At 41.9% G+C, this 72,089-nt stretch overlaps 1 long non-coding RNA gene across 1 annotated transcript; it reads left to right on the top strand.

The window, feature by feature from the left end:
• Positions 1 to 33,858: 33,858 nt before the first annotated feature.
• LOC134935318 (uncharacterized) lies at positions 33,859 to 35,412 on the top strand. The gene is made up of 2 exons (XR_010180051.1): positions 33,859 to 33,995; positions 34,785 to 35,412. It is a non-coding gene; the product is annotated as an uncharacterized LOC134935318 (long non-coding RNA).
• The last annotated feature ends 36,677 nt before the right edge of the window (positions 35,413 to 72,089 follow it).

The raw sequence follows: 72,089 nt of genomic DNA, 5'->3' as shown, positions 1-72,089 counted from the left end.
GTACGCAAATAATGCCCCTCAGCAGTGCCAGATACACAATTAATACCCCCTGCAGTGCCAGATACATAAATAATGCCCCTCAGCAGTGCCAGATAAACAAATAATACCCCCAGCAGTGCCAGATACACAAATAATGCCCCTCAGCAGTGCCAGATATACAATTAATGCCCCTCCAGCAGTGCCAGATATACAATTATTGCCCCCAACAGTGCCAGATATACAATTAATGCCCCCACAGCAGTGTCAAATATACAAATAATGCCCCCCAGCAGTGCCAGATAAACAAATAATGCCCCTCAGCAGCAGTGCCAGATACACAAATAATGCCCCCAGCAGTGCCAGATATACAATTAATGCCCCCCAGCAGTGCCAGATATACAATTAATGCCCCCGAACAGTGCCAGATATACAAATAATGCCCCCAGCAGTGCCAGATACACAAATAATACCCCCAGCAGTGCCAGATACACAATTAATGCCCCCCAGCAGTGCCAGATATACAATTAATGCCCCGCAGCAGTGCCAGATATAGAATGAATGCCCCCCGCAGTGCCAGATATACAATTAATGCCCCCCAGCAGTGCCAGATACACAAATAATGCCCCCCGCAGTGCCAGATACATGTGATGCCCCCCAGCAGTGCCAGATACAACAGCAGTGCTCACAATTGTTGCCCCCGCATCCACCGCTGTGTCTGAGGGGAGGAGATGAGGAGAGCCCACTAGCAACCACAGCACGTCTCCTCGGTCTGAAGTACCGGCGCTGCTGATGTCTCTGACCACGTGCTGCGCGCCCATTTGAAATATGGCGTGGACCACCAGCCAATCAGGAGCCGGTGCGTGAGCTCTGATTGGCTGGCGGCCATCACCATATTAATATGCATGCACCGCCGCGAGCTACCTTGCTGATTTAAGACATGTATAGATTCATATCAGAGTACAATATCTGACTCCAAACCTAATCTATAAGTAGTCATCTTTTATTCCTACAGTACATGCTACACTTTTTAAGAGAAGCTCAAGCTTTCACAGTTCAGAGTGACAGCTGTATTTCAGCTGTATTTGCAGAATTATGCACTGGTAAAGCTGAGGAGCGTGGTTGCCTAGTAACCAAATTCTATGTTGACTCAACAGAGTGCTAACTCTATATTCCTTTCTTAACATTATCCCACAATGAAAAGGTCAGCAACCTCAAGGAAAATCAGATTAAGTTAAACTATTAACTGGACAAATGCACAAAAGGATCACTTGTGCGTTGGTTTCATATGATTATAGTACATATTGTACTGTCAAATGAAGCACGAATCATTAATTTATTCCTGATGCCTGCTGCTCCAGTTTCTTCTGAAATATTCTAATTCAGTACTTAGGAAATAACACAATTCTCCTCGTAAGTGAGTGTCTTGTTGTAATACCGTATATACTCGAGTATAAGTCGACCCGAATATAAGCCGAGGCACCTAATTCTACCACAAAAACCTGGGAAAACTTATTGACTCGAGTATAAGCCTAGGGTGGGAAATGCAGCTCTAGCCGTACACAGCCCTCAGTGCCAGATATGCCCTCATACTGCCAGATATGCCCCCACAGTGCCAGATATGCCCTCATACTGCCAGATATGCCCCACAGTGCCTGATGTGCCAGATATGCCCTCATGCTGCCAAATATGCCCCACAGTGCCAGATGTGCCAGATATGCCCTCATGCTGCCAGATATGCCCTCATGCTGCCAGATATGCCCCTCATACTGCCACATATGCCCCCACAGTGCCAGATGTGTCAGATATGACCTCATGCTGCCAGATATGCCCCTCATGCTGCCAGATATGCCCCACAGTGCCAGACATGCCCTCATGCTGCCAGATATGCCCCTCATGCTGCCAGATATGCCCCTCATGCTGCCAGATATGCCCCTCATGCTGCCACATATGCCCCTCATGCTGCCACATATGCCCCCTCCCCAAGTGCCAAATATGCTCCCCCAGTGCCTGTTACTTACCCCTCCGTCGAACCCGCGCTGTCTTCTGAAGGAGGGACATGGAGCGCACAGCGCGCGCCTCTCCTGTGTCCCTCCTGCATCTCCGGCGGCCGCGGCGGGTCTATTAAAGGAAGTGCCGGTCCGTGATCAGAGGTCACGAACGGGTACTTCCTTTAATAGACCCGCCGCTGCCGCCGGAGATGCAGGAGGGACACAGGAGAGGCGCGCGCTGTGCGCTCCGTGTCCCTCCTTCACACTGCTCTGCCTGTCACACTGCACTGCCACTGAATCGTGTATAAGCCGAGGTGGCTTTTTCAGCACAAAAAAAAGTGCTGAAAATGTCAGCTTATACTCGAGTTTATACGGTATGTTGTTAGTAGCGTGATTGATAAAAGAAACACGTTTGCTTTTGGCTTAGGCTTTTTGAAATCTGTGAAGGTACAGTATGTTACTCTGGTAAGACATGATGTGGATGAATGTAACTAATGTAATAATAAATCTGTAGTGTTTTTTCAGAGTGAACCTAGGCCACAGTTAATGGTGACCCATTAAGTTAACATGTAACTCTCTTGAAAAGCATCACATAAATTGAACTTTGCATTATGCAGGCTCGTGCTCATCCACTAATGGTTATACAGGTGAAACTCAGAAAATTAGAATATAGTGCAAAAGTTCATTTATTTCAGAAATTCAACTTAAAAGGGGAAACTAATATATTATATAGACTCATTACATGCAAAGTGAGATACAGTATTTCATGCTTTTATTTGTTATAATTTTTTTGATTGCGGTTTACAGTTTAAGATAACCCCAAATCCAAAATCTCAGAAAATTAGAATATTACATAAAATCATTACAAAAAGGATTTTAAATTCAGAAATGTCAGCCCTCTGAAAAGTATAATCATGCATATGTACTCAGTACTTGGTTTGGGCCCCTTCTGCATAAATTACTGCCTCAATGCAGCGTGGCATGGATTCTATCAGCCTGTGGCACTGCTGAGCTGCTATGGAAGACCGGGATGCTTCAATAGCGGCCTTCAGCTCTTCTGCATTGTTCGATCTCATGTCTCTCATCTTTCTCTTGGCAATGACCCATAGATTCTCTATGGGGTTCAGGTCAGGCGAGTTTGCTGGCCAATCCAGCACAGTAATCCCACGGTCATTGAACCAAGTTTTGGTACTTTTGGCAGTGTGGACAGGTGCCTAGTACTGCTGGAAAATTAAGTCAGCATCTCCATAAAGATTGTCTGCTGAAGGAAGCATGAAGTGCTCTAAAATGTCCTGGTAGACGGCTGCGTTGACTTTGGACTTAATAAAGCACCAACACCAACAGATGACATGGCTCCTCAAATCAACACAGACTGTGGACACTTCACACTGGACTTCAAGCATCTTGGATTGTGTGCCTCTCCATTCTTCCTCCATACTCTGGGACCTTGGTTTCCAAATGAGATGCAAAATTTGCTCTCATCAGAAAAGAGGACTTTGGACCACTGAGCAACAGACCAGTTCTTTTTTCTTGTCAAGAAAAGGCCATTCAAAAGTGTAGGGGAGCTTCAAAAGGAGTGGACTGAGGCTGGAGTTAGTGCATCAAGAGCAACCACACAAACGGGGTAATTCCAACCCATTCGCACGCAGCGGTTTCTCACTGAGGTGCGACTGGGTCAGAACTACGCATGCGCAGCACCCGCAATGCGCACACACGTCGTTGCCCAACGACAGCCGTCGCCGGGCAATGACCAGAGGAGAGAAGAAAGTGATCGCTAGCGCGATCACAAGAAGATTGACAGCGGAGAGGCGTTCCGGGGCGGATACTCACCGTTTTCCGGGCATGGAGATCCGAATGCAGGCGTGTCCAGGCGTTTGGAGGGCGGTTGTCTGACATCAATTCCGGGACCTTCATCGCTGGATCCATCACACAGGGTAAGTAACTGCAGGGCTAGTCTTGTTCTAGTTGAAAGCACGAGCATCAAAAAGTTGCTACGTGGGATCAACTCGGAATGACCTTCACAGACGGATCCTGGGTATGGGCTTCAGATGTCGTATTACTCTTGTCAATCTGCTCCTGAACAACGAACAATGTCAGAAGTGTCTTACGTGGGTTAAAGAAAAAAGAGAATCTATGGGGCATTGCCAAGAGAAAGATGAGAGACATGAGACCAAATAATGCAGAAGAGCAGAAGGCCTCTATTGAAGCATCCCGGTCTTCCATAGCAGCTCAGCAGTGCCACAGGCTGATAGAATCCATGCCATGCCACATTGAGGAAGTAATTTATGCAAAAGGGGCCCAAACCAAGTACTGAGTACATATGAATAATTATACTTTTCAGAGGGCCGACATTTCTGTATTTAAAATTCTTTATTTATTGATTTTATATAATATTCTAATTTTCTGAGATTTTGGATTTGGGGTTTTCTTAAGCTGTTAGACACAATCATCAAAATTATAACAAATAAAGTCTTGGAATATCTCACTTTGCATGTAATGAGTCTATACCAGGGGTAGCCAGCCCTGGTCCTCGATAGCTACCATCAGTTAATGTTTTCCAGGTCTCCTCACAGAACAAGTTAAGTAATTAGCTCCACCTGTGGATCTTTAAAAATGTGCCAGTGAGTAATGACTGCACCTGTGCACCTGCTAGGTGAGCTGGAAAACGTGAACTGTTGGTAGCTCTCGAGGACCAGGGTTGGCTACCACTGGTCTATATAATATATTAGTTTATCCTTTTATGCTTATTTACTGAAATAAATGAACTTTTGGACGATATTCTAATTTTCTGAGTTTCACCTGTATACACTGCTGAAGGAAATAATGAAAATGTTTCAAAGATCTTTTTTCTTTTATGGGAAGAAAAAACAATATACATCCTATTTGGTTATTACGGAGATTCACTGCCAGCAAACGCATTTGCAATTGTACCATATTTGCTTTAATCTAGCAAACAAATATCAATCAGGGTAGACTATGCCATATACAGCATGGATGGCCAAGTTATAAGAAAAAAAATGATATTATTTTATGCATAATGGAGAGGCTTCAAGTTCTTCACTTTGCCAGGAGTGCCCAGACTCCTAGTTTCGGCCCTGATCAATAACTCAGATTGCCTGATTGAAATGTCCTTTCCTTCCAGGTTTGCTGTAGTCATGATTCTCTACTGCAACAGTTAAATTACTATGCAGTATTGGTGATTACATTTACCTATGTTTACACCCAGAGCAGGCCCCATGCATACGCGGGGTACGTGGCTGAGTAAGGCGCCACACTGAGGAGAACACCGGGTAGCAGGAGCCAGACATCAAGCCTGCTCCTGATTGGAACCAGTGCCTTCCCTGACACCAGAGACCTGACCCTCTCAGCGGCGGCGAGCCTTGGTAAGCAGCACTGCTGGTGCTGTGGGCATATGTGTACGTCGCACAGGGGGCATATGTGTCTGGCGCTGTGGGGCATATGTGTATCTGGTGCTGGGGGCATATGTGTATCTGGTACTGGGGCATATGTGTATCTGGCACTGCGGGCATATGTGTATCTGGCACTGGGGGCATATTTGTACCTGGCACTGGGGGCATATGTGTATCTGGCACTTGGGGTATATGTGTATCTGGCACTGAGGGCATATGTGTATCTGGCTCTGGGGGCATATGTGTATCTGGAACAGGGAGCATATGTGTCTGGCACCGGGGGCATATGTGTACCTTGCCCTGGGGTCATATGTGTACCTGGCACTGGAGGCATATGTGTACCTGGCACATATGCCATGTGTACCTGGCACTGGGGACATATGTGTATCTGGCACTGGGGGCATATGTGTACCTGGCGCTGGGGACATATGTGTATCTGGTGCTGGGGGCATATGTATATCTGGCACTGGGGGCATATGTGTACCTGGCACTGGGGCCATATGTGTATCTTTCACTAAGGGCATATTTGTACCTGGCACTGGGGGCATATGTGTATCTGGCACTGGGGGCATATGTGTATCTGCACTTTGGACATATGTGTATCTGGTGCTGAGGGCATGTGTGTATCTGGCACTGTGGGCATATGTATATCTATCACTGAGGGCATATTTGTACCTGGCACTGGGGGCATATGTGTATCTGGCACTGGGGGCATATGTATATCTGGCACTTTGGACATATGTGTATCTGGTGCTGAGGGCACATGTGTATCTGGCACTGTGGGCATATATATATCTGGCACTGGGGCCATATGTGTATCTATCACTGAGGGCATATTTGTACCTGGCACTGGGGGCATATGTGTATCTGGCACTGGGGGGCATATGGGTATCTGGCTCTGGGGGCATATGTGTATCTGGCACTGGGGGGCATATGTGTATCTGGCGCTGGGGACATATGTGTATCTGGTGCTAGGGGCATATGTGTATTTGGTGCTGTGGGCATATGTATATCTGGCACTGGGGGCATATGTGTATCTGGCACTGGGGCAGTGGCATCAGAACAGGGGGGACAAGGGGGCAGCATGCCCCCACTCCCAAACATGTCAAAGGTGCAGGCGCTGGGGAGGGCGAGCGCTTACCATGGGATCCAGCGCTTACCACCTTAAAAAGTCTACCGCCGACACCGCAGTGTGCTGCCCCCTGTCTTGGTTGGCTCTTCACTGATGCATTACTGGGAGGAGACGGGGATGTACCAGCAGAATAAGCATGGCCACACCTCCTCCCAGTAATGCATCAGTGAAGAGCCGACCAGGACAGGACAGGGGGTAGCACACTTGTTGCACTGCGCCACGTGGGACGCCGGTACTGTGTCCTCAGCTCCACCTACATATCCCTGTACACACGCTGCAGGCGTCCACGCCCTGCTGACTGGGACTTGGAGTGGCATGGATGGCATGTGTGGATCCTCCTGTGCCAGGGGGGCGCCGGCTGTGCATCTGGGGCTGCTGGAGCTGCATGAGTGGTGTCACGCGGAGCACCATTATAGCGTTCCTCCTGGACTCCTGCTGAGTAGTTCACTGGTGTCTGTCATACCTGTGTGGGAAGGCCAGATTGGGTACTTTACGGCTGTGACTTGCACTTGTATATAAAGGGTGAGTACTCTCCTGAAGATACTGGTGACTGGCAAGTCCTATCACCTTGTCCTTTCTCTGCTACTGGACATTATAATTATAGTGGGCACATATTGAGTTGGCTGCTGTTATCCAGGCTCATACTAGCAGTACAGCCCACAGAGAAGTAGGAGTCTCCGCGGGGATCCTGTGGTAAGCACTCCTCGCATGGGGGGGGGGGCAGGGATAATTCAGGGGGAGCGGAAACATTTATTTATTTTATGCCCGCCCAACCACAAAACATTCTGGCGCCCCTGCACTGGGGGCATATATGTACCTGGCGCTGGGGGCATATGTGTATCTTGCACTGGGGGCATATATGTACCTGGCGCTGGGGGCATATGTGTATCTGGCACTGGGGGCATATGTGTAACGGCGCTGGGGGCATATGTGTACCTGGCACTGGGGGTATATGAGTATCTGGCACTGGGGACATATGTGTACCTGGCACTGGGTGCATACGTGTACCTGACACATATGCTATGTGCCAGGTACACATGGCACTGGGGGAATATGTGTACCTGGCACTGGGGTCATATGTGTATCTGCCGCTAGGGACATATGTGTATCTGGCTCTGGGGACATATGTGTATCTTTCACAGGGGGCATATATGTCTGGCACTGTGGGCATATGTGTATCTGGCACTGAGGGCATATGTGTATCTGGAACTGAGGGTATATGTGTACCTGGCACTGAGGGCATATGTGTATCTGCCGCTGTTGACATATGTGTATCTGGCGCTGAGGGCATACGTGTATCTGGTGCTGGGGGCATGTGTATCTGGCACTGGGGGCATGTGTACCTAGTGCTGGGGGCATATGTGTACATGGCACTGGGGCATATGTGTATCTGCCACTGGGGGCATATGTGTATCTGGCACTGGGGGGCATATGTGTATCTGGCACTGTGGGCATATGTGTATCTGGCACTGGGGGCATATGTGTATATGACACTGGGGCCTTTCTTGTGAAACCACATCCTTTTTATGACACGCGCATTTGGCGCGTGCTGTTCCTTTAAGAAGTTTATCTCATCAAAGGGTGCCAAAAATGTTATTTGTTTACTATAAAAAAATAGGCTCGGACCGTCACTGCTGACGCCTTATTGGTCCCTGCACTAAGCTCAGATCATTTTATGCTTCCTATTGAATTCCCCTGTATTCAGTACTCCTGACTATGTTAACTGCCTGTTTATTATATAACCAGGTAATCCTACTATGCTCCTGGCTTGTTTGTTGGATTCATATATATATATATACACTCTTGCTGCCTTTCGACCATTGGCTTGTGATTTGGACATCATTTTTACAGAGTCCCCTTTTTTACAGATTATGACAGGCAGAGTCCCCTTTGTACACATTAGGCAGAGTCTCCCTTTTCCAAAGTGAGAGAGAGAAAGAGAGAGAGAGAGTGTGTGTGTTTTATACTTACGTTTGACCAGCCAGCAGTCCTCTCTTCTCTTCCTTCCCACCCCACGCTGTGGCTCTTCACAGTGCACAGCACTGTGGGTAGGCTGGGAGCGGGCTTGGAGAGACTTAATCTCTCCCAGAACACGGGGGTGGGGGGTTGAGAAGGGGGATCCAGGAAGGTGAGGAGGGGGAGCTGCAGCACTGCCCGGCTACCTATGTGAGAAGAAGTAGCCGGGCAATGCACTGCAGCTGAGCGGTGATGGTAGGCAAGTGGGGCCGGGCGGGTGTGCGGCGACGGTGGTGCGGCCAGGCGGGTGTGCCGGTGGTCCTGCGTCCACAGTGCATCTGCGCTGTGTGCCAGGCACCACTGGCACACCGCTAGTTACGGCCCTGACCACCTATGGATTTTTTTCTGAGTGGAGAGCAAAGCAAACAAATAAACAAATGTGATGTTCCACTGCAGGTGGTGCAGATTTAGAATGTGCAGAGAAATGAAGAGAGGGCAGGGGTATAACTAAAGCTGTCCTTTCCTTTATTTGTCACGTACACACAAAAATGTTGGTACAGTACTGTAGTACTTACCCTACATGTAGAACCTTAACAAAAAATTATTACCACATGTAAACCAGTCATTCTGATACTGAAACATCTAATGTAACTGTGCCATGTATTTATACGTCACGCCCAGCAATGAGTGTGACCAAACTAGATTCACACAGGGACATTGAGAGGGAAGGGGAGGGTACTCTTTACCTGGGCACATGCTTGTTGAAGGCCCTTGCAACACTTATTACCGCTTGCTGCTCAGCTACAGCAGTCTCTCTCCCCTGCCCAGTACATGGTGGGCATGAAATGTTGGAGGAGCAGTCGCAGTGAACACCCCTTGGATCTGCCCACCTGGCGCATACCCTATGCAGCATAGTGATTTTTAAAAAAATTTGTGAGGGGGTGTGGCCATGCTCCTTAATTTAGCCATGCTTCCAGTACCAGGGCCCTTCACCGCTCTCGATGGCCCTGGTTTCATATGGGTCATTCCACATCAAATCACCTCCAAAAAAATGAAATGTCCACCACCCATCTCCGATTTGTACACATTTTTTTAGTTTTAGAGAGGATGCCAAAACAACTATTTCTACCAAATACGTAGACTGTCTGACAATTCATTTATTAAATATTGATTTTTACATTTATTAAATTATTTACTAATCGTGGCTTCTTTATCCAGTTTATTTAAAGTATGACGGGTGTTTATTAAGGAAATTTGGACCCCTAATGTATCTCTTCCTCAAAAATCCAAAAATCTAAACCAAATTACTTTATTTGCTTTATATTTCCAATTACTGTAAAAACGCACATTTTCAAAAATATTTAAAACGCTAGGTTCAATCAACATTGGATATCCCAATTTTTTTTAGGTGCTTAACAAAGGTATACATTACTACCACATAAAAAATTAGTGTGGTACTCTGTTTCATAGTGGACAAAAAAAATCATGAAGTTGATGTTCAATTACTGTTGTACCACATACATAATTAACACAAGAAATCATGAAATTGAAAAACTTAAACATTACGTAACTTGAGCCCATAACTGAAGATGAGTCAGCAACCACATGATCTTTCCCTTGTTTGGAACCTGTTGTAACGGTCTGTAACTTTCCTTAAAGTGTCAGCAGAAAGTGTATACTGCCTTGGATAGTTGGCACTTCCGTTACACAGGGGACGTGAATAAAAGGAACAAAACACTGAAGGCCGGACAATACATTTGTTGATTGGTTTTGTTTCATGAAGTGTACCAGCACATCTTGTTCCTCCTCCTTACATTGACTAATATATCCAATGTACCAGATGTTATTGTACACTGCTGCTATGTATGTTCCAGGTTGCAGATCACATTTGTCTACATTTTTTTGTGACTGTGGTCATAGTGACACTAAAGCGGTTATGCAATTAGCCACAGTAAATTAATGCAGCTAATTGTCCCTCCAGTGGCTATCCAATTAGCCCTGTAAAGCCACGGCTTGCGCAAGCTTATCAGGGATTTTGTTTCACCTGCCTCAGGAAGGTGAAACCAAATCCACGGAAATGGGGCTGTTTCTACCAGAAACGTACAGGTGTAACTCAACCTGTGTGTTTTTGGGAGATAATGTTTTTTTTGACCGGTGACCAAATTGGATAGCCTGTAAAAAAATATGGGTGAAACTGACACAGAATGACCCATATTCAGTTATTTTGCACAAGTAAATATGACAATGTGGGTCCAGTTTATTGGTCACTTATACACTTATCAGATCCAGCTGATTTCATTTGGGTGCACTGCATAAGCTTTTATTATCCATGTTGCTTACATCTCAAATTAAATAGTTTTAATATGTAGCATATCTATAAAGCACTATACAGTACCTTGAAAATATCATAATACAACCAAATGACATACAGAGACATGAAGCAGAAAGTTAAGATGGACCTGCCCAAATTAGTATACAGTCTAATTAGGTATGAAGTACAGTTTATCCAAAATGAATTATAATTGCAACTGTACTTGTTCATGGATGCAGGCCTGACCTTGTGCTAGCTGCTGGCTCTGTGCACTTGGTGACCACAGGCATTGTGCTATTTCCTTTTTCTGTGCAGCTGGTGACCACAGGCATTGTGCTATTTCCTGGCTCTGAGAAGATGGTGGTTACAAGTGAATGCGGTGTGCTAGCTCCTGGCTTCAGACAGGTGATAATTACTGTTAGAGTGTTAGTTCCGTACTCTGGACATTTACTGATGATAGGCAACTGCTAGTTCTTGGCTTGATGCTATTGATAATCACAGGTACAGAGCTAGTTTCTGATTACAGTTATTGTGCTGGTACCAGATTCCAGGCAGTTGTTGAAGTGCCAGGGCTACTTATCGACTCTTGTACCAGTTCCTAACTCTAGACACTTGATGACCACAGGCATAGTGCAAGTCCCAGTTGTTTTCTATATGCTACAACACATTATGGAGCATATTCAATTGAAAGCAGAGTTTTCAAAAACCCAGCGGTGCAGGGTTTTTCCCGTAGCCGCATTCCTATTCAATTAAGGGAGAGAAAATAAGATGCTGTGATTTCTATAGAACTCACTGCATCTTTTTTCACGCACCCTAGAGCAAGTCTGATTTTTCCTAAAATCTTTACTTTTGGGAAAAAGCAGCGTAACTTGCCTTGGCGCCCCCCCCCCCCATTTACCAATTTAAGCAATTGTAAGATCTGAGATCGTCCGGCATTCCGCACCTCCGGTAAACTCGGACTCCATCCCATCAACAGTGTGTGTGTGTCTTGTTGTTTTTTTTAAATATTTCCTTTACAGTGGGAATATTCCCAGGCATGCTGGCACTTGTGGTGATTCAAGTGCCGGCATGCGGGGCAGGCTTGTTGGGACCTGTAGTACCACTGTAAAGTACAGTATTTAATTTGATATTTGCACAATGAGCCTCACAAATTTATACTCTGGGTCCAGCCATCCCCCAAGCCCCTGGGGCCCATAGCAATGGCACCTCTTGCACCCGCTATAGTTACGCCCATGATCGGAAGACAAAGGTATGGAGAAAGTTTGGAATGGCACATGAGCCTAAGCATACCACATCTTCTGTAAAACATAGTAGAGGGAGTGTGATGGCATGAGCATGGCTTCCAATGGCACTGGGTCACTAGCCACATGAATTCTGTAATGTATAAGGATATACTGTCTGCTCAGATGCTGCCAAATTCAGCAAAGTTGTTTGGATGGCACTTCACAGTACATATGGACAATGACTTAACATACTGTGAAAGCAACCAAGGAGTTTTATAAGAAGTGGATGGTTCTGCAATGGCCAAGTCAATCACCTGACCTCAACCCGATCCAGCATGCATTTCACTTGCTGAAGACAAAACTAAAGGCAGAAAGTCACAGGAACAAACAACAACTTTAGACATCTGTAGTAAAGGTCTGGCAAAGCATAACAAAGGAGGAAACACAGCATTTAGTGATGTCCATGGGTTCCAGATTTCAGGCAGTCATTGGGTGCAAAGACTTCTTGCTAAAGTATTAAAAATGTACATTTTATTTATGATTATGGTAATTAGAAAATAAAATTTTAAATAGGAGACTGTGTATAAAAATGATTGCAATTCCTAAATGTTTCATACCATATTTTCTGCCTCAATCCCTTGAATTAAAGCTAAAAGTCTGCAATTCAATTGCATCTTTATTAGGTTATTATTAGTGATGAGCGGGTTCGGATCCTCGGGATCTGAACCCCCCCGAACTTCACCCATTTTACACAGGTCCGAGGCAGACTCGGATCCTCCCGCCTTGCTCAGTTAACCCGAGCGTGCCCGAACATTATCATCCCGCGGTCGGATTCTCGCGAGATTCGTATTCTATATAAGGAGCCGCGCGTCGCCGCCATTTTTCACTCGTGCATTGGAGATGATCGTGAGAGGACGTGGCTGGCGTCCTCTCAGTTTCTATGTTCAGTGGGCTGCAAATTGTGCTGCAAATATCTGTGCTCAGTGTGTTGCAAATATCTGTGCTCAGTGTGCTGCAAGTGCAAATATCTACGTTCTCTGCCTGAAAAACGCTCCATATCTGACTGTGCTCAGTGTGCTGCAAATATCTGTGCTCAGTGTGCTAATTGCTTTATTGTGGGGACTGGGCACTGGGGACCAGCAGTATTATATAGTAGGAGGACAGTGCAGAGTTTTGCTGACCAGTGACCACCAGTATTATACGTTCTCTGCCTGAAAAACGCTCCATATCTGTGCTGCATTGTAGTATATAGTAGGAGGACAGTGCAGAATTTTGCTGACCACCAGTATAACTATATATATAGCAGTACGGTACAGTAGTCCACTGCTCTACCTACCTCTGTGTCGTCAAGTATACTATCCATCCATACCTGTGGTGCATTTCAGTTTTGCACAGTTTGCTGAACACCAGTATATACTATATAGCAGTACGGTACAGTAGGCCACTGCTCTACCTACCTATGTGTCGTCAAGTATACTATCCATCCATACCTGTGGTGCATTTCAGTTTTGCACAGTTTGCTGACCACCAGTATATACTATATAGCAGTACGGTACAGTAGGCCACTGCTCTACCTACCTCTGTGTCGTCAAGTATACTATCCATACATACCTGTGGTGCATTTCAGTTTTGCACAGTTTGCTGACCACCAGTATATAATATATAGCAGTACGGTATAGTAGGCCACTTCTCTACCTACCTCTGTGTCGTCAAGTATACTATCCATCCATACCTGTGGTGCATTTCAGTTTTGCACAGTTTGCTGACCACCAGTATATAATATATAGCAGTACGGTACAGTAGGCCACTGCTCTACCTACCTCTGTGTCGTCAAGTATACTATCCATCCATACCTGTGGTGCATTTCAGTTTTGCACAGTTTGCTGACCACCAGTATATACTATATAGCAGTACGGTACAGTAGGCCACTGCTCTAGCTACCTCTGTGTCGTCAAGTATACTATCCATCCATACCTGTGGTGCATTTCAGTTTTGCCCAGTTTGCTGACCACCAGTATATAATATATAGCAGTACAGTACAGTAAGCCACTGCTCTACCAACCTCTGTGTCGTCAAGTATACTATCCACCCATACCTGTGGTGCATTTCAGTTTTGCACAGTTTGCTGACCACCAGTATATACTATATAGCAGTACGGTACAGTAGGCCACTGCTCTACCTACCTCTGTGTCGTCAAGTATACTATCCATCCATACCTGTGGTGCATTTCAGTTTTGCACAGTTTGCTGACCACCAGTATATAATATATAGCAGTACGGTACAGTAGGCCACTGCTCTACCTACCTCTGTGTCGTCAAGTATACTATCCATCCATACCTGTGGTGCATTTCAGTTTTGCACAGTTTGCTGACCACCAGTATATACTATATATATAGCAGTACGGTAGAGTAGGCCACTGCTCTACCTACCTCTGTGTCGTCAAGTATACTATCCACCCATACCTGTGGTGCATTTCAGTTTTGCACAGTATATATAGTAGTAGGCCATTGCTATTGATATATTACTGGCATATAATTCCACACATTAAAAAATGGAGAACAAAAATGTGGAGGGTAAAATAGGGAAAGATCAAGATCCACTTCCACCTCGTGCTGAAGCTGCTGCCACTAGTCACGGCCAAGACGATGAAATGCCATCAACGTCGTCTGCCAAGGCCGATGCCCAATGTCATAGTAGAGAGCATGTAAAATAAAAAAAAATAAAGCTCAAAAAATGACCCAAAAATCTAAATCAAAATCGTCTGAGGAGAAGCGTAAACTTGCCAATGTGCCATTTACGACACGGAGTGGCAAGGAACGGCTGAGGGCCTGGCCTATGTTCAAGGCTAGTGGTTCAGCTTCACATGAGGATGGAAGCACTCATCCTCCTGCTAGAAAACTTAAAAGAGTTAAGATGGCAAAAGCACAGCAAAGAACTGTGCGTTCTTCTAAATCACAAATCCCCAAGGAGAGTCCAATTGTGTCGGTTGCGATGCCTGCACCTCTTTTTTCTTTCATTTTTCTTTGCATCCTGTGCTGTTTGGGGACTATTTTTTTGAAGTGCCATCCTGCCTGACACTGCAGTGCCACTCCTAGATGGGCCAGGTGTTTGTGTCGGCCACTTGGGTCGCTTAGCTTAGTCACACAGCTACCTCATTGCGCCTCTTTTTTTCTTTGCATCATGTGCTGTTTGGGGACTATTTTTTAAATCTGCCATTCTGTCTGACACTGCAGTGCCACTCCTAGATGGGCCAGGTGTTTGTGCCGGCCACTTGGGTCGCTTAGATTAGCCATCCAGCGACCTTGGTGCACCTCTTTTTTTCTTTGCATCATGTGCTGTTTGGGGACTATTTTTTAAATCTGCCATCCTGTCTGACACTGCAGCGCCACTCCTAGATGGGCCAGGTGTTTGTGTCGGCCACTTAGGTTGCTTAGCTCAGTCACACAGCTACCTCAGTGCGCCTCTTTTTTTTTTGCATCATGTGCTGTTTGGGGACTATTTTTTAAATCTGCCATCCTGTCTGACACTGCAGTGCCACTCCTAGATGGGCCAGGTGTTTGTGTCGGCCACTTGGGTCGCTTAGCTTAGCCATCCAGCGACCTTGGTGCACCTCTTTTTTTCTTTGCATCATGTGCTGTTTGGGGACAATTTTTTAAATCTGCCATCCTGTCTGACACTGCAGTGCCACTCCTAGATGGGCCAGGTGTTTGTGTCGGCCACTTGGGTCGCTTAGCTTAGTCACACAGCTACTTCATTGCGCCTCTTTTTTTCTTTGCATCATGTGCTGTTTGGGGACTATTTTTTTTAAATCTGCCATCCTGTCTGACACTGCAGTTCCACTCCTAGATGGGCCAGGTGTTTGTGTCGGCCACTTGGGTCGCTTAGCTTAGCCATCCAGTGACCTTGGTGCACCTCTTTTTTTCTTTGCATCATGTGCTGTTTGGGGACTATTTTTTAAATCTGCCATCCTGTCTGACACTGCAGTGCCACTCCTAGATGGGTCAGGTATTTGTGTCGGCCACTTGGGTCGCTTAGCTTAGTCACACAGCTACCTCATTGTGCCTCTTTTTTCTTTGCATCATGTGCTGTTTGGGGACTATTTTTTTGAAGTGCCATCCTGTCTGACACTGCAGTGCCACTCCTAGATGGGCCAGGTGTTTGTGTCGGCCACTTGGGTTGCTTAGCTTAGTCATCCAGCGACCTCGGTGCAAATTTTAGGACTAAAAATAAAATTGTGAGGTGTGAGGTGTTCAGAATAGACTGAAAATGAGCCCCAAATTCTATGATTTAAGCTGTTTTTGTAAAAAAACACCCGAATCCAAAACACACCCGAATCCGACAAAAAAATTTCAGGGAGGTTTTGCCAAAACGCGTCCGAATCCAAAACACGGCAGCGGAACCGAATCCAAAACCAAAACACAAAACCCGAAAAATTTCCGGGGCACATTACTAGTTATTATTCATATGGACCTAATTGTGTGTGTGCGCCACTGATGTATTTACTCACGGGCACCTGAGTCCAGGATGGTCCACACCGCACACGCTGCACCCATTTTTGAATAGTTACCGCTGCGGAGTCCCATCCCGATGGCAGCAGCGGTGTTGCAATCATCGTGAAAATGGTGCAACGCAGGCGCAGTAGAGAAATCACTGGGAAAATGGCCACTGCATCATTTTCCTGGAGATCAGCGCATGCACATTAGAGTCTGAGCCCTCTAGTGCTCAGGCTCTACAGTGCTGCCAGCCAGGGCCGGTTCTGGCACTCTGTACACCCCGGGTGGCAATAGGGGGCGTGGCTTCGTACAGGGGCGTGGTCATTTACGCCCCCTGTACAGACTGAAATGATGTGCGGTGCGCGATGACGTCATCGCGCACCGCACAGTAAAGGATTTCTCCACGAAGGGAAACTAGATGCGTACGCGTCTAGTTTCCCTTCACAGCGGCAGTGGGGGGGCAGTGACCAGTGGGGAGCGGGGGGCACACAGCAGCAGCGGATCTTGCCCTGGTGCGGCGCCCTCCGGATGGCGCCCTGTGTCCTCCGGAAGGCGGCGCCCCAGGCAAAAGTCCTGCTTGCCCGTGGCAAGATCCGCTACTGCTGCCAGCAGAGATGAGATGGCCTGGGCGGATGAGGCTGTGTACGGGCCTCCTCCTCACTTTATGCGCCCCTGTTGTGCGTATATATATATATATATATATACAGAGAGAGAGAGAGAGAGAAAGAGAGATACATATAAAGGCACTAATATTTTAAGTATCAGTCTATTAATTACATTAAACATACCAATATATATTTAGTGTATATAATGTGTAATATATAAAATATATAATTGATATACTTGTGGTGACACTGGCTATGTATCCCCCTTCCTTTTATGAAGGAGGGGTTACATAAGAACGAAAGAGTTTTTGATTTAGATATATATTTTTGTGTAATAATTATGGCAAGGTAATTAGCTAGACAACCTAAAATGTTGCTCAACATACATCAAAGCGGAGCAGTAAATATATTGTACAAAAACATTTATTTTGAATCACATTTAAACTTCCACTAACTGTAATTTTACACCAGAAGTGGGATTCTTGAATACATGTTATAGTTCTTTCTATTACAGCATAAAAGCGATCATACCTCCCTTTGCACAGGTTGGAGAAACAAACAAGCAGCAAGAAATGTGTGTCACTGATACAGGAGTGCGCTGAAGCGTAAAAAACTGCGTGTTCTTTCTTTCTAAATGAAATATGCAAACTGCATGGCACCAGACACACTCCTGCAAAATCATTTAAAGCAACTATTACATGGCACGTTCTTTCCTCAAAATCTCAAAGATATCTAAAATCCAGAGTTTACATTCTCAGTCTTTAATTGATTCAGTTTAATGAATACTTACACAATTTATTTTCATATTAAAACATGTGACATACTGTATATAGCTTGGTACTTGTCATGAGTTTGTATTTGGTTCAAATTCTGAGAGATATCGAAGTGCTAAAGATAACAATATGTTTCACAGGTGGTTATAGATTATCTTTTTTTTTCTTTTATAATAAATTCTGTTTATTGAACAACATAAGGCAATGCAAAAACACATAAGCACATAAACAAGAAAGCCTGAGTTATACAGAAAAAATCATCATGACTGTTTTACATTTCCACAATTTGCTCTATATATCAAAAGTCGCTGATTTGTATTTTTTATTATTTATTTAATGGAAGGCACAGTCACATATAAAAATCAAAAACAAGAACTGTGATAATGGTACATCCAGGCTTAAATGTAAATGACAGGCCTAAAATAAGATGTACTGTAACATAAGTGAGGTATAAAGAATCAAACAAATGTTTTCCAACTTTTCCTAATAGGAATAGACAATAGAGGCAGAGTGGCAGTTTGCATGATAGAGAGAGAAAAAACATAGAGAGGAGAAAGGGGTGGGGTGCCTGGACCCCGATGGGAGGGGATGTGAAAAAAGGCCCTCCCATGTAGACTGGGGTTGTACCCCAAAAAACAGGGGTCCCATATTTTAATAAATAACAAAGATGTATTACGGATAATGCTTGACATGTAATACATTTTGTATATATCCCATATTCTAGGGAGGACAGCCTGAAACGAGGGGGCGGAAGGTTTCTTCCCATCTGCAGCAATTTGACATGTAACTGCTGATAATATGTGGCAGATGAGCTTCTCTTAATGACTAGAGGCCCCAGAGATTTCAGACTGAAAAAGATAGAATCTGAGAGAAAACAGGACAGGGATCCCAATAAGAGAAGTTATCAAATTTCCGATTTCTGACCAAAATGGACAGAGATTGGGACATTGCCACCAGATGTGAAGAAATGTGCCCTCCGCCACACACAATTCCACCAACAGCTGGAAGCAGAGGGAGAGTCCATTTTATGGAGCTGGGTGGAAACATAATACCACCTGTAAAGCAATTTGTATGCGTTTTCTTTAATTCGGACACAAAAAGAACTAGAGGCTGTCCCAGCAAAAATATCCTCCCATTTGTTGTTTTCTAGGCTACCTCTTATATCCATCGCCCAGGCAGACTCATGGGGGTCTCTAGTGTTGGGGGAGGAGGTCTGTAACACTCAGTATAGAGATTAAGCCTTTGGTGGAGGCATGTCAGAAGCACATGGATTCACAGGTGGTGAGTGCCCTATGTTAAGCAGTGGTGGACTGTAGAGTGAAAGTAATGGAGTTGGAGGAATTGATAAAAGAATTTTGTGAGGGATGGTGAACTGTTCTTGTACAGTATGTCTGAAAATGTTGGAGAACCCAGTGGTGATGTCATTTGAAAAGTAAATTCCTCTTGTCTATCAGGGTTTAAACAATTGAGGAGAGAAGCTCGGAGGAAACTCTGGGTTGTTGTATAAAGGAATTAGAGGACAAGGATCAGTAGCGCACGTGGGGGAGGGGGGGGGGGTTCTGGTTACACAGAAACCCCACCTGATGGACTGAATTTGTTTTTTTAGAGACGGAGACAGCTGTGTCTCCGTCTCAAGGAAAGCCGCGACCACATTCGCGATGCAGCTACCGCTGCAGGGAGCTTTTGCCGGCAAAGTCTCACAGCGTCTGTCAGCAAGTGGACAGCAACTCCATATGTCCTCCTCACTTTGTTGTGGCTGGCAGTGTGTCCTCTGCAGCCCCCGGGTATGTGTGCACTGTGCAGTGCACTGTATTTGTTTGTTTAAAGTTATGTATGCGTGTGTGCAGTCTGTGTATGTGAATCTCTTTATATATAAATATATATATATATATATATATATAAATATATATATAAATATATATAATCTCTTTATATATAATCTTTTATATATATATATATATATATATATGTATATATATATATAAAAAATAATAAATCATAAATAAATAAAGTCACGCATTCAAACAATATAGTCTTTGAGATATATTAGTCCAAATGTATTATTGCAGCAGTCCTCCTTCAGGAGTAAAGCTGTACTCCTCAGCACATGTGAAAAAGAAAACAATGGAGGGCGCAATGGTGAGTGTAATAATCAAAGGTAATTTACTGGCAAAGTATTCACTCACATACATTTAAAGTAAAAGGTAACTAGCGCAGTGTAGACAGCTCGTGTAGCCTCTGGATAGCATACACCGATGCACAACGTTGCTCTCTGGATACCAATAGCCGCTGTGGACATCCAGCCGCACGGACTACAAACGGACCTCACACGCCGATCCTCCGGGCACTGGATCCATGTTGCAAGTCCTGCTGGCCACGCCCAATGCGTTTCGTCATGGGACTTCCCCCTGACGAATTGGTTTCCAGAGAGCAACGTTCTGCATCGGTGTATGCTATCCGGAGGCTACACGAGCTGTCTACACTGCGCTGGTTACCTTTTACTTTAAATGTATGTGAGTGAATACTTTGCCAGTAAATTACCTTTGATTATTACACTCACCATTGCGCCCTCCATTGTTTTCTTTTTCATATATATATATATATATATATATATATATATATAAATATATATTATATATATATATGTGTGTATGTATGTATATCTATCTATCTATCTATCTATCTATCTATATTATATGTATATTATTCTTTTTTTATAGAAACCCCCCCCCCCCCCCCCAGTAAATCCTGCATTTGCCCCTGAAGATAAGGCAATATATCAAAATTGTGATTTGCCATGTCCCAACTCATAGGAGGATGTTTGAGCAGTAATTTCGTCTGCTGCTGTTTAGAAACCCATAGGTGGGAGGAGGCGGAACGAAATGTAAGCGCATTGATCTCAATCTGAGTCCAAACCCTATCTGAGATAGAGCAGTTCCACAAGGCACACTGGGCTAGATGAGCAGCTAAGTAATAACATTTAAAATTGTACATACCCAAGCCTCTGCCCTGAGATGGTCTTTGGAGGACCAGCAAATGGACTGCGGCATTATTGGAACCATAGATTCCATTCCTATGCATGTTTTTACTGATATTAGAAAACACTATTAAGAGCATAATGAAACAGAAGTACAGTCATGAACTACAGTATGCTAAAGTGTTTTCTTTTTGAAAAACTACTACTCATCATGTGTAAAAACACAAAATAGACCCCCAATTTAAAAATGTAAGAAGTTTTGAAGTCTAAGTACCATGACCATACAAAAGCACTAGACTTGGCCTGTGGGTTTAATGCGACTCCTCTGTGATTTCTAAAATAATTGTTTTTTCCAGTACTGTGAATTATCTCATACACAATTAACAATTAAGCAATTAGGTACTTGTATAAACTAATTATGAGTAATACTGATTAGATAAAACATTTAACCTATGAGGCTCAAGGCCTAGTTTTTAAATCCAGCTCTTGTAATTAAACACGTACAGTTAACATGTGGTGCTACTGTATATCAGAAGATAGATAGATAGATAGATAGATAGATAGATAGATAGATAGATAGATAGATAGATAGATAGATAGATAGAGTGTGGCAGAGACAGCATAGTTCCACATTAACTTAATGTGAAACATCTGGATGTCACAGGTTTAGCAGAGCAGAAACAGCAGGATTGAGGGATCCAGTTCAGGTTTTGCCTCAATCAGTTGTTAGTAGGTGTGAGGCTAATTAATTAAACTACACCTGTAAGCTACCTTTAAGAATGTGTTCAGAGCACAGAATCGGGCTTCTAATGATCATTAGCATCCAGAAGGGGATTGTCAAAAATATATTGAGGTAATCCTGAGCTGCTATGAACTAAGCTGATGTGATCCTGTACTGCTGTAACCTGCCTGTGCTGGTAATAGTAGTATATAAGCAAAGAAAGGATGTATATCACTATGCAACAAGTGTTTAGGGCCCTACGCACTGGACGATTAGTGAGATTTGGACGATGATCTATATCGCCCAAACTGGCTTGCATTGAAAAACGATGAAATACCAACGATAAACGACCATGAGGACGTGCATCGTTCATCGCAGGTGCCTCCACACTAAACTATATGAATGATATATCGTTCATTTCTGAACAATATTGTTCATATCGTTCTTAGATATCGTCCAGTTTGTAGGGCCCATAAGTCCAGCACTTTACTGTAGGTTAGTAGAAGTAAGTCCTTGTAAGCAATCAGTTCACATTCACCACTTGCAGCTCCCTTAATAATTTTCCTCCACCTTAGGAGTCACTCAGAGAATGTCTAGTCAAAGGAAAACAGGGTGTGCACCATAGTGAGTAAAAGGTACATATATTTAATAGCAGCACACATAGAAATTTACATCTGGGTTAAACTAGATCAGCATCAAAGAAAAAGAAATATCAGCGCTGGCTGTTTATGAAAAAAATGAGAATGGCTTGTTAAGATGACACATTTATTATATTAGCACAATAAAACTCACAATTAAGAAAAAATTATAAAAATGCCACATATCAAGCTGTGCTACTCATCACTTTTGCCATATTAGAGTCAGTGTTCCACAGTGCTGGCTGGAATTCACTCAATAGGGAAAGATGTCACCGGGGTAAACAGCAATTATCGGCTATATTGGCATTGATCCAATAATTTGCAGTCAAAGCTGTTACCAGTAAGTCCAGATGCAGATAGTTGTCCTCCTTGTTATCAGCTGGAGTAGAATATTCTTTAATGGTGCTGAAGTAGTAGGACCAACCAAAAGTCACTGCGATGTTAATTCCCAGAAATGCAGGAGAGTGACCAGAGAAAGCCAGCAATGATTTTAGGATCCAAATGGCAAGGCACAGTGAGATTAAGCTCAACGCATTTCCCTGGTGTATTAGATCCAGCTTCCTCAGGAGCCTATGTCTAGTGGCTAGCAGAAAATCCTTTTATACCCTGCTAAGTGGCATGATTAATCCCACCTGGCATACATCATTAGACAATTAAGACAAGCCGTTCAGAAAAATATATTCAAATATAAACTTAGGAGAGAATCACTGGTCCCATAATTCATAGGTAGTTGGAAAACATAAAACATATATATCAAAAAAAATGGCGTTAGATAAGTTTAAATCAATATATTTAAAACTATAGAGTTCCGCTCACGTGACTGTATAAGGTCACGTGATCGGGACTAAGTGGAAAAGACCAATCGGAGCATGTTGTATGTTTCTATCAGATCGGATGTAGTCCTGTAATAAGTCTCACGTGACTCGGCTCTATCCGGTCACATGATGATGGTTAAGGTGTCAGTATTTTTCATCCGGTCACATGATACAGCCCACATGATTCCAAAGTCACGTGACCGGAATCATAACTGCACATCCTCATGGGACATAAAACCTGGAAATCCCACGTCTTAGCTGTTAGGATCACGTTGCTATGGTGACCCGTGGGCCAATCGGAATTTATCATTAGAATTACATAACAAAACCCACATAATTAGAAGCAGTAAGGAAGGAGATAAACCACAGTAAGGATAAATAAATAAAAAAATAGAGAGAAAGGCAGGTAAAAAATATATATACATATGAGAGATGGATATATAACAATAGTAATTGCCTTCTCTTATTATATGTATGTTCAGAGGATAAATGAATTCGTCTATCGTTCATAAACCTATAGAGTATAGTGTCTTACACAGATCTTTATGCTCAAAATCAGCATAGATATTATAAAGAATATCATTACACTAAAAAATATATAAAATATATATTGATTATTAGTCTAAAAGAAAATAAATAATAAAAACATAATAGTAAACAAGAAACACATTCTCTAATTTAAATGGTTTTGTCAGGAGTACCAAATATACATATATATATATATATATATATATATATATATATACACTTTTCATTATAATCTTAGTTCTGATGTTATGAGCAGCAAAGAAGGGGGGGGGGTCTAGAAATAGGAAGAACACAAATATAATCTACAGGACTGAATTTAATTCAATAGTCTCATTGAGGCCTTCTGGATGTAAGGAATTTAATTTTAACATCCAAAAGACTTCACGACTGCACAATTTCTTGAATCTGTCGCCACCTCTTGAGGTTGGAGCGATCTGTTCAAGACATATGATGGACAGACATGTTGAATCAGCAGAGTGTTTCAGAAAAAAATGTCTGGATACACTATGTGTCTGACATTTGTTGATGATATTCCTACGATGTTCCATAAATCGGACTCGTAGTGGTCTCGTAGTGTGACCTACATAATTGAGTCCACAGCTGCATGTTAACAGATAGATCATATATTTGGAGTCACATTTCATAAAGAATTTTAGTTTATAAGTTTTATTGAAAAAAGGTAGGGTGATAATAGTGACCTTATGTTGCATATATGAGCACATAGTGCACCTCATCTTGCCATATTTATGAAAACCCACTAGTTTGGTTCTCAGCCAATCTGTACCCTCCCTCAGGGCTTTTTCTTGTATCACCTTCAGATGGCTGGGAGCCAAAATAGTTTTCAGAGACTTATTTTTTCTGTATGTAACTTGAGGTTTATCAGGTAATATTGTATTAAGTATATTGTCTTGCTTCAAAATTCTATAATTGCGCCTCAGTCCTTTAGATCATATTTGTATTCTTCCTTCTTCAAGACTCCCCCTCCCCCTTCTTTGCTGTTGATAACATCAGCCCTAAGAAAATAATGAAAAGTATATATATGTATATTTGGTTCTCCTGACAAAACCATTGAAATTAGAGAATGAAAAACACACAATTGGGCGCTGATGTTTAAATTGGATATTAGCTGCACGTTCCTGGGGCTTGGTTCCTCTGCCACCACTTAAATAGAACAAGACAAAACAGATAGGAACTGCGCTTAGTATCCAATATAAAATTTTATTTGTAATACAAATATATTTATACAATTACCGGCCGGATTTCATAAAAATATAATATAACATATATATACTCATGAAAATTCCTAACACTACTATAGTGCACAATTAGTATATAATTGACATGATTAAAAACACAAATTAAGAACTCAATGCACACATTGCACACATATCCGTATTGCTGATTGTGACACTGCTCTTTAAATAACTCCTATAACATTGCAGGCGTCCCTGCAATGTGTAACGTGACGAGAAATTGAAAAATATATATAGCGGTGAGGGATTCAAATATTCTTATAGTCCCTTTTATCTGCAGGGTTACGCTATATATCCGTCATCAATTTTATCAGTCCCATACATCAGCAAGTGCGGTATTAATTTGTGGTTATAGCAAGCTAGTAAATTAGCCGTCTAATCCACCATGTGATCCCAAGGCTGTCTCTGGATGTAATATAGGCTGCAATATATCTCAGGTCTGGGAGCACTCTCCCTATTCCCCCTTAGCACTGGGGTCCGGATGTCCGGATGTCGAGCTGATTATTGAGCTAGTAAGCCATTATGCAGAGTATGCCTATTGATCATTTGATAGTTCGCTTAGCCGGCCGGCTAGTAAAAACTCACTTTTCTTCTCTTCCACATACGCGTTTCACCGCCTCGATGTGCCGTCGGCGGCTTCCTCAGTGTGTATATGATGATAAAATTGATGACGGATATATAGCGTAACCCTGCAGATAAAAGGGACTATAAGAATATTTGAATCCCTCACCGCTATATATATTTTTCAATTTCTCGTCACGTTACACATTGCAGGGACGCCTGCAATGTTATAGGAGTTATTTAAAGAGCAGTGTCACAATCAGCAATACGGATATGCGTGCAATGTGTGCATTGAGTTCTTAATTTGTGTTTTTAATCATGTCAATTATATACTAATTGTGCACTATAGTAGTGTTAGGAGTTTTCATGAGTATATATATGTTATATTATATTTTTATGAAATCCGGCCGGTAATTGTATAAATATATTTGTATTACAAATAAAATTTTATATTGGATACTAAGCGCAGTTCCTATCTGTTTTGTCTTGTTCGAAATTAGAGAATGTGTTACTTGCTTACTATTATGTTTTTAGTATTTATTTTCTTTTAGACTAATGATCAATTATTTTTTAATATTTTTTTTAGTGTAATTATATTCTTTATACAGTAATATCTATGCTGATTTTGAGTATAATGATCTGTGTAAGACACTATACTCTCTTTATAGGTTTATGAACAATAGACTAATTCATGTATCCTCTGAAGATATATTTAAGAAAAGGCGATTACTATTGTTATATATCCATCTCTCAAATGTATATATTTATTACCTGCCTTTCTCTATATATATTTTTACATTTTCCTTACTGTGGTTTATCTCCTTCCTTACTGCTTCTAATTATGTGGGTTTTGTGTAATTCTAATCATAAAATCCGATTGGCCCACGGGTCACCATAGCAACGTGATACTAACAGCTAATACGTGGGTCACCATAGCAATGTTATCCTAACAGCTAAGACGTGGGATTTCCAGGTTTTATGTCCCATGAGGATGTGCAGTTACGATTCCGGTCACGTGACTTTGGAATCATGTGGGCTGTATCATGTGACCGGATGAAAAATACTGACACCTAAACCATCATCACATGACCGGATAGAGCCGAGTCACGTGAGACTTATTACATGACTACATCCGATGTGATAGAAACATACAACATGCTCCGATTTGGCTTTTCCGCTTAGTCCCAATCACGTGATCTTATACAGTCACACAGGGCCGAAACTAGGATTTTTGTCACCCGGGGCAAGGCAGTAAGCTGGCGCCCCCCCAGGTGTAAATCTGTGTGCGTATATATATATATATATATATATATATACACACAGTATGTATGCTATTCCTGTGCCCGGCACTCCTTGTGTATAAATAACGTTCCTTGCTGCGGTGCCTTCCCAAGTGTGTCAACCCTGTGGACATGTGTAGCGCAATGAGGCGGCACTCACCAGACTTGCAAATAATCATAAGCGTCCTTTATTGGAGTCCTACGTTTCGGGCCTCCGTCCGTCGTCAGGGACAAGTATCACTACTGATTATTTGCAAGTCTGGTGAATACCGTCTCAGTGCCACACATATATACAGTATGCATATATATATGGGATGCAGTTACATGGCCGATGCATGGGTTCCCGGTGGACAGCATATTGATGCCAGGATCCTTAAGACTGACAATGCCACCAGGCAATACCAGTTAACAGGTGCTATTTCCACTCATGGGTGTCCACGACACCCATAGAGCAGGAACAAAACCTGTGGCGAGAGCAGCAAGCCCACAAGGGGCTTTGTTGTGCTCGCCCCCTGCCGGCATTCTGGCGTCGGTATGCTGACCGTGCACCGGCCACGTAACCCCAACCCATATATATATATATATATATATATATATGCAGAAAGAAATCGGCGGCACTCCAGGACTTGTCAAACAAAAAAACTGGTGTATTAAAGCATCACAGGATACAATACATGACCACATACAATTACTAAAACCCTGGAGGGCACCCAGGCTAATTACATTATGTAATCAGGGAGTGCCGGGCTGCTCTACAGTATATATATATATATATATATATATACACTGCTCAAAAAAATAAAGGGAACACTTAAACAACACATCCTAGATCTGAATGAATGAAATATTCTTATTAAATACTTTGTTCTTTACATAGTTGAATGGGGTGTAGTACTGGTGACCGGCGGTCTCCTGACCGCCGGTCACCTTACCGACGCCGGGATCCCGGCAGCATACCGACGCCGGGACCCCGGCGGGGAGGGGCGAGTGCAGCAAGCCCCTTGCGGGATCGCTGCGCTCGCCACGCTGCGGGCTCGGTGGCGACCTGCGGTCGCCACGGGTTCTATTCCCACTCTATGGGTGTCGTGGACACCCACGAGTGGATATAGTCCCTGTTGGTCGGCATGCCGACCATCGGTATAGTGAGCCGTCGGGCTCACGGAGGAGGTCATGTGACTGTCGGTCAGCTGACCGGCGGGCACATGAATACTACCCGTTGAATGTGCTGACAACAAAATCACACAAAAATTATCAATGGAAATCACATTTATTAACCCATGGAGGTCTGGATTTGGAGTCACACTCAAAATTAAAGTGGAAAGACACACTACAGGCTGATCCAACTTTGATGTAATGTCCTTAAAACAAGTCAAAATGAGGCTCAGTAGTGTGTGTGGCCTCCACGTGCCTGTATGACCTCCTTACAATGCCTGGGCATGCTCCTGATGAGGTGGCGGATGGTCTCCTGAGGGATCTCCTCCCAGATCTGGACTAAAGCATCCACCAACTCCTGGACAGTCTGTGGTGCAACGTGGCGTTGGTGGATGGAGCGAGACATGATGTCCCAGATGTGCTCAATTGGATTCAGGTCTGGGGAACGGGCGGGCCAGTCCATAGCATCAATGCCTTCGTCTTGCAGGAACTGCTGACACACTCCAGCCACATGAGGTCTAGCATTGTCTTGCATTAGGAGGAACCCAGGTCCAACCGCACCAGCATATGGTCTCACAAGGGGTCTGAGGATCTCATCTCGGTACCTAATGGCAGTCAGACGCACCTCTGGCGAGCACATGGAGGGCTGTGCGGCCCCCTAAAGAAATGCCACCCCACACCATTACTGACCCACTGCCAAACCAGTCATGCTGGAGGATGTTGCAGGCAGCAGAACGTTCTTCTTGGCGTCTCCAGACTCTGTCACGTCTGTCACATGTGCTCAGTGAGAACCTGCTTTCATCTGTGAAGAGCACAGGGCGCCAGTGGCGAATTTGCCAATCTTGGTGTTCTCTGGCAAATGCCAAACGTCCTGCACGGTGTTGGGCTGTAAGCACAACCCCCACCTGTGGACGTCGGGCCCTCATACCACCCTCAAGGAGTCTGTTTCTGATCGTTTGAGTAGACACATGCACATTTGTGGCTTGCTGGAGGTCATTTTGCAGGGCTCTGGCAGTGCTCCTCCTGTTCCTCCTTGCACAAAGGCGGAGGTAGCGGTCCTGCTGCTGGGTTGTTGCCCTCCGACGGCCTCCTCCATGTCTCCTGATGTACTGGCCTGTCTTCTGGTAGCTCCTCCATGCTCTGGACACTACGCTGACAGACACAGCAAACCTTCTTGCCACAGCTCGCATTGATGTGCCATCTTGGATGAGCTGCACTACCTGAGCCACTTGTGTGGGTTGTAGACTCCGTCTCATGCTACCACTAGAGTGAAAGCACCGTCAGCTTTCAAAAGTGACCAAAACATCAGCCAGAAAGCACAGGAGCTGAGAAGTGGTCTGTGGTCACCACCTGCAGAACAACTCATTTATTAGGGGGTGTCTTGCTAATTGCCAATAATTTCCACCTGTTGTCTATTCCATTTGCACAACAGCATGTGAAATTGATTGTCAATCTGTGTTGCTTCCTAAGTGGACAGTTTGATTCACAGAAGTGTGATTGACTTGGAGTTACATTGTGTTGTTTAAGTGTTCCCTTTATTTTTTTGAGCAGTGTATATATATATAAAAACTCCATAAGGTCAAAAGGGCTGGTAGCTGCTGTAAAGCTTCTTATCTAGACATTTAGCTGGACTTGGTTAGACATTTGGGCTACAGATAAAGTAGAAAAGGAAATAATATCCCATACATTGATAGATATGTAAAATCACACACATTCATACTGTCACACATCTAAACACATACACGCATGCATACATTCACTCACATACATACAGTCACACACCTGTATACTGTATATACAGATGGAGCCACGCTCATCTGAGGCGGCTCCATCGTAGGTGTGCACTCCCAGCGTGACTAGGCGATCCGTCCGCCTTGTCACGCCGGGAGTACACAGAGAGGCTCCCATTCTGAGCATCTCCGTCGGGGCGCACGCGCCTGCTCGGACGGAGATGCTCTTCATTCAAGTGAACATATAGGTATATACATACATACATACATACAGTGACACACAAGCACACATGAAGATATATAGTCACACCTATTCACATACAGTCACACACAAGCACACATTCAGAGCCGGCCCTAGCCAATTTGATGCCCTAGGCAAAATTTTGTCTGGTGCCCCCTAGCTCCGCCACTAGTTCTGCATCTGTACCTGCAACGCTCAGGTAGTGGGGCCCACCGGGGGGTTACCCTGTGGGCCAGTTCAACTCTGCACAATGCCACACAGTAATGACCATAATACATATAATTCCACACAGTAAATTAACCTTACACATATGCCCCACATTAGTAATGCCCATAATACACATAATGCCACACAGTAATGCACCTTACACATATGCCCCACATTAGTAATGCCCATAATACACATATACTGCCACAGATACTGCCACACTTGCTGGTTATACAAAAAGACCAGTATCAAACATGTAGAAACTGTCCATTCTCTTCACTATTCAGTGTGTTTGCTGGTGTCTGTTACTGCATGCCCTTTACTTTATACTGTGGGAGTGATATGCTCTGCCCTCCAGTCTGATGTGTCCGAAAGTCATGCTGCACTGATGTTTCATATAGAAAAGCACAATGCAACTTACTGACCACGTTACAGTGCTGGGTGGCAGGGGAATTTTACGGCATGGACTGACTAGGAAATAAAGTGTGGGGAGAACATTGCCCATGTTATGTCCCTGCAGACACCTGGGAATTGCACAGGGATAAGGGACACAGGATAACAGGGTCCCCCTCCCCTATGTGCACAAGCAGTATAGGTGATGTCAGGTTTCTGTGAAGCAGTCTTCCAAAATACACATGTGTTATAGAAGCCATCCAGTAATAACCTTATATAGTCAGTGAAAATGTCACAGGTCCAGGATTTGCATTTACTTGGCTTCTGCTGTTTGTCTGAGGTCTCACAAGTCAGGGGCATTCAAGCATGTCAGAGGAAGTTTAAGGCACAGTGTGCATTTTTTTTTACAAATGTAAACAGCAGTGTATACAAGTACTGATTGAATACATTTGGAAAGTAACAGTTAGTTTGCTGACTGTCCCTCCCAGCATGAGATACTGCAGGGACATGTTTGGATGCCCCTAGACATGCTTGGATGCCCTAGGCAAATGCCTAGCCTGCCTATAGCTAAGGCCGGCTCTGCACACATTCATACACACATATATAGTAGTTGCACACACATACAGTGCCCCTTCACTATAACACACTCACTATTTAGGCTGTGCTGTGCTGCTGCTCTTCTCTCCCCTCCTTTCTCCGTTGGTGCTGGCTGGCCAGGCACTGAGTACAATGCCGTGTAGCTCCGCCCCCTTTTCAGAACTCCGGTTGTCACTTCACTTTCCAGCTCAACAGTGCAATAGTGCACTGCTGCGGGGATCAAAGGCAGCAGGGGGGGGGGGGGGGCTGGGGTAACTTATTCCCTGTGCCCCCTCTTAGGGCACAACAGGCAGCCCACGACTGTCCACATAGAAGAAACTGAAAGTAAACTACAGCTCCCGCAGCAAGGGCTTCTGGGAGCTGTAGTTTATTTTAAGTTTCATCACAGTAGGCGGCAGCTAGTAGAGTCTGGACTGCCTTGTGCAGCTCCGACGGCTCTAAGGGACCTGTGCGCATCGGGACTCGGAGGGGGTGTTAGGTGGGTCAAAGTGACTGTTGCGGCACCCCCTCCTATGCGGCGCCCAGGTCACATGCCCCCCTAGCCCCCCCTTAGTTGAGGCCATGCAGTCACGTGATTGGAACTCTATAGTTTTAAATATATTGATTTAAACTTATCTAACTCCGTTTAATTTATATTTTAATATATTTTTCAGAACGGCTTCTCTTAACGTCTAATGTTGTATGCCAGGTGGGATTAATTATGCCACTTAGCAGGGTATAAAAGGATTCCCTGCTAGCCACTAGACATATGCTCCTGAGGAAGCTGGATCTAATAGCGAAACGTGTTGAGCTTAATCTCCATTTGGATCCTAAAATATATATTCTCCCTGTACTTGCGTGGGTTTCCTCTGGGTACTCCAGTTTCCTCCCACAATACAAAAATATACTGGTAGGTTAATTGGCTCCCAACAAAATTAACCATAGTGTGAATGTGTCTGTGTGTACATGTGGTAGGGAATATAGATTGTAAACTCCACTGGGGCAGGGACTGATGTGAATGGGCAATTATTCTCTGCAAAGCGCTGCGGAATATGTGTGCGCTATATAAATAACTGGTAATAATAATAATAAAATTGTTGCTGGCATTCTCTGGTCACTCTCCTGCATTTCTGGGAATTAACATCGCAGTGACTTTTGGTTGGTCCTACTACTTCAGCACCATTAAAGGATATTCTACTCCAGCTGATAACAAGGAGGACAACTCTCTGCATCTGTACTTACTGGTAACAGCTTTGACTGCAAATAATCGGATCAATGCCAATATAGCTGATTATTGCTGTTTACCCCGGTGACATCTTTCCCTGTTGAGGGAATCCTAGCCAGCACTGTGGAACACTGACTCTAATGTGGCAAAAGTGATGAGTAGCACAGCTTGATATGTGGCATTTTTATATTTTTTTCTTAATTGTGAGTTTTATTGTGCTAATATAATAAATGTGTCATCTTAACAAGCCATTCTCATTTTCTTCATAAACAGCCAGCGCTGATATTTCTTTTTCTTTGTATCTATAACCTTAGGGGAACTTACCACTCCCTTACCGACTGCTATTGACAGCACACCCATAATATTCTCTTTTTGCAATACTAGTGTAGATCAGCATCAACTTTGCCTACCAAATGGAATGCAGTGTCCACAGATATACAGCAACAGCAAAAGCGGAGCAGTCTAGCAGCAGTTTCGAGCAGTCTTTTTGAAAAGTCTCCTCCTCACTCCAATCCCCATCAGAAGGTCCACACTTCTCAATCGGTCAAATCATGATGTTTGGGCTGTTGCTGTATATCTGTGGTCACTGCACCCCATTTGGTGCAGTATATATTGGTGCTTAAGGTTTTCCAGATAGGGAGTTTAAAATTAAATTTTTTTCCCACATACTTCATTTTATTAAGTTGTGTGTCTGGTATCCTTGCTGTCTGTGGAGGAGAAAGTGCTCATTGGTCATGTCAGTGTGTATGACTTCATCGCTGAGCAGCAGCAATTATTTATTTTTTCTTAAAAAATATATGAGGGAAGAGCAAGAACAATTGATCATGCTGAACAGATTGCATTTTATTATGCGGTCTTCGGATAAAGGGGTGAACTACTGATATGCAGAAATAATTATTGCTATTTTATCATAATTATTTACCAGTCAGTTTGCTACTCACCAAAGCTGTTGTAGGTTAATAGACCTGTAATCACCAATTTTTCAAACTAATATGATTACAACTCTTCAATCACCGATCTTTAAGTGTTTAGTAAAGAACAGGGGGAAGCTACAAAGAGTAAATTTACTAAATCACTATGAAAATCATAAAAAAATGTTTTACTGGTTTACAATAGTTTTTAAACCAAAAAGAGATGTGGGATATTTATCAACAATAATAACAAAAAACTTGATAGGACTGGCTTCTGGTGCAGGTGAGTACCCAGGATTCCCACCTATGAGCATTTAATGGAGGCCTGCATTAGTAAGTGGGCCAGACGCTTATAAAAGGCATCTTAAAGGGGTGTGTGTTTTTCTCATTTGCTTTGCGATGTTCCAAGACAGAGGATTTCAGGATTCCAGGAGTCTTTCCTTCCTATAGAGTTTGTTTTAAAATGGTACTGTACAGTTACTTAATATTACTCTGGGGTCCTAGGGACCTGACTCTGTTATAAAGGGGCAAATACCTGTGCCGGGCCAGGTACTGTGAGGGGGTGTGGCCAATGCCGGGGTTTGTAGTCAGCCACCCTCCATTGGAAATACAAAAAAAATTGTTTTGTGCACAGGGGGATGCTGGCAGGGGGCAAATGGGCAGCAAGTGGGTGCAATCTAACGCCCCAGTGCAGCACACAGCAGTGTGTGTGTTGGGTTGTGGAGGGAAGAGAGGCTGCTGCAGCAGTTACTACCCTCTCTCCCTGCTCCAACTGCCGGCGCTGTGTACAACAGGGAAGGGGAGGGGCAGCGGAACCCCGGCCCTCCAACAGGCCCGGTTAAAGAGCACCTGCCCCCCCCCTCTCGGCACCACAGGTCACACATCTGGGAAGCCTAGATCTTCATATATTACCTCAGGTAACTTTCAGGCCAGACCACTAATTTTCATAACTGTGCTTTGACGATTTGTATTGTGTACATTAGTCAATGGAAGTTACACCTCAAGAGTTATGAATTAAAGTGAATCAGTGCTAACTAGGCCATTGTGTTATGGAAGTATACTGTATATGTATCAGTATTAACTTAATCAGACCGAGCAATATTGATATCTATGAATATGGTTTGCAAGGTTTAATGTTTGGCGTTTGACTATGTTTACACTATACATTTACATGTGTAAATAAACAGCTCCCTCTCAAAATCAAACTTTATGGGGGGGTAACCATTTATCCTCTTAGCCCTGATGCCAGCACTTATCCGGGATTGGGTTCGCGTGCCTCAGGCTGGCGAAACCAAACCCCGATAAGAAACTATTTTTTCGCAGTCCCTATGTCTTTTTGCGAGAAAATTTGTTTTTGTTTTCTCACAATGTAATTGGAAATCGGTAATAAAATAAAAGCTAAAAGAATTGCGGGGGAAAAAAAACGGTATGTTAAAATAATGCTGGAGAGTGCAAACAAGCAATTGCTGTGCAAAATATTTATTTCTCTCTCCTCTAATATTTCTCTATTGCCTTTTGGACAACATCACCAATTCTCTGGTTTAGAAGCTCCAGTAAATTTACCCCTAAGGGTCTGCTTACACATGAGGCAGCCTGAGGGAACGTCTTTTAGGGGGCAGCAAAAAGTGCATAATTAGTTTAAAAAATATATTTCCTTGAAGCAAAATTGTAAAATTTGTGGTTTTTATATTATTTGTACTTTGTAGATCAAATAAGGATGGAAATTACAATACAAGTCTTAGAGTACATTTCACGAATGAGAAAGTCAGAGCTGATTGGGAAGAGCGGGTCTCCATTTCAGCTGATGCTTCAGGCAGCAAAAAGGCTAGACACCCTGTTTACAGTGATCTCCTGATGGACAACTAGATTGTCTGTTAACTCCTATTAACTCCCCAATGTATTTGTATGTACATTCCATCAGATTATTCATGCAGTATAACAATAGCCTACAATATCTAATTTAGGAAGCAGACATAAATATTCACTAAATGATTCCTGAATATCTTCATTCTTCCATGGGGACTGCTGGCTTCTTACAAGGACAAGATAGCAACCTAACAAACTAAAATATTTCTCTATGAAGAAGACATTGAGACACACTGTTATCAGTATTTCCTCTTGGGATACAGCAAAGCAAAGTGGATAATACCATTTAAGTGACAATGTATCAACAGAAATCAGTAAGACAGCAGTGGAAGTCAAGACTATTACTTGTGCCAAAGGAAATCACTGTTATGATTCATTCAGAGAGTATATGTTTTTCTTTTCTTTCCATGTGACGAATAATACATGACTTATACCAGATCTAATAAATTATATAGCATTACAATATACTGTGAGTTGTGCCTGAGTGATGCTCTGCTTCATGCCAAGGGATGTATTGAGCAGCATGCTTATGCAACATAAGTACAACTATTTTTATTCAACGTTTTATCATTTTTAGGTTCTGTAGCACTTGTTTGTGAAAAAATGTGAAGCCCCCATAGCCACCTTTTTATATGAATTGAACATTGCTTGACCTAGACTAAACATGGTTTTCTGGTGAGGTCAAATATTGATATTTTAATTTTAATTGTATGGAAAAATGAGCAGAAACAGAAAAAAATGCATCTAAACATGTTTGCTATTTTCAGATGTAAAATCAACTTGCAAAATTGAATTTTATTATGTATAATGATAAAGGGTGTGGTCTTTCTTTAACTCAAAGATTTACTTTTAGAAAACAGGGAAGGGAGGGGAATGGCACAATAATATAATCACAACTTTGATATAATACAGGCAAATTATATAACAATATTAATTATTTAAAATTACTCTTGATGAATAACCTTTAAAACAAGATCAAACTATGTATTTACCCTGTTATAATAAAAGAAGCGGGTATGTAGAGATACCTAAACATTCTTCATTTGTATTCAAATTCATGCAAGGGTCTGAGATTTCAGGAAACTTCTAAATGATGTGTTATCATTACTGTCAGTTTCTCAATCTGGGCTAAATACCAGACTTTTACAACAATGTGTTGATTATTGGGAAGTGATTAAGATATCTGGAATATCAAGAAAAAAAACCTGACTTGATGTTGGCCAGACATTATCAGAAAATGTCAGTTTCCATTTGCAAAGCATGCTAAAGCATTTATTAAGGAGACAATGGTGTATGTCCAGAGGAATGTTTTTGGAGAAGATTCTGGATTACACTGATTGAATGACTAATCAAATCTGATAATTTTTTTCATATTATTGCCAGATGTGGAAAAAGAAGAAAATGTGCCCATAATAAATAGAAGCTGCATAGTCATTTTTGTAATTTTGTAGGTCAAATACCAGGTGTATATATAGCAGTTTGTAGGAATTGTCCTTTTCTAGACATGCAGATTGAGTTTGGGTGTGTACACACGGTGAGATATTTTCTTTCGATTTTGACTATATAGACAAAATCGCAAGAAAAGTTAGTGCAGATCGCAAGGTGAAAGTCACCTTGCGATCCCGATTCGATCCCGATGCGCGGTCCCGCCAGGTTGGCATCGCAAGAAAAGATAGACTGTGCAGGCAAGTCAATCCTTGCTAGATCGGTGTACTATCTAGTTCATCTCACATGTCAATGACATCTCACATAAGCCAAAATCTCACATAAGCCAAAATCGTAAGCACACATAGTCCATATCTCAAGAAAAGTTAGTCAAAATCTGTGCTATCTGGGCTCCGGGGAGTTCAAGGGAAATCGCAAGTGAAAATCGGGCATAGTAAGGATCTCACCGTGTGTACACACCCTTAGTTATAGCTACTTCCCAAACGACAAGCCATTCCTCCTTATCAATTTCCATTTCAAAATCATCCTCCCCCCTTTAACATATAGATCTCATTGGGAAATGATGAAAAATAAGATGCATGGTGTGTGTGTGTGTGTGTGTGTGTGTGTGTGTGTGTGTGTGTAAGTATATATGTATGTATATATATATATATATATATGTGTGTGTATGTGTGTGTACGTGTGTATATATATATATATATATATATATATATATATACATATATTAATGCAGCTGATACTCAATTGTATTGTTATCACAAAATCTTTCTGATCTTTTAAAAAATGTTAGAAAATTCTTGGATAAATAACAATAAAAAATGCCAAATCTGGAGATAATGGACACTTTGGGCCGATATAATAGAGACTGAGATCGCCGGAAGTGCGAGATGCCGGCTGATCTCTGATGTTTTTTTAAAGGGGCAGCCACTTACAAGGCAAAACCATGCTTTGTAAGTGATTACCCCTTTAAAAACATGTCTGAGATCAGCTGGCATCTCGCACCTCCAGCGATCTCGCGCGTCAATACATCCCACCCTTTACTTGTTTGGAAAATTCAATGGAGGATTTCAAAAGTGTTATTTCTTACACATGAATAAGGTAATTGAGATAGAACCAAAACAAAAAGTGATGAATGTTGTTCCTGGACAGAAATTTGGATTTCCAATGCTTGGTCATGACAAATGGAGAATCTTTCATTTGAATGAATGTTTTTGTAACAGAATATCACATTTATTAGTGTGTGTGTTTTTATTTTATTATATTCATAGTATATAATTAATTTTCATTTTTTGATCATTAATATCAATGCAGTTATTGGAGCAAATAAAATACTATGTACTATAAATGACTTAATTACATGAATGTTGCTTCATAATATTTAAGAAAGACAGGAATTTCCAGATCTCCTTCATCATAAAAACAATGATTAATATAGGGCGTTCAATATGTCAGTTTTTTTTATGCCATATGATAAAAGTATTACATGAGATGCATTATCAGGGATTACACGTACAAATAGAATTTTGGTACACACTCACAGTAGCGCGCCGTATAGTAACAATACAATAAATGATATAAATAATAAGTTCTCCTGTGATTCTAGAGAGGCTTCACTTCTCAAGAGGTAATGTTCTTACACAGAGCATAGGAGAAAATTCTTATAAAGGTTTCTTTTCCCGTCACAGTTAACCGTACAGAAAATGGGGGAATGCTCACATGTGTGCTTACATCAGATGGAGTATGGATAAACCCATCAAGGTTTCTTTTATCGATCCTCCCTGATTCCTTCAGATAATTCTTCGTGACTTCCCCAGTGGGGCCACAGAAAGTAAAACAGAAGGAAGTGGTTAATAAAAGGATTTCTTAAAAAGGTATTCACCTGTTAAGGGTACCCTTAGTTAACAGGGTGGTGATGCAAAGGTAGGTATGTATGGGACCACCCATATAGTGACATCGGATAGAAAAAGGCAGCTTACATGGGGGCTTACATGTAAACAAATATTGAATCACACATAAAAGTATCTTTCTTTAAAGGTTCAAATCTCACATGGGATAATCTGAAATGCTCACTTTAACCGCTTACATCAACGGAGATGGTTCAAGCTCATAAAGGTTTCTTTTCCCAGTACCAGATGGGTTCAGATAGTACCATAAAAAAACCAACGCGTTTCGACCTGATGTGTGGTCTTTTTCAAGGTGTATCTGTACACCTTGAAAAAGACCACACATCAGGTGGAAACGCGTTGGTGAGGAGCTAAAAGGATACCAGGATTGACCTTTGGGACTGATACCCTGCTGACCAGTAGTGGTGAGAAACCCGGGAACTTTTTTTCTCCCCTTTGGCCAGCAATTCCATCTGGCATCTAAACCCAGAGGTCTTTCGTACTTTTATTGTGTTATTTGTACTTTTTATTTTTTTCTGGAATAAATGTAAAGAACTGTTTTTATCATGTGGATTCCAGAACATTTTTTATGGTACTATCTGAACCCATCTATGTCACTATATGGGTGGTCCCATACATACCTACCTTTGCATCACCACCCTGTTAACTAAGGGTACCCTTAACAGGTGAATACCTTTTTAAGAAATCCTTTTATTAACCACTTCCTTCTGTTTTACTTTCTGTGGCCCCACTGGGGAAGTCACGAGGAATTATCTGAAGGAATCAGGGAGGATCGATAAAAGAAACCTTGATGTGTTTATCCATACTCCATCTGATGTAAGCACACATGTGAGCATTCCCCCATTTTCTGTACGGTTAACTGTGACGGGAAAAGAAACCTTTATAAGAATTTTCTCCTATGCTCTGTGTAAGAACATTACCTCTTGAGAAGTGAAGCCTCTCTAGAATCACAGGAGAACTTATTATTTATATCATTTATTGTATTGTTACTATACGGCGCGCTACTGTGAGTGTGTACCAAAATTCTATTTGTACGTGTAACCTTTGGAGTGTATTTGGTGATATACTCCTGTCCACACTAACTATAGCTGCACCTAGAGCGCAGGGATTTTCTCCAAACTCCACTTCTTTCTAGTATATTATCAGGGATTAAATGACACAATCACATTTTCTGTATTTGCATAAAATAATTGAGGTGGTGCTTAATACAATTGCTCTTTATGAAATACGTGTTTGCTGGGCTTATATGAGCATATTTTATATATATATATATATATATATATATAGATATAAAACCACAGCACTCGCCACCCCAGAAGCGGGGTACATGACTGCACTTACCACTCATAGGGTGGGGTGCATGTAGCCCATGACAACATACTTAAATAAATACAACCAGAAAATTCAGCACTCACCATAGCAAGCTCACTTATCCTCACCACATCAATAAATAAATGATGGGGGTTTAGTTAGTGAATTGGCCAATGCACAAAAGCCTGCAAACCGATTGCCAAGGTACCTCACCTTCTTGCAGGTCCTACACTATCACAGAGTCTTAAAACCTGGCAACTGTTTCACACATAATATAACTGCAAATATGTCTACTTGGTTTAATGTGTACCTGCCAAATACCTTATGGCTTTTAAAGGTACACTAGTCACCTGACACTGGCTGATAAATTTATTTATTTATTTATTTATTAATTAACAGTTTCTTATATAGCGCAGCAAATTCCGTTGCGCTTTACAATTTGAAATAACAATAACAAACTGGGTGATAACAGTCATAGAGGTAGGAAGGCCCTGCTCGCAAGCTTACAATCTATAGGGAAATAGGCATATGTACACAAGGAAAGGTGCTATCTATTGCATAGAATGAACAGACATGTGAGGATATGTGCAAACAGAACAAAAAAAGAGATTACCAGCGCTGGCTGATCATGCCTATAAATATAAAAAACAATCTATGTTCCAAAAGGCTTATAATTAAAAAGACATATTTATTTCACATGTATAATCCTATAAAATAAAGAATAAAAGATGAATAATAACACTCAATAAATTTTGCCACAATATCTTAATTGCTTATATATCCACATTTGGCTATTTGTAGTACTCAAGGGGACTGGAATCACTTGGAGATGTCCATCACTAATCGGTTATTTTTGCATAAAGCCGATAATTTGCAGATGTGAGGTATTTACCAGTGATCCTGAGAGCAGATAATGTCCACCTGATGTGTGACTGGATCAAATTGTCCTCTTTGGCATGGTATTAGGTCCAGAGGGTGGATGCTGCTAGTAAAATGTCCCAAATGGTATGCACCAGAGTATCCGTAAAGCCAGTGGAGATGGTGGTATTGAGTGTCCAGATAGGTTTAAAAGCTCAACGCGTTTCGCTGGTTTGTATAGTCCAGCTTCCTCAGGAGCAAGTGAGATAGTGGCTATAGTGGAGCCCTTTTATACCGGATATGAGTGGCAATAATTAATTACACATGAATGAATCACATAAAATCATATGCATAAGCCTTTTGGAAAATTCATATAATACTATATATATTGGAATATCCACTGGTCCCATATACTTAATATACCAAGAAATATTAAAAACGATTCTGTATTTAGTAAATATATACTTTTGAAGTACATACATGTTTCTATAATATCCCGATCATGTGACTTATCTCACGTGATCGGCGTCTGTATCCAATGGAGGTATTGTGTTCGGGTCATGTGATATAACACATGACCATAATAGAGTTGGTTGCTTAGTAACCAATCCGGAAGTGTTAGGGTAAAGCTTGTGACGTTTATGCAGCGTCTCGATCATGTGACTATTTATGTCACGTGATCGGGTTATTATCCAATAGAAAGGTATTGTATAAGTCACATGTATGTGACGACGTGGGTTGCTAGGTAACAATTCTTCTGAGGGGAAGGAGGGGACGTCCTGTTAGATATCATAGCAGAGCGATCCTACAACCGGACTGGTGTTCTAATATTTAACTATTTCTTATCAACGTTTACAGTGTCTAATTATATCGCTTGTCCGGCCTCCTCTATATGTCATCATATGACTAAATACAATAGATATCCATTTATATTGGGATACCCATTGATCTCATACACTTAATAATGACAGGAAATAAAAACTTTTCTTTGTTAAACAGATATATATTTTTATCGTACAAGTCATAGTGTGTGACATATGATTATACCCAAATGAGTAATTAATAACGAGTCCGAAATGATTAGTATAAAGATTATAATATAGAGCGATTGTATAGTGACCCGATCATGTGACTGTTTAGGTGTTATGAGCCACGGCTGTGGCTCATTCCTGTTTTGCAGTTTTGTTATGTATTTCATGTTATACTTCTGTTTATGTTCCCCGTGGGTGTCATGGGGTGCTCGGAGCTCACCCTTAAGGAGGGGATACTGTTATGAACCACAGGTAGTGGTTCATTCCTATTTTATGTTTATTTAGTTGTCTTGCATGCCAGGATTTCCTGTTGCTCTGTTTTAGAATACTCTTGTCTGCTGCCGCTGGTGAGTCTGTGTAATTGCAGCTTGTTCCCATGTGTTCAGCCTCGCCTGGCTGCTAATTGCATTTTGTCAGTTTGGAATCGTGCAACAGTGCAGCTGCATGGGATTATTAATTAGGCCTCTCTGTTATATGCTGGCTGTTTGCAATTCACAGATGCTGGTGATACTCCTTGGTTTGCAATCTGCTTGAGTTCTGAGCTTGGTTCCTGCTAGTTCCTGAGCTTCCTGTGTCGATTCCTGTGTCAGTCCCTGTGTCGATTCCTATGTCTGATCCCGTGTCCTGCCGTGAGGCGTTCTTGTCCTGAGGTCCAGTACCGTTGCCTGTGCAAGTTTTTGGCTTCTTGGTGTCCACCGGTCTGTCGTTTGGGATTCTGCCTGTCCTCCAGTTCTGAGAGTCTGTGTTAGCAGCATTGGGAGTTCCTGTCCGTTTGCCAGTATTCATACCATTTCCGTGAGTAGCGGCACGGCCGCGTCCGTCGGCCTAGGCCGCTGTATTCCCTTATTATTTCTGTCACTGGTGTTTTGCAGAGGGTTCTGCTTATGCTGTCACCGCCGGTACACAAAAGTATTGTGTCGGCGTGTGGTCAGCATTTCCTTTGTTGTTCTTTTCCTTTGGCGGCAAGCCGCACATACTTTGGTTTTAGGTTTGTTAGTAGCCCCTGGCCTTGTTGTTTAGTCAGAGGGCCCCTTGTTATCACCCTGTCTCGGTTCACTCTTTGTCTCTCATTAAGACCTGAGGGGGCATCGAAGTTGGGCAGACGTAATCCGCCCTTCAAACGCGGCTGCCATGGGCTCAAGCAACCATAGTCTCGCAAGAGTGTACTGACAGCACGGGTGAGACAACGGAGATAGGGCGCCAGGGGCTATTCCCTTTCCATTCCCCTTTCCCAGCATTACGTCCTGGTGCTCTGGACTTGCTTTATAACATCTCCCTTGTTCTGAGCACCAGGAACCTAACATTAGGTCACATGATCGGCATTATCCTCCAATAGAAAGATATTATAAACGTCTATATGGGGGAAAATTAATTAAAAATTGCAGTTATCTCAATAACTTATATATCTATATAAGTCTTCAACAATATAGATATTATTCTTAGGAGAGAGATAGAAAGAGCTGATTATAATTGATACATAATTAGATATAATATTTCATATGAAAATCAATTCAATTATCTAAAGAGTTTCCTCCATAATCAGGAAGGGTTTTATATGGTAATGAAAAGCATATGATTTGTTTATATAACATCTTTATAATATATGAAAGATAGATCACATCCAGAGGAGCAAAAATAAAATTAAATATAAAATAAGAGGTCCATATGGTTAAATGACAGAGTTTAATTCCATGGTTTCATTTAGACCAACCGGATGCAAGGAATTAAATTTCAGCATCCAATATACTTCACGACTACAAAGTTTTTTGAATCTATCGCCTCCCCTGGAGGTTGGGGCGATATGTTCAAGACATGTAACTGATAGACAAGAAGGGTTGGACATATGTTTTAAGAAATAATGTCGTGAGACACTATGAGTTTGACATTTATTTACGATGTTTCTTCTGTGCTCCATAAAGCGAACCCGTAGTTTTCTAGTTGTGCGTCCTATATAATTAAGTCCGCAACTACAGGTTAGCAAATAAATTGCATAGGTCGTCTCACAGTTCATAAAGGTTTTAAATTCATATGTCTCATTAAAAGATGGAATATTAATTGAGACAGTCTTACGTTGTATATGAGAACACATCGTACATCTTGTCAAGCCACATTTATGGAAACCCAGTGGTTTTGTACTGAGCCATTCTGTACCCTTCTGGGTCCTAGGTTCCCTAATACTTTTTAAGTGGCTAGGGGCCAGAATAGTCTTTAACGACCTGTTTTTCCTATAGGTAACTTGTGGCTGGGGGGGCAGAATAGCACTGAGTATATTGTCCTGTTTCAATATTTTATAATTACGTGACACTATTGATTTTATTTCTTGGGCACATCTATTGTTTTTACAGATGAAAGAAAAATCCCGATTTTTTTGTTTTTCTATTTTATGTGGAACTTGTTTGGAATGAAGAAGTTGCTGTCTGTCCATATTGTAGACTTCTGTGTAGGCCTGTTGTAGTAATGTCTCAGGATAATCTCTAATCCTAAAGGAATCTATCAATTCTCTGGCCTGTAATGCAAATGTATCAACATTAGAACAATTGCGGCGTAACCTCATAAGTTGACCTTTGGGAATATTAGTTTTCCAAGGTCTGTAGTGTGAACTTCTATAGTGTAGATATGAATGCGTATTGACCGATTTAATATAATTGGATGTGACAATTTTATTATTAATTATTTCTAATGTCAAATCAAGGAAGTCCACACGGGTCTTATTAAACGTGGATGTGAAGGATAAATTAAATGGGTTGGTGTTAAGAGTGGAAACAAACTGATTGGCAGATAACTCATCCCCATTCCAAATAATAAATAAATCATCAATGTAACGGCCATAGAGGACCAGGTGCGCCCCCCATGGGCCATTCCATATATACTGTTCCTCAAAGTCGCCCATATATAAGTTTGCATAACTGGGGGCGAACCTGGTCCCCATGGCCATTCCCATCACCTGTAAATAATAACGATCTAAAAACGTGAAATAATTATGTGTGAGGATGAAATTGATACACTGTAAAAGAAAAGATCTATGATCCACACTGAGATCACTATCTTGATCTAAACGTCTAGAAATACTATCACAACCCCTTATGTGAGGAATATGGGTGTATAGTGATTTAACGTCAAGAGTCAGGAAAGCAAAAGAATCTTTCCATTTCAAATCTTGTATTTTAGTGAGAAAATCAGTTGTATCTTTAAGATGTGATCTCAGTGTGGAAACGCGTGGTTGAAGAAAGGTGTCAACATAATAGGACAAATTAGATGTGAGGGAATCAATACCCGAAACAATAGGTCTACCAGGGGGTGAGGTGAGGGATTTGTGAATTTTGGGTAAAAAATAAAAAGTGGGAGTGACTGGGTAATGTGGTAATAAGAACCGGTGTTCCTCCTTAGACAAAACATTTGATTCTAGTGCAGAGTCAAGAAGATTTTTTAAATCCAATAAGAAAAGAGAAGTGGGATTGTTGTCAAGAGTTTTATAGAAGTTTTTGTCTTCCAATTGGTTTAAAGCCTCCTTGACATAGTCCACACGATCCATAATAACAAGGCCGCCACCCTTGTCTGCCTCTTTAAATATTAGGGAATTATCCTTAGTCAATACACGAAGTGCCCTCTGTTCTTGTTTAGTTAAATTGGATGATGTTTGTAATTTATTCCGATTGTGTTCTACCATTTCTTTAAAGTCGTCTAGCGTGATTCTGTAAAATGCCTCTATACTGCTACTCTTAGCTGATATAGGGAAGAATTCAGATCTGCACTTAAAAGAACTGGCTTCTCTCTTTATATCAAATATTTTTTCTGATCTCAACGGTGAGGTATTGTTTTCTTCCCATAGTTGTTCTAACATTGATAGCATGATGTCATCTGTACTATTTAGAACAATGGGTATGGACTCATCCTTTTTTATATTTAAACTTTTCCTAGCAAAATACCTCTTGCGGCATAATGTGCGTACAAATCTATTAAGATCGACATACAGTTCAAAAAGATTTGGATCATTAGTAGGGGAAAATTTTAAACCCTTCTCTAGTAATGACAACTCTGAACTGGTGAGGGTTTTACTGGAAAGGTTAAATACATTAGATTTTTTATTTTTATCTTGTAAAGTTCTTTTTACAGATTCTAGAATCTTCTTGGATTTTTTCTTTCGGTTTCTACCTCCTCTAACTCCTCTATGCTGGAATCTCTTCTTCTTTTGGGTGTTCCCCTTGGATTCCTGAAATTTGATCGCCACTGGGATGTCTTGTGAGGATATGTGTGGACTGTACAGAGTGGATGTAATTTGATAGGAAGGTTTATGAAAGTTATGTGGGCGGTTCAGGAATTTGATACGCTTGCCTAAAGAGGTGAGTTTTGAGGGAACGCTTGAAGGTTTGGAGACTAGAGGAGAGTCTTATTGTGCGTGGTAGGGCATTCCACAGAGTGGGTGCAGCCCGATGAAAGTCCTGCAGTCGTGAGTGGGAGCGAGTAATGAGTGTGGATGAGAGACGCAGGTCTTGTGAAGAGCGAAGAGGTCGGGTTGGGAGATATTTTGTGATAAGCGAAGTGATGTACGTTGGTGTAGTTTGGTTAATGGCCTTGTGTGTGAGTAAAAGTATTTTATATTGAATGCGGTAGAGTACAGGTAACCAATGGAGGGACTGACAGAGTGGATCTGCAGACGATGAACGTCTAGCGAGGAAGATAAGCCTCGCCGCTGCATTCAGAATGGATTGTAGTGGTGAGAGTCTCGTTTTGGGAAGACCAGTTAGGAGACTATTGCAATAATCAATGCGGGAGATAATGAGAGCGTGGATTAGAGTTTTAACAGTGTCTTGTGTAAGGTATGGTCGTATTTTGGATATGTTTTTTAGATGCATGTAACATGATCTTGAGACAGATTGAATGTGGGGAACTAAGGACAGATCAGAGTCAAGGATGACACCTAGGCAGCGAGCTTGTGGGGTAGGGTAGATAGTCGAGTTTTCAACAGTGATAGAGATATCAGGTTGGTACCTACTATTGGCCGGTGGAAATATAATTAACTCTGTCTTTGAAATATTAAGTTTGAGGTGGCGAGATGGCAGAAAGGCATTCAGTGACACGGTCCAGTACAGATAGGGACAAGTCAGGAGAGGATAGGTAGATTTGAGTATCATCTGCGTACAGATGATACTGAAAACCAAAAGAGCTGATTAGTTTACCAAGAGATGAGGTATAGATAGAGAAAAGCAGAGGACCCAAGACTGAGCCTTGCGGTACTCCAACTGAAAGAGGTAGCGAAGAGGAGGTAGATTCAGAGAAGCGAACACTGAAGGAGCGAGTAGATAGGTACGATAGGAACCAAGAAAGGGCTGTGTCTTTAAGACCTAGGGATTGTAGTGTCTGTATGAGAAGAGAGTGGTCTACAGTGTCAAATGCAGCAGATAGGTCTAGAAGAATAAGTAGTGAGTAGTGGCCTTTAGACTTCGTAGTGACCAAATCATTAACCACTTTAGTCAGTGCCGTCTCTGTGGAATGTTGGGAACGGAAGCCTGACTGAAGTGGGTCCAACAAAGTGTATGAGTTAAGAAAGTGTGTGAGTCGAGTGTAGGCAAGTCTCTCAAGTAGCTTAGAGAGACAAGGGAGCTGAGAGATAGGGCGGTAGTTTGAGAGAGCATTAGGGTCAGAATTTTGTTTTTTTAAAATGGGAGTAATCACTGCATGCTTGAAGAGTGAAGGAAAAATACCAGTAGAGAGAGAGAGATTACAGATGTTAATTAAGGTAGGGATGAGCACCAGAGACAGAGCTTTACTTATTTGTGAGGGTAAAGGATCAAGAGGAGAGGTAGTAGAGAAGCAGGACGAGAAGAGTGATGATACTTCATCTTCATTTGTGGGATCAAATGAAGAAAGAGTGCCAGAGGGTTCAGGTAAAGAACGGAGCAGGTCACTGGCTGCCGAAGAGCATACCATTTCATCTCGGATCTTAGCAATCTTCTCCTTGAAGCAGGAAGCAAGATCCTGTGCCTTGATAGTGGGTGGTGGGGTAGGTGCGGGAGGATTCAGAAGTGATTTAAATGTATTAAAGAGTCGTTTGGGGTTAGAGGCTTGAGCAGAGATAAGAGTTTGGAAATATGTTTGTTTGGCAGTGTCCAGGGCATTTTTATAAGAATGGTAGACTGTCTTATATGTGAGGAAGTCACTTGAAATACGAGATTTACGCCACTGACGTTCAAGTTTTCGTGTGAGTTTTTGTAGTTGTCTTGTTAATTTGGAGTGCCATGGTTGACATCTATGCCTACGTGGTGTGTGATGGGTAGCTGGAGCCACTTCATCAAGGGCTAGTTCTAGAGTCTCATTAAGGTGTGATACAGCCATCTCAGGAGAGGTGAATGCAGAAATAGGTGAAAGCAGTTGTTGGAGTGAAGTGGAAAGTTCTTGAAGATTAATTGTGTTAATATTTCTGCGAGTTTGAGGAAGATTGGAGAACTTCCGCAACACAGGGTTTGAATTAACAGAGGAAAGCATGCAGGTGATAAGGTTGTGATCTGAGAGGTTGAAAGGAGTGTTAGTGAGTTCAGCAATGGAGCATAGTCTGGTGAATACTAGATCAAGGCAGTGGCCCGCCTGATGAGTAGAGGAGTCAGTCCATTGGGAGAGGCCAAGAGAGGAGGTTAGAGAGAGTAGTTTGGAGGCATGCGCAGCAGATTTTGGACAATCAATAGCAATATTGAAATCACCCATGATAATGGTGGAGATGTCAGAGGATAGGAAGTGAGGGAGCCAGGCAGAAAAATCTTCCAAAAATTGTTTTGGATGCCCAGGTGGGCGGTAGATAGCTGCAACACGCAGAGAGAAAGGAGAGTATACCCTAATGGAATGTACTTCAAATGATGTAAATGTGAGTGATGGAACCTGTGGTAGAACAGTATATACCAAAGATTGGGAAAGTAAAAGTCCAACTCCTACTCCTTTATGGTTATCGGGTCTGGAGGTGTGTGTAAAGTGGAGACCACCATGTGCCAGTGCTGCAGGGGAGGCTGTGTCAGATTGTGTGAGCCAGGTTTCTGTTATAGCCAGCAGATTGATGTTGTTAGATATGAAAAGGTCATGAATGGATGTTAATTTGTTACAAACAGAGCGTGCATTCCATAAGGCACATTTTAGTGATCTGGAGGGTGATGGATTGACATGTGATGTTTATGAGGTTAGCTGGATTTCTATGTTGCTGTGAATCAGGTGAATGTGAGTGATGCAAGTGGCTGGGTCCTGGATTTGGTGAAATGTCACCAGCTATCAGAAGCAGAAGAGAGAGATAAATGTGGGTGTCAGAGGTTTGTGAAAGTTTTTTATGGTGAGAGGTTGTAGATGTTATTGTCAATGAGTATAGGGAAGTAAAAAGCTCATGAGTGCTAATAAGAGGGGAGTGTAGAATTGAGGGGGCAACATGTACAGAGGGGTGAGTTGCTGGGAGACTGAATGATGCAATGGCCTTTATGAATACTCCATGAAGAGCAATGCAGAAAATCAATTTGTGGAACATAGTTAGTTTAAGATGAAATCAGTGTTTTCTAGGCTGAGAGTGTAAGTTTTTACTTGTTCAAGTTAAAAGTGCAGGTGCCTACTGGTGTTGTTATGCTGTATGTTAACTGTGCATTATAGAGCAAAGTGACAAACAGGTATGTACAATCACAATGTATATAGTTGTCTACCAAATTGGTTGCATTTTGTTCTTAGAGGTCATGAGGATTTAGTTGGTAAAATATTTACATACGCTGAAATACACAGATGATTGGGAATGTAAGGAAGGGATGATGTTTTCTGTTTTGTCGGTGGGTTGTTTCCGTCTGTTTTCGTCCTGGTAAGTTCTGGGTAAGTCTATATTGTAATATTTTCATAACCCTTTTAAAAAAGCCCTTCTAATAAAGCCCTGTTCAGCTGGCTGTTGTTCAGCCAAGCATCTTTCCTTATGAATGGTAAGTATCCATGTGTCTCTAGTAATTGCAATCAAGGCCTAACAACCCACCCCCGTTTACAGAGCATGCCATAAAACTCAACTAAAACAAATACTAAGATAGCAGTTACCAAATATATAAAGCTGCAAAACAGTTTCATCCTAGAATACAATATAGCTTATGATATACAAATTGACAGTGTAGATTACCTAGTTATAATAACACTATCACTGATGCATATATATTCTGAGCAGATCCAAAATGCAAGGAGTGTAGATTACCTAGTTATAATAACACTATCACTGATGCATATATATTCTGAGCAGATCCAAAATGCACGGAGTGTAGATTACCTAGTTATAATAACACTATCACTGATGCATATATATTCTGAGCAGATCCAAAATGCAAGGAGTGTAGATTACCTAGTTATAATAACACTATCACTGATGCATATATATTCTGAGCAGATCCAAAATGCAAGGAGTGTAGATTACCTAGTTATAATAACACTATCACTGATGCATATATATTCTGAGCAGATCCAAAATGCAAGGAGTGTAGATTACCTAGTTATAATAACACTATCACTGATGCATATATATTCTGATAAATTACAAAAGAACAGCTGACACAGGTTAAGGATAATTGACCCCTTGATGAAGTCTGAGTGACGAAACGCGTTGGGTGTACCTCAATTGACTCTCCACTTTGAAAGATAAGCAGCACTCTTTTATCCGATATTTAATTATTTATTGTCTTTTACTATATGTAATATTATCTAGTTTTTTAGCTGTCCTTTTATTTTTTATTAGTTCTCCAGCTTTTAACCCACCCTGATATTAATTATTTTTATATTGTATAAATAAATGTTCTATTATTTTATACGTATCCGTTAAGTCTCCTCATATTTATATCTTATTATATCAGACACTGTTGGTCGCTGAAACCCTTATCCCCCCTTCCACATATCCTAAATTGAGGCAGTTTATCCCTGCCTAATACTTAAGGGTTAGCTGACGCCTTGTATTACTTAAGGAGTGTCTGAATTTATTGCATTTTTATCACTTTATTTGTTCTATTGCTCACACACCTGTGGCGCCATACTTCCACTACCCAATATATATACTTATACACGTGTGTCTCTAAAATGGAATCACAGCAGCTTCAATTGATGCTCAAATAAGCACTAGATCCTCCTAGTAACTTTCAGGATCGCGGCTCCCCTTCAAACAATCCGAACTCCACCGGAGAAAAGATATCTGTCAATAGAACATATATAGGGGGCGCTCCATAGTGCATAAACCTTTTTTATTTTAAAAACACACAAAGTGCTTAAAACAACTGTTTTACATTCGTACCAGACGGCAACCAGTGTGGGCTGGTTACCACGTGATTCCAAACAATGATCAATGAGTAAAGCTGGAACAAGTGTCAGTCAGTCGCAATGGAAACCTCCACCCGCCGGCAGCTGATTTCCCTGGGACTCACGGGCAGGAATCACATACGTCCGCGACTCCTCGTTCGGCAATTACAATGATCCTCAACGTCACTAGACTCCGCCCCAATGCGTTTCGTCATCGACTTCGTCAGAGGGCTCTGACGAAGTCGATGACGAAACGCGTTGATCATTGTTTGGAATCACGTGGTAACCAGCCCACACTGGTTGCCGTCTGGTATGAATGTAAAACAGTTGTTTTAAGCACTTTGTGTGTTTTTAAAATAAAAAAGGTTTATGCACTATGGAGCGCCCCCTATATATGTTCTATTGACAGATATATATATATATATATATATACATATATATACACAGCATATATAGCAAAAAAGGAGATTGACTTACTGATTCACTCATCACGAAATCTCTTAAACCACAAGGCCTACAATCTTGAAACTTTGCAAGTAGCTTCTCCTTAGGTCCCAGGTGTCTGCTAAGAACCGGTTTTACAAATGTCACTGCCCATCCACGGTAATTCGCCAAAAATGTATGTGTGTATGTATGTATGCATGTATTTATGTATGTATGTATGTATGTATGTACGTACGTACGTACGTACGTACGTACGTATGTGTATATGTATTTTTCAGCATAACTCCGTAATGCTTGCAGCAGTTTACATCAAACTTGGTACACATGATTTACAATATTGGAACAAACACTATTCTGACTCAATAACTAGGCTGTAAGTGTAGTGTTCTTCAGACAGTTACTCTAGGTATATGTCTACATTAACCAGTACTCACACCGAGAGACCTTATCAGATAGTGTCAACTCAACTGCAGAGGCATGTGTGAAGAATCCAGATGAGGGGTTATTTCAAGCTGATATTCTTGTAGTTATGCACAAAACAGCAGTAGGTGAAAAGATGATGATTTACCAGAGCTGGTCAGAATCTAAAATGGCAGACACACACAGAGCTGAGGACAGGATGAGGGGAGGACTAATGACATCAGAACCTGGCTACAGGAAATCAGGAGGGACAATTTTAACAAAATGCAAAGCTCTGCAATAAAAACATGACAACACATGAAACACATATATCGTGGGACATGACACTGCCCGTCTGAAATCTTTAGATTTCACGATAAATCAAACATTATAGTAATGTCCTTAGATGAAGTCCAGAACTAATCTTGTGACCTGTAAGACAAAAGAGAAAACCTGTAACAATAAACAACGATAACAAGAAACAAGTTCAGTCGAAGTCTTGTGGCTGAAGGTCTTGAAGCTTGTAATGCATAACAGTAGGAAAATGTTAGATCAAGTTCCAAGTACTAAACCCATCTTTGGAATGGGGAAGCCGCAACTTGCAAACACTTCCACCAACCCACAGTATGATCCAAATAATAAGGTGTCGATGGTATATCATAACTGGAAGTTTGAGGTAGAATACTTCCCATCATGAGGTGGATCTAGTAGTCATGTCCTTCTTTATGTGATATCTTCCTTTGGAAGAAGAAGTACTAGTTCAGTGATTGGACGGAAGAAAACTTTGGCAGAGCCTCCTTTGGTCGCTTTAACCTCTACCTTACGAGTCTTTCCATCGTCGCTGGGAACAACCTTGGTGATAAGTCCCATTGGCCATTCATTGCGATGGACCTCTTTATCCTTTAAAAGAACAAGGTCACTGATCTGGAGGTTGGGTTTTGGTGAAAGTCTTGTTCCACAATCAGCCGGATTAAGGCTAGTGGTGATGTGATGCCAGTGCTCAGGAGTAGAGAAACTTCTGATGCGCTCTACTCTGTTGCTGACGTATACATAGAATTGTTTTGTTTGGTTGTGTATATAACCAAGCACGACTTTGCCATCTGTATAGAATGCAAATGAATCAATTGGAATGTCCAGTTCATACTTTATAACTTCAGCAATTTCTACTGCTAGCACAGGTGCACAAAGCTCGAGTCTTGGTACAGAGTGTGCAGGTTTTGGGGTTAATTTGGCTTTACCCAGGACAAATCCACAGTGTAGTTTGCTTTTGGTTTCAAAGATCTTCAGGTAGGCTACTGCGGCTATGGCTTCCATCGATGCATCTGAGAAAATGTGGATTTCTCTCCTGGTGGCAGCTGAAAGGGAGCTGGGAGTGTAACAACGTGGTATTTGGAGTTGTTCTAATATCTTCAATGACTTCTTCCACGTCTCCCACCTTTGTTGTTGCTCAATAGGTAATGGAGTGTCCCAGTCTAAGTTCACCTTGGTTAACTGTCTCAGCAACATCTTGCCATGAATGGTGACTGGAGCTACAAATCCAAGAGGATCATAGATACTGTTTATGACAGATAAAACTCCTCGTTTGGTGAAATGTTTAGCCTGATACTTGGAATGTAAATATGTCTTGTTTAATGCATTGTACGGGATGAACATCAAAACCAAGATTAAGATCTTTCAAGTTGGTGGCATGATCATCAGCAGGAAATGCTTCCATTACCTTCTGGCTGTTGGAGACAAACTTGTGGAGCCTGAGGTTTGCTACAGAAAGCATTTCTTGTGTTCTGGTGAGGAGATCGATTGCCTCTTCACTTGTGGGTAGGGATATAAGTCCGTCATCAACATAGAAGTTCTTTTCAACAAAATGACAAGCTTCAGATCCATAATCCTTCTCACCTTCCTGGGCTGTTCTCCTGAGAACATAGATTGCTACAGCAGGAGAAGGGCTGTTGCCAAATATATGTACCTTCATCCGGTAATCTATGACTTCATTATTGACGTTGTTGTCTTTGTGCCACAGGAACCTCAGGTAGTTCCGATTGTCTTCCCTGACTATGAAGCAATGGAACATTTGCTGGATGTCAGCTACTACTGCCACAGGCTCTTCTCTAAAATGAATTAGCACTCCTATGAGGCTGTTTAGGTTTGGCCCAGTAAGGAGCAGATTGTTGAGGGAGACGTCATCATACTGAGCGCTGGAATCAAAAACCACTCTAATCTGATTTGGTTTCCGTGGGTGATACACGCCAAAGGATGGAAGGTACCAGCATTCTTCTCCTTCCTTTACTGGTGGTGCAGGTTCTGCGTGATATCTGTCAAATATGTTTTGCATGAAATCCACAAAATGTTTTTCCATCTCTGGTTTCCTCTTTAGAGTTCGTTTTAAAGAGGAAAATCTAGCAACTGCTTGCTGTAGATTGTTTGGTAGTTTAACTCTTGGAAAGCAGAAGGGTAAAGGTGCTACCCAGCTGTTGGAATCGTCTTGAGTGAAATCTTTGTCCATTATCTTGAGAAATTCTTTACCTTCTCTCGCAGATGCTAACTTGTTGTCCTCACTTGTTGAATTGAACACTGTCGATCCGAGACTGTCGTCCCAAGACAGGACCATGTTCATGTTATCTTGATGGCTATGCTGCGAATTACTGCTGCCCAGCTTCTCTTTCACCCAGTAATGATGTGGGCATGGCTGAAAACAGGTGCTGCGACCATTAAGCAAGATGTTTGTCTTGAATGAGAAAATCTTGGTAGGCGTCTTCATCTTGTCTATACAGACATTGCCTATGATAACCCAGCCTAGATCAAGACGTTGGGCAAATGGAGCATCATTTGGTCCATTGATGTGTTGACGTACTTTATGTACCCTGAGAATGTCTCTACCGAGCAGAAGTAAGATCTTTGCATTTTTGTCAAGGGTTGGTATTTCATTGGATATAGGCCTTAGGTGAGTGTGATGAAGAGCGGCCTCTGGCGTAGGAATCTCCTCTTTGTTGGATGGTATCTCATTACATTCAACAAGTGTGGGTAAGGGTATCTCAAGATTGTCCTTGAGAGAAGCTACAACCAGTCCACTGGCTCTTCTTCCAGATTCCTCTGTAATTCCACTACAGGTACCCAAAGTGTAAGGGTAAGCATCTCCCTTTAAGTTTAACAGATCAAAGAGTTCTAATCTTGCGAGTGATTGGTTGCTCTGGTCGTCCAAGATGGTGTACACCCTTAGAGTCTTTTCTGACTTTGACTAGACATAGCTTTGCACAAGACTTGTCCTGGAGATCTTCCGCACAGAATTTAGTGCATGAAGAAGATACAGTAGGAGGACTTGCTGTTTGATCTGCATTCTCCCCGCCATGCCTTGGTGCAGAGGGGAAATGTGCAGGGGGTGTAGTATTGGGTTGAGATGGGTGCAGTGCCTGCACGTGGTCCTCACAGCCGCACTCTATGCACTTAATAGCAGTTTTACAGTCCTTAGCAAAATGTTCAGTAGAAGCACAACATCTGAAACATACCCCACAATTCTTTAGAAGTTCCTTGCGTTCCTGGAGGGGTTTCTTTCTGAAACCAATGCATTTCTTGAGGGGATGTGGCTTCTTATGAATGGGACACATGCGGTTGGGATTTTTGATCCTATCACCTTGGTTGCTCTTGACAGGAGCTGATGCTGGTGTGGGAAGGATTTCAGTCTTTTTCACTGATACTGTACCTCTGTTGTTCTTGTAGTTAGAGCGTGGGCTGTCAAACTTGGGGGTAGGTGAACCAGGATGACTTGACTCACTGTAGGAGAAGCTTGGGTCATTCTTGGATTATGCAATGTTCTTGACAAACTCACAGAAGTAAGAAAAGGGGGGAAAGGAGACTCGATTTTCTCTTTTATATCTTGACCCAAGTGTAGTCCACCTTTCTTGAATACCGTATGGCAGCTTGGAAACTATTGGGTTTACCCCATGAGCTGTGTCCAGGTAACTGAGGCCAGGTAAGTGAGTGTCCATTTTGGCCAGCTGGAGTTCACATAGTAGGTCACTGAGCTCTTGGAATTTCTCATTGTCCTTGCCGGATATTTTTGGAAAATTCCGCAGCCGTTTGAACAGAGCATTCTCTATGGCTTCAGGACTTCCAAAGCTTCGTTCTAACCTTTCCCAAGTAGCAATGAGGCCTGCCGCAGGATTATCAATATGGACATATCTGAGTCTCTTGACACGTTCTGTAGACTGTGGGCCCAGCCACGTGATCAACAGATCTAGTTCGTCAGCAGCAGTAATACCAAGGTTGTTAGTTGTGGATCTGAAGGCACATTTCCAACCTCTGTAGTTCTCAGACTGGTCATCAAACCTAGTGAGGCTGGTCTTAATAAGTTCACGATGAACCATGAATCTTGCAAAGTCTGACATGTCTGTTTTCTCTGACTTTGGGCAAAGAATTGCTGGCTGTGTAGTGCTATTCATATTATTTGTGGTGTTCTGGGTAAGAGACATAGGGAGATAGGGCGGTGCATAGGCATTCAGCCTAAGAGCTGGTTTAAAGTCTGTAGGTCTCGCTGCATGTGGAACTGTGTGGTTGCCAGGGATTTGGTGACTTGCTGGCATATTGGGTTGTGACCAGGCATTTGTATATTGAGTTTGTTGAGGTGTTGGGCCTTGGTGCACTGTGGTGTGTGAAAATGGGTCAGGATGACCAAGTGATTGTGCATTGTACTGACCTTGGATGTGGCGTGTTGAATAAGGATTGGAGTCTTTTTATTCTGGAAGGATGTCCCCTGGAAGGATGTCCGCACTGTCAGGAATGTTTGCAGCAATCAGGGGTTCACTGTTTTGACTTAGGATGTAGTCTCTTGTGTGTTTAAGAGGATCCTCCACATCCACTTCACTTGAACTGATGCTGTCCCTTTCACTTCCACTGCCAGCTTGTTCCAAAACCCTTAACCGTACCATTACTGTGGCATACTCACATTGTTTCTCTAAAGCTTCCATTTCTGCTCTTTCATGTGCTGCTTTAGATTCCATTTCTGCTCTTTCACGTGCTGCTTTAGATTCCATTTCTGCTCTTTCACGTGCTGCTCTAGATTCCATTTCTGCTTTCCGTTGTGCAAAATCGGCTTGTATTTTAGCAGTTTCTGCTTCGGCACGAGCATTTATAAGTTGTTCTCTGAGCATGGAATATTTTGAGCTTCGTGACTTAGATGATCGTTTTGAACACCTGGTGGACACAGAAATGCGTGATGATGTTTCCAATAATTGTGCAATTCTGGCTGCTGTCTTAGACTTAACTTCACGCAATAGACTGTCTCGATCCAAATTAAGACGATTAAAGTTTTGCAGTTCTTCTAAAGAATCCTGGCTATTGAGTTTCTTCAAAATGCTTATATATTCCTTACTTGACACCTTATAAAGTTCATATACTGAACAAAGCTGTCCTAGTGCACACTCTAGCAGTGACACATCACAAACAGGCTGAGAGATGGTGGACATATGACTTTGCATTTTTTACCATAAGTTTAGAACAGTGGAAGAAAGCTCATGTTTCCTACCTTCAAGATTCTCTTTTACCTTCCATGTAGGCTTAGCATGGCGCTTAGACTGCAGGTTGAGATCCATAACTACTCCTTGTTCTGATTGTAGACATTGCTCATCCTGAATAGCCGGAACTGTATTTCCTTCAGCCATGATAGTACACAGGAAAATGGATCTGAATAAAGCTAGAGTAAGTTTGTAGCTGGTTATGCTATAATGAGCTGTGCTATAGCTGCAAACACTGATTTCCTGTTACACTACAGGCAAGCTTGTTATGTATTTGTATCTGCAGAAGCTGCAACTGGCTTACTGGTAGTTTTTATCAACCCTCTTTTCACTATTCTGACTCAATAACTAGGCTGTAATTGTAGTGTTCTTCAGACAGTTACTCTAGGTATATGTCTACATTAACCGGTACTCACACTGAGAGACCTTATCAGATAGTGTCAACTCAACTTCAGAGGCATGTGTGAAGAATCCAGATGAGGGTTTATTTCAAACTGATATTCTTGTAGTTATGCACAAAACAGCAGTAGGTGAAAAGATGATGATTTACCAGAGCTGGTCAGAATCTAAAATGGCAGACACACACAGAGCTGAGGACAGGATGAGGGGAGGACTAATGACATCAGAACCTGGCTACAGGAAATCAGGAGGGACAATTTTAACAAAATGCAAAGCTCTGCAATAAAAACATGACAACACATGAAACACATATATCGTGGGACATGACAAACACTGTGGGGATTACACACTCCAAGCACCCCTAGGGGTGGCCCAGCAGCACAGACTATATCAGGACATGCATGATATATCAGTGAGGACAGGGCTGCATGTGATAGTGATAGTAACATGATATGAGGAGGGGAATGGAGGTAGCAGGAAGCCACACACTGACAGTTATATAGTGGGAGGAGCAGGGTCCTCAGCAGCACACAGTATATTAGGAGATGCATATTATGTCAGGCAGGACAGGGCTGAATGTGACAGGGGCAGTGACATGATGTGAGGACGGGAATGGAGGTAGCACGAACCCACACACTGAGAGTTATATAGTGGAAGTAGCAGGCTCCCCCAGTAGTACAGAGTATATCAGGAGATACATAATGTGCTGCGCTATATAAAAAACTGAAAATAAACAGATAATTTCACAGGGGCACTGACATGATGTGAGGAGGGGAATGAAGGCAGCAGGAAGCCACAGACTGAGAGTTGTATAGTGGGAACAGCAGGGTCCCTTGGGGGACCAAAAAGGGGTCTGGCCACTACACAAAGTGGGTCAGAGAAGCGAGATATGCCTATATACTTGATCTCCAACCAACGTAAATTAACGAACAACTATAATTCCAATTTACCATCCTCATCCGGCAGCGAAGCACGGATATTCAGCTAATATTGCTATATTCTTTTATGCAAAACGATACAAAGTAGGGTGGCCATAGCCAATAATGTTACATAAGCTAACGTGTTACATGGTATTCAGCCTAAGCATGCCTTTTGTTTTTAACGCAGTGCTTGTACCTGGACTCCCATGGTAATCTGTTTGTGTATATATAAAAAACAGCATTCTACATGTTAAACTTTTCATAACAATTTCAAATTAATTAGAATTCAGTTAAATATACAAGGGCTGTATGAAAAGTCATAACACTGCCTCTGTTTTTCTGTCCCATAGGTAGACATGGCAACTCTATGTTGGTTAAACCAAATTTATCAGGAACAGGCAACATCCACTTAAATATACAAACAGAAAGAGTATAATAATATATAAGTGAAATGGGCAGAAGGACTGTGTGCAAGAGATCGGGTTGGCATGATACGAGCTGGATCTCTTCACTGAAAAAAATATTTTGTCAGTGCACATAGGGGGTCATTCCGAGTTAATCGCTAGATAAAAATATTCGCTGCGCAGCGATTAAGTGAAAAAGTGGCACTTCTGCGCATGCGTATGCAGCGCAATGTGCATGCACGACGTACTTTCACAACAGCCAATGTAGTTTTACACAAGATCTAGCGAGGCTTTTCATTCGCAATGTCCGCCGCAGAGTGATTGACATGAAGTGGGCGTTTCTGGGTGTCAACTGACCGTTTTCAGGCAGTGTTCTGAAAAACGCAGGCATGCCAGGAAAAATGCAGACGTGGCTGGGAGAACGCATGGCGTGTTTGTGACGTCAAATCCGGGAACTGAATGGTCTGAAGTGATTGCAAGTGCTGAGTAGGTTTGAAGCTACTCAGAAACTGCACAAAATTATTTTGTAGCCGCTCTGCGATCCATTCGTTCGCACTTCTGCTAAGCTAAAATACACTCCCAGTGGGCGGTGGCATAGCGTTTGCACGGCTGCTAAAAACTGCTAGCGAGCGATCAACTCGGAATGACCCCCTACATCCATATCCTACCACACCAGCACAAGCTCTGTTTGTATTAATGAGATCTTGATTGACCTTGCAAATTAGTGATAGGTAACCAGTGTGTTACAATTTATCTCAGGCAATTAAGAGCAATAAGCTCATTTGATACTCAGTTATAAGGTTGAGATACAAAAGTTTGGGAATTAAACACCAACACCGTAAACAATACGGTAGAAAGTATCTTAACCAGTTACCAGGGATAGTTCAAACATTAATGTGACATTATTGATGCAATTGTCCTGTCATATATATGATCTCAGTGCTATTATAAACCATAAGCAGCTCCATTTATTCAGAAGATTTAATATTGATACACTTGTCCCATAAGTGCTAATTAGATTGCACTATCCAGATGCCCGGTGATATATTCTAATGGTGCCAGATGCTATTGACCCAGTTATTATTGCAGAGTCAACAGCATATTTATTATTATATACAGAATTGGCACGGCTGGTTCCATGCATGCATGAACAGCTATGAGTATAGAATAAGGGTTTAAATATATACCCCTATACCAGCTGTCTGATATTGCTATATACCCCCCTATAACCTGGACATACAATATCAGGTAATTTATAGGGAATTTTAAAGAATAAGGGTATTTATCAAGCAGTCAATAATTTGAGGTTGCCTTCATGAAGCTTGTGTGCACACATAAAAGCACACAAATTTAATAAGGAGTGACACACAAGTGAATTTGATATTCATTTTTATTCATTGTATTGTTTGGAATTCTTGTCTTGTAATTTTTCACATCATTAGGCATTTTTAATTCTATGATATTAAAAGTTACATTTTAACTACAGTATTTCCTCCCTAAAGTGCGCCAACAAAGAGACAATCCTTTCCTTTCTAGTGTTCTTTTACCTTCAGTACTAGCAAGGAACAAGAACTTTTACATATTTTTTTAAAGATCCCTTTTATTGACATATTTACAAATGTTATTTTAGGTTTAATATTCCTTTAAAATGATGACAATATTTACCAAACTATTAGATCAGGTATAAAATTATATGCAGCTATATTTTCTGTAGTAAGGGAAACATTTACAAAAAAATACACACTGCAAAAAATGAAGTGTTGATCTTATAAAAATCAAAACTATATGTATTGAGTGGAGTTGACTCTGGATACGAGTGTGGAGTGCTGTTGTGTTTCTTTGGTAAGTGGGAAACTTATATATGTAAGTTATCTACTGAGATGAGACACCACATTTACCATGGTTTACAGTGCTGTAACACTTTTCTGTGCCATGTGCTGACAAGGTCCCCAAGCACATGACAACATGCAGTGGGTGCAGGGCCTGCTGCACCGGTAATTACATCACTGACCGGAGTATCCCGAGGAAGGGGATGGTAAGAGCTGCATACAAAGGATGTTCCAGCGGCACTGCAGCAGTGATTCTGGCTGTAGGGTGTCATTCCAAGCACCCTGCTAGCCAGATCCAGGGGCCATGGGTGAGTGGCAGTGCAGCCCACCGGGCTCTGCACTCTGTGTGGTGGCACCCCTCGCACACTCAAAACATTTGATTCTAGTGCAGAGTCAAGAAGATTTTTTAAATCCAATAAGAAAAGAGAAGTGGGATTGTTGTCAAGAGTTTTATAGAAGTTTTTGTCTTCCAATTGGTTTAAAGCCTCCTTGACATAGTCCACACGATCCATAATAACAAGGCCGCCACCCTTGTCTGCCTCTTTAAATATTAGGGAATTATCCTTAGTCAATACACGAAGTGCCCTCTGTTCTTGTTTAGTTAAATTGGATGATGTTTGTAATTTATTCCGATTGTGTTCTACCATTTCTTTAAAGTCGTCTAGCGTGATTCTGTAAAATGCCTCTATACTGCTACTCTTAGCTGATATAGGGAAGAATTCAGATCTGCACTTAAAAGAACTGGCTTCTCTCTTTATATCAAATATTTTTTCTGATCTCAACGGTGAGGTATTGTTTTCTTCCCATAGTTGTTCTAACATTGATAGCATGATGTCATCTGTACTATTTAGAACAATGGGTATGGACTCATCCTTTTTTATATTTAACCTTTTCCTAGCAAAATACCTCTTGCGGCATAATGTGCGTACAAATCTATTAAGATCGACATACAGTTCAAAAAGATTTGGATCATTAGTAGGGGAAAATTTTAAACCCTTCTCTAGTAATGACAACTCTGAACTGGTGAGGGTTTTACTGGAAAGGTTAAATACATTAGATTTTTTATTTTTATCTTGTAAAGTTCTTTTTACAGATTCTAGAATCTTCTTGGATTTTTTCTTTCGGTTTCTACCTCCTCTAACTCCTCTATGCTGGAATCTCTTCTTCTTTTGGGTGTTCCCCTTGGATTCCTGAAATTTGATCGCCACTGGGATGTCTTGTGAGGATATGTGTGGACTGTACAGAGTGGATGTAATTTGATAGGAAGGTTTATGAAAGTTATGTGGGCGGTTCAGGAATTTGATACGCTTGCCTAAAGAGGTGAGTTTTGAGGGAACGCTTGAAGGTTTGGAGACTAGAGGAGAGTCTTATTGTGCGTGGTAGGGCATTCCACAGAGTGGGTGCAGCCCGATGAAAGTCCTGCAGTCGTGAGTGGGAGCGAGTAATGAGTGTGGATGAGAGACGCAGGTCTTGTGAAGAGCGAAGAGGTCGGGTTGGGAGATATTTTGTGATAAGCGAAGTGATGTACGTTGGTGTAGTTTGGTTAATGGCCTTGTGTGTGAGTAAAAGTATTTTATATTGAATGCGGTAGAGTACAGGTAACCAATGGAGGGACTGACAGAGTGGATCTGCAGACGATGAACGTCTAGCGAGGAAGATAAGCCTCGCCGCTGCATTCAGAATGGATTGTAGTGGTGAGAGTCTCGTTTTGGGAAGACCAGTTAGGAGACTATTGCATCAATGCGGGAGATAATGAGAGCGTGGATTAGAGTTTTAACAGTGTCTTGTGTAAGGTATGGTCGTATTTTGGATATGTTTTTTAGATGCATGTAACATGATCTTGAGACAGATTGAATGTGGGGAACAAAGGACAGATCAGAGTCAAGGATGACACCTAGGCAGCAAGCTTGTGGGGTAGGGTAGATAGTCGAGTTTTCAACAGTGATAGAGATATCAGGTTGGTACCTACTATTGGCCGGTGGAAATATAATTAACTCTGTCTTTGAAATATTAAGTTTGAGGTGGCGAGATGTCATCCAGGATGAGATGGCATAAAGGCATTCAGTGACACGGTCCAGTACAGATAGGGACAAGTCAGGAGAGGATAGGTAGATTTGAGTATCATCTGCGTACAGATGATACTGAAAACCAAAAGAGCTGATTAGTTTACCAAGAGATGAGGTATAGATAGAGAAAAGCAGAGGACCCAAGACTGAGCCTTGCGGTACTCCAACTGAAAGAGGTAGCGAAGAGGAGGTAGATTCAGAGAAGCGAACACTGAAGGAGCGAGTAGATAGGTACGATAGGAACCAAGAAAGGGCTGTGTCTTTAAGACCTAGGGATTGTAGTGTCTGTATGAGAAGAGAGTGGTCTACAGTGTCAAATGCAGCAGATAGGTCTAGAAGAATAAGTAGTGAGTAGTGGCCTTTAGACTTCGTAGTGACCAAATCATTAACCACTTTAGTCAGTGCCGTCTCTGTGGAATGTTGGGAACGGAAGCCTGACTGAAGTGGGTCCAACAAAGTGTATGAGTTAAGAAAGTGTGTGAGTCGAGTGTAGGCAAGTCTCTCAAGTAGCTTAGAGAGACAAGGGAGCTGAGAGATAGGGCGGTAGTTTGAGAGAGCATTAGGGTCAGAATTTTGTTTTTTTAAAATGGGAGTAATCACTGCATGCTTGAAGAGTGAAGGAAAAATACCAGTAGAGAGAGAGAGATTACAGATGTTAATTAAGGTAGGGATGAGCACCAGAGACAGAGCTTTACTTATTTGTGAGGGTAAAGGATCAAGAGGAGAGGTAGTAGAGAAGCAGGATGAGAAGAGTGATGATACTTCATCTTCATTTGTGGGATCAAATGAAGAAAGAGTGCCAGAGGGTTCAGGTAAAGAACGGAGCAGGTCACTGGCTGCCGAAGAGCATACCATTTCATCTCGGATCTTAGCAATCTTCTCCTTGAAGCAGGAAGCAAGATCCTGTGCCTTGATAGTGGCTGGTGGGGTAGGTGCGGGAGGATTCAGAAGTGATTTAAATGTATTAAAGAGTCGTTTGGGGTTAGAGGCTTGAGCAGAGATAAGAGTTTGGAAATATGTTTGTTTGGCAGTGTCCAGGGCATTTTTATAAGAATGGTAGACTGTCTTATATGTGAGGAAGTCACTTGAAATACGAGATTTACGCCACTGACGTTCAAGTTTTCGTGTGAGTTTTTGTAGTTGTCTTGTTAATTTGGAGTGCCATGGTTGACATCTATGCCTACGTGGAGTGTGATGGGTAGCTGGAGCCACTTCATCAAGGGCTAGTTCTAGAGTCTCATTAAGGTGTGATACAGCCATCTCAGGAGAGGTGAATGCAGAAATAGGTGAAAGCAGTTGTTGGAGTGAAGTGGAAAGTTCTTGAAGATTAATTGTGTTAATATTTCTGCGAGTTTGAGGAAGATTGGAGAACTTCCGCAACACAGGGTTTGAATTAACAGAGGAAAGCATGCAGGTGATAAGGTTGTGATCTGAGAGGTTGAAAGGAGTGTTAGTGAGTTCAGCAATGGAGCATAGTCTGGTGAATACTAGATCAAGGCAGTGGCCCGCCTGATGAGTAGAGGAGTCAGTCCATTGGGAGAGGCCAAGAGAGGAGGTTAGAGAGAGTAGTTTGGAGGCATGCGCAGCAGATTTTGGACAATCAATAGCAATATTGAAATCACCCATGATAATGGTGGAGATGTCAGAGGATAGGAAGTGAGGGAGCCAGGCAGAAAAATCTTCCAAAAATTGTTTTGGATGCCCAGGTGGGCGGTAGATAGCTGCGACACGCAGAGAGAAAGGAGAGTAAACCCTAATGGAATGTACTTCAAATGATGTAAATGTGAGTGATGGAACCTGTGGTAGAACAGTATATACCAAAGATTGGGAAAGTAAAAGTCCAACTCCTACTCCTTTATGGTTATCGGGTCTGGAGGTGTGTGTAAAGTGGAGACCACCATGTGCCAGTGCTGCAGGGGAGGCTGTGTCAGATTGTGTGAGCCAGGTTTCTGTTATAGCCAGCAGATTGATGTTGTTAGATATGAAAAGGTCATGAATGGATGTTAATTTGTTACAAACAGAGCGTGCATTCCATAAGGCACATTTTAGTGATCTGGAGGGTGATGGATTGACATGTGATGTTTATGAGGTTAGCTGGATTTCTATGTTGCTGTGAATCAGGTGAATGTGAGTGATGCAAGTGGCTGGGTCCTGGATTTGGTGAAATGTCACCAGCTATCAGAAGCAGAAGAGAGAGATAAATGTGGGTGTCAGAGGTTTGTGAAAGTTTTTTATGGTGAGAGGTTGTAGATGTTATTGTCAATGAGTATAGGGAAGTAAAAAGCTCATGAGTGCTAATAAGAGGGGAGTGTAGAATTGAGGGGGCAACATGTACAGAGGGGTGAGTTGCTGGGAGACTGAATGATGCAATGGCCTTTATGAATACTCCATGAAGAGCAATGCAGAAAATCAATTTGTGGAACATAGTTAGTTTGAGATGAAATCAGTGTTTTCTAGGCTGAGAGTGTAAGTTTTTACTTGTTCAAGTTAAAAGTGCAGGTGCCTACTGGTGTTGTTATGCTGTATGTTAACTGTGCATTATAGAGCAAAGTGACAAACAGGTATGTACAATCACAATGTATATAGTTGTCTACCAAATTGGTTGCATTTTGTTCTTAGAGGTCATGAGGATTTTAGTTGGTAAAATATTTACATACGCTGAAATACACAGATGATTGGGAATGTAAGGAAGGGATGATGTTTTCTGTTTTGTCGGTGGGTTGTTTCCGTCTGTTTTCGTCCTGGTAAGTCCTGGGTAAGTCTATATTGTAATATTTTCATAACCCTTTTAAAAAAGCCCTTCTAATAAAGCCCTGTTCAGCTGGCTGTTGTTCAGCCAAGCATCTTTCCTTATGAATGGTAAGTATCCATGTGTCTCTAGTAATTGCAATCAAGGCCTAACAACCCACCCCCGTTTACAGAGCATGCCATAAAACTCAACTAAAACAAATACTAAGATAGCAGTTACCAACTATATAAAGCTGCAAAACAGTTTCATCCTAGAATACAATATAGCTTATGATATACAAATTGACAGTGTAGATTACCTAGTTATAATAACACTATCACTGATGCATATATATTCTGAGCAGATCCAAAATGCAAGGAGTGTAGATTACCTAGTTATAATAACACTATCACTGATGCATATATATTCTGAGCAGATCCAAAATGCAAGGAGTGTAGATTACCTAGTTATAATAACACTATCACTGATGCATATATATTCTGAGCAGATCCAAAATGCAAGGAGTGTAGATTACCTAGTTATAATAACACTATCACTGATGCATATATATTCTGATAAATTACAAAAGAACAGCTGACACAGGTTAAGGATAATTGACCCCTTGATGAAGTCTGAGTGACGAAACGCGTTGGGTGTACCTCAATTGACTCTCCACTTTGAAAGATAAGCAGCACTCTTTTATCCGATATTTAATTATTTATTGTCTTTTACTATATGTAATATTATCTAGTTTTTTAGCTGTCCTTTTATTTTTTATTAGTTCTCCAGCTTTTAACCCACCCTGATATTAATTATTTTTATATTGTATAAATAAATGTTCTATTATTTTATACGTATCCGTTAAGTCTCCTCATATTTATATCTTATTATATCAGACACTGTTGGTCGCTGAAACCCTTATCCCCCCTTCCACATATCCTAAATTGAGGCAGTTTATCCCTGCCTAATACTTAAGGGTTAGCTGACGCCTTGTATTACTTAAGGAGTGTCTGAATTTATTGCATTTTTATCACTTTATTTGTTCTATTGCTCACACACCTGTGGCGCCATACTTCCACTACCCAATATATATACTTATACACGTGTGTCTCTAAAATGGAATCACAGCAGCTTCAATTGATGCTCAAATAAGCACTAGATCCTCCTAGTAACTTTCAGGATCGCGGCTCCCCTTCAAACAATCCGAACTCCACCGGAGAAAAGATATCTGTCAATAGAACATATATAGGGGGCGCTCCATAGTGCATAAACCTTTTTTATTTTAAAAACACACAAAGTGCTTAAAACAACTGTTTTACATTCGTACCAGACGGCAACCAGTGTGGGCTGGTTACCACGTGATTCCAAACAATGATCAATGAGTAAAGCTGGAACAAGTGTCAGTCAGTCGCAATGGAAACCTCCACCCGCCAGCAGCTGATTTCCCTGGGACTCACGGGCAGGAATCACATACGTCCGCGACTCCTCGTTCGGCAATTACAATGATCCTCAACGTCACTAGACTCCACCCCAATGCGTTTCGTCATCGACTTCGTCAGAGGGCTCTGACGAAGTCGATGATGAAACGCGTTGATCATTGTTTGGAATCACGTGGTAACCAGCCCACACTGGTTGCCGTCTGGTACGAATGTAAAACAGTTGTTTTAAGCACTTTGTGTGTTTTTAAAATAAAAAAGGTTTATGCACTATGGAGCGCCCCCTATATATGTTCTATTGACAGATAGATAGATAGATATATATATACATATATATACACAGCATATATAGCAAAAAAGGAGATTGACTTACTGATTCACTCATCACGAAATCTCTTAAACCACAAGGCCTACAATCTTGAAACTTTGCAAGTAGCTTCTCCTTAGGTCCCAGGTGTCTGCTAAGAACCGGTTTTACAAATGTCACTGCCCATCCACGGTAATTCGCCAAAAATGTATGTGTGTATGTATGTATGCATGTATTTATGTATGTATGTATGTATGTATGTACGTACGTACGTACGTACGTACGTACGTACGTACGTATGTGTATATGTATTTTTCAGCATAACTCCGTAATGCTTGCAGCAGTTTACATCAAACTTGGTACACATGATTTACAATATTGGAACAAACACTATTCTGACTCAATAACTAGGCTGTAAGTGTAGTGTTCTTCAGACAGTTACTCTAGGTATATGTCTACATTAACCAGTACTCACACCGAGAGACCTTATCAGATAGTGTCAACTCAACTGCAGAGGCATGTGTGAAGAATCCAGATGAGGGGTTATTTCAAGCTGATATTCTTGTAGTTATGCACAAAACAGCAGTAGGTGAAAAGATGATGATTTACCAGAGCTGGTCAGAATCTAAAATTGCAGACACACACAGAGCTGAGGACAGGATGAGGGGAGGACTAATGACATCAGAACCTGGCTACAGGAAATCAGGAGGGACAATTTTAACAAAATGCAAAGCTCTGCAATAAAAACATGACAACACATGAAACACATATATCGTGGGACATTTCACGATAAATCAAACATTATAGTAATGTCCTTAGATGAAGTCCAGAACTAATCTTGTGACCTGTAAGACAAAAGAGAAAACCTGTAACAATAAACAACGATAACAAGAAATAAGTTCAGTCGAAGTCTTGTGGCTGAAGGTCTTGAAGCTTGTAATGCATAACAGTAGGAAAATGTTAGATCAAGTTCCAAGTACTAAACCCATCTTTGGAATGGGGAAGCCGCAACTTGCAAACACTTCCACCAACCCACAGTATGATCCAAATAATAAGGTGTCGATGGTATATCATAACTGGAAGTTTGAGGTAGAATACTTCCCATCATGAGGTGGATCTAGTAGTCATGTCCTTCTTTATGTGATATCTTCCTTTGGAAGAAGAAAACTTTGGCAGAGCCTCCTTTGGTCACTTTAACCTCTACCTTACGAGTCTTTCCATCGTCGCTGGGAACAACCTTGGTGATAAGTCCCATTGGCCATTCATTGCGATGGACCTCTTTATCCTTTAAAAGAACAAGGTCACTGATCTGGAGGTTGGGTTTTGGTGAAAGTCTTGTTCCACAATCAGCCGGATTAAGGCTAGTGGTGATGTGATGCCAGTGCTCAGAAGTAGAGAAACTTCTGATGCGCTCTACTCTGTTGCTGACGTATACATAGAATTGTTTTGTTTGGTTGTGTATATAACCAAGCACGACTTTGCCATCTGTATAGAATGCAAATGAATCAATTGGAATGTCCAGTTCATACTTTATAACTTCAGCAATTTCTACTGCTAGCACAGGTGCACAAAGCTCGAGTCTTGGTACAGAGTGTGCAGGTTTTGGGGTTAATTTGGCTTTACCCAGGACAAATCCACAGTGTAGTTTGCTTTTGGTTTCAAAGATCTTCAGGTAGGCTACTGCGGCTATGGCTTCCATCGATGCATCTGAGAAAATGTGGATTTCTCTCCTGGTGGCAGCTGAAAGGGAGCTGGGAGTGTAACAACGTGGTATTTGGAGTTGTTCTAATATCTTCAATGACTTCTTCCACGTCTCCCACCTTTGTTGTTGCTCAATAGGTAATGGAGTGTCCCAGTCTAAGTTCACCTTGGTTAACTGTCTCAGCAACATCTTGCCATGAATGGTGACTGGAGCTACAAATCCAAGAGGATCATAGATACTGTTTATGACAGATAAAACTCCTCGTTTGGTGAAATGTTTAGCCTGATACTTGGAATGTAAATATGTCTTGTTTAATGTCCCAGAGCAAGCCTAGGCTGCATTGTACGGGATGAACATCAGAACCAAGATTAAGATCTTTCAAGTTGGTGGCATGATCATCAGCAGGAAATGCTTCCATTACCTTCTGGCTGTTGGAGACAAACTTGTGGAGCCTGAGGTTTGCTACAGAAAGCATTTCTTGTGTTCTGGTGAGGAGATCGATTGCCTCTTCACTTGTGGGTAGGGATATAAGTCCGTCATCAACATAGAAGTTCTTTTCAACAAAATGACAAGCTTCAGATCCATAATCCTTCTCACCTTCCTGGGCTGTTCTCCTGAGAACATAGATTGCTACAGCAGGAGAAGGGCTGTTGCCAAATATATGTACCTTCATCCGGTAATCTATGACTTCATTATTGACGTTGTTGTCTTTGTGCCACAGGAACATCAGGTAGTTCCGATTGTCTTCCCTGACTATGAAGCAATGGAACATTTGCTGGATGTCAGCTACTACTGCCACAGGCTCTTCTCTAAAACGAATTAGCACTCCTATGAGGCTGTTTAGGTTTGGCCCAGTAAGGAGCAGATTGTTGAGGGAGACGTCATCATACTGAGCGCTGGAATCAAAAACCACTCTAATCTGATTTGGTTTCCGTGGGTGATACACGCCAAAGGATGGAAGGTACCAGCATTCTTCTCCTTCCTTTACTGGTGGTGCAGGTTCTGCGTGATATCTGTCAAATATGTTTTGCATGAAATCCACAAAATGTTTTTCCATCTCTGGTTTCCTCTTTAGAGTTCGTTTTAAAGAGGAAAATCTAGCAACTGCTTGCTGTAGATTGTTTGGTAGTTTAACTCTTGGAAAGCAGAAGGGTAAAGGTGCTACCCAGCTGTTGGAATCGTCTTGAGTGAAATCTTTGTCCATTATCTTGAGAAATTCTTTACCTTCTCTCGCAGATGCTAACTTGTTGTCCTCACTTGTTGAATTGAACACTGTTGATCCGAGACTGTCGTCCCAAGACAGGACCATGTTCATGTTATCTTGATGGCTATGCTGCGAATTACTGCTGCCCAGCTTCTCTTTCACCCAGTAATGATGTGGGCATGGCTGAAAACAGGTGCTGCGACCATTAAGCAAGATGTTTGTCTTGAATGAGAAAATCTTGGTAGGCGTCTTCATCTTGTCTATACAGACATTGCCTATGATAACCCAGCCTAGATCAAGACGTTGGGCAAATGGAGCATCATTTGGTCCATTGATGTGTTGACGTACTTTATGTACGCTGAGAATGTCTCTACCGAGCAGAAGTAAGATCTTTGCATTTTTGTCAAGGGTTGGTATTTCATTGGATATAGGCCTTAGGTGAGTGTGATGAAGAGCGGCCTCTGGCGTAGGAATCTCCTCTTTGTTGGATGGTATCTCATTACATTCAACAAGTGTGGGTAAGGGTATCTCAAGATTGTCCTTGAGAGAAGCTACAACCAGTCCACTGGCTCTTCTTCCAGATTCCTCTGTAATTCCACTACAGGTACCCAAAGTGTAAGGGTAAGCATCTCCCTTTAAGTTTAACAGATCAAAGAGTTCTAATCTTGCGAGTGATTGGTTGCTCTGGTCGTCCAAGATGGTGTACACCCTTAGAGTCTTTTCTGACTTTGACTAGACATAGCTTTGCACAAGACTTGTCCCGGAGATCTTCCGCACAGAATTTAGTGCATGAAGAAGATACAGTAGGAGGACTTGCTGTTTGATCTGCATTCTCCCCGCCATGCCTTGGTGCAGAGGGGAAATGTGCAGGGGGTGTAGTATTGGGTTGAGATGGGTGCAGTTCCTGCACGTGGTCCTCACAGCCGCACTCTATGCACTTAATAGCAGTTTTACAGTCCTTAGCAAAATGTTCAGTAGAAGCACAACATCTGAAACATACCCCACAATTCTTTAGAAGTTCCTTGCGTTCCTGGAGGGGTTTCTTTCTGAAACCAATGCATTTCTTGAGGGGATGTGGCTTCTTATGAATGGGACACATGCGGTTGGGATTTTTGATCCTATCACCTTGGTTGCTCTTGACAGGAGCTGATGCTGGTGTGGGAAGGATTTCAGTCTTTTTCACTGATACTGTACCTCTGTTGTTCTTGTAGTTAGAGCGTGGGCTGTCAAACTTGGGGGTAGGTGAACCAGGATGACTTGACTCACTGTAGGAGAAGCTTGGGTCATTCTTGGATTATGCAATGTTCTTGACAAACTCACAGAAGTAAGAAAAGGGGGGAAAGGAGACTCGATTTTCTCTTTTATATCTTGACCCAAGTGTAGTCCACCTTTCTTGAATACCGTATGGCAGCTTGGAAACTATTGGGTTTACCCCATGAGCTGTGTCCAGGTAACTGAGGCCAGGTAAGTGAGTGTCCATTTTGGCCAGCTGGAGTTCACATAGTAGGTCACTGAGCTCTTGGAATTTCTCATTGACCTTGCCGGATATTTTTGGAAAATTCCGCAGCCGTTTGAACAGAGCATTCTCTATGGCTTCAGGACTTCCAAAGCTTCGTTCTAACCTTTCCCAAGTAGCAATGAGGCCTGCCGCAGGATTATCAATATGGACATATCTGAGTCTCTTGACACGTTCTGTAGACTGTGGGCCCAGCCACGTGATCAACAGATCTAGTTCGTCAGCAGCAGTAATACCAAGGTTGTTAGTTGTGGATCTGAAGGCACATTTCCAACCTCTGTAGTTCTCAGGCTGGTCATCAAACCTAGTGAGGCTGGTCTTAATAAGTTCACGATGAACCATGAATCTTGCAAAGTCTGACATGTCTGTTTTCTCTGACTTTGGGCAAAGAATTGCTGGCTGTGTAGTGCTATTCATATTATTTGTGGTGTTCTGGGTAAGAGACATAGGGAGATAGGGCG

This window comes from Pseudophryne corroboree, chromosome 6 (assembly GCF_028390025.1).
Source record: "Pseudophryne corroboree isolate aPseCor3 chromosome 6, aPseCor3.hap2, whole genome shotgun sequence".
Taxonomy (NCBI): Eukaryota; Metazoa; Chordata; class Amphibia; order Anura; family Myobatrachidae; genus Pseudophryne; species Pseudophryne corroboree.
Note: the sequence above shows the minus strand (reverse complement) of the source record. Positions and strands in the feature narration are given on the sequence as shown.